The sequence below is a fragment of the Thunnus thynnus genome, chromosome 16, assembly GCF_963924715.1.
Source record: "Thunnus thynnus chromosome 16, fThuThy2.1, whole genome shotgun sequence".
Taxonomy (NCBI): Eukaryota; Metazoa; Chordata; class Actinopteri; order Scombriformes; family Scombridae; genus Thunnus; species Thunnus thynnus.
The window spans coordinates 14250901-14322055 of NC_089532.1; the positions used below are offsets into that span (position 1 = coordinate 14250901).

The 71155-nt window shown below is 40.9% G+C and overlaps 5 protein-coding genes across 10 annotated transcripts in view; 3 read left to right on the top strand and 2 right to left on the bottom strand.

Moving 5' to 3' along the window:
* Positions 1-2704: 2704 nt before the first annotated feature.
* On the top strand, positions 2705-4810 carry id3 (inhibitor of DNA binding 3). The gene is made up of 3 exons (XM_067614318.1): positions 2705-3141; positions 3492-3565; positions 3981-4810. Exons 1-2 carry the CDS (start codon positions 2842-2844, stop codon positions 3543-3545), a joined length of 354 nt encoding a protein of 117 aa, XP_067470419.1. The 5' UTR covers positions 2705-2841; the 3' UTR covers positions 3546-3565; positions 3981-4810.
* Positions 4811-8854: 4044 nt separating this feature from the next.
* Positions 8855-21911, top strand: e2f2 (E2F transcription factor 2). The gene is made up of 7 exons (XM_067614533.1): positions 8855-9690; positions 16535-16634; positions 16798-17017; positions 17841-18002; positions 18134-18248; positions 18464-18662; positions 19813-21911. Exons 1-7 carry the CDS (start codon positions 9415-9417, stop codon positions 20085-20087), a joined length of 1347 nt encoding a protein of 448 aa, XP_067470634.1. The 5' UTR covers positions 8855-9414; the 3' UTR covers positions 20088-21911.
* A 4613-nt stretch (positions 21912-26524) lies between these two features.
* asap3 (ArfGAP with SH3 domain, ankyrin repeat and PH domain 3) lies at positions 26525-50465 on the top strand. The gene is made up of 26 exons (XM_067613359.1): positions 26525-26925; positions 30310-30382; positions 32765-32910; positions 34397-34471; positions 35706-35755; positions 36396-36519; positions 37465-37550; positions 37920-37995; positions 39130-39216; positions 39562-39671; positions 40479-40548; positions 40672-40759; positions 41093-41141; positions 41962-42128; positions 42324-42457; positions 42636-42727; positions 42845-43025; positions 44047-44132; positions 44252-44367; positions 44463-44530; positions 45493-45600; positions 45742-45964; positions 46343-46631; positions 46791-47001; positions 47171-47302; positions 47441-50465. The coding sequence occupies exons 1-26, from the start codon at positions 26800-26802 to the stop codon at positions 47513-47515; spliced, it is 3042 nt and encodes a 1013-aa protein (XP_067469460.1). The 5' UTR covers positions 26525-26799; the 3' UTR covers positions 47516-50465.
* Positions 50466-51202: 737 nt separating this feature from the next.
* Positions 51203-56406, bottom strand: LOC137199228 (TMF-regulated nuclear protein 1-like). The gene has a single exon (XM_067613360.1). It carries the CDS (start codon positions 55577-55579, stop codon positions 54944-54946), a length of 636 nt encoding a protein of 211 aa, XP_067469461.1. The 5' UTR covers positions 55580-56406; the 3' UTR covers positions 51203-54943.
* A 6732-nt stretch (positions 56407-63138) lies between these two features.
* rps6ka1 (ribosomal protein S6 kinase a, polypeptide 1) overlaps positions 63139-71155 on the bottom strand; it is a 52440-nt gene continuing 44423 nt past the window's right edge. For all 6 annotated transcript variants that reach the window (XM_067614785.1, XM_067614783.1, XM_067614788.1 and 3 more), the window contains 15 exons: positions 70467-70504; positions 69747-69889; positions 69589-69659; positions 69379-69467; positions 69150-69214; positions 68944-69046; positions 68466-68596; positions 67701-67826; positions 67341-67430; positions 67086-67244; positions 66630-66791; positions 66373-66449; positions 66159-66276; positions 65911-66048; positions 63139-65157 (listed from right to left, as the gene is read on the bottom strand). In XM_067614785.1, coding sequence (XP_067470886.1) covers positions 65035-65157; positions 65911-66048; positions 66159-66276; positions 66373-66449; positions 66630-66791; positions 67086-67244; positions 67341-67430; positions 67701-67826; positions 68466-68596; positions 68944-69046; positions 69150-69214; positions 69379-69467; positions 69589-69659; positions 69747-69889; positions 70467-70504 — 1633 coding nt within the window. In that variant the 3' untranslated portion in view covers positions 63139-65034. The remainder of the gene's footprint in view (positions 65158-65910; positions 66049-66158; positions 66277-66372; positions 66450-66629; positions 66792-67085; positions 67245-67340; positions 67431-67700; positions 67827-68465; positions 68597-68943; positions 69047-69149; positions 69215-69378; positions 69468-69588; positions 69660-69746; positions 69890-70466; positions 70505-71155) is intronic.

Below are 71155 nucleotides of genomic sequence, written 5' to 3' on the forward strand. Positions count from 1 at the left end.
TTATTATTATGTGATTGGATTTTCCTTTCTTAGTGGTTGGTTTTCAATAAAATATATTGGACTAAAATTTAATTGAGAGAGAAGGAGAGAGGAGGAGAGGAGGGGGCGCTGCTAATTATGCATGGCGATTGTTGATGGCTTGATTGTCTGCGTCCAGCTGCACGGAGGAGCGGGGAGAGGGAGAGGGAGGGCTGGGAGAGAGGCAGACTCACTGACGCCAGGCTCGAAATTCTCCCATCCATTGAAAGAGAGACCCGATTGTGTCCGGGGCCTTTCCGACAAGCACCTGATCCCTGCCCAGACACACCAGTGCATGTGTGTGTGTTTCGCACAGATTTACGCACTGTGAACTCTGGAATCCGCAGACAAGCGCTGTCATGGGCACCAGAGCAGTCTGTTGGCATTTTTTATATCCCAGAAAAAGCTCGTATAGTTCCTAAAGATGACAACGAATTCAGATTCAGTGAGAAACAGTGAATCAACAAAATCAAATGGGATAGTAATTCGCTTGGACTGTAATCCCAAACGTTTATTTTTCCCCTGAAGTTTGCTCAGTTAGCAAGAACAAACAATTATTTTCCCACCAGACCTGGGAAATTCAGAGCAATATTTGTCTTCTCCTTGACATATTTAAGAAAGATATGTAAGGTCAAAGTCTTGTTTGGACACTCGGCACCGCTCGCACAATATAACTAACTAAAATAGCACTGGACCTAAGTCCTGTCTCACAGTTCAATATTGTGGTTTACTCTAATGTGAGGTCTCTGTGTGACTTGTCATACAGGGTCAATGGCTATGGGGAGGCAGTGGGAGGGTAGGGGGGAGGGGAGGGAGAAGGGGGGGCATGACTGCCAGGAGGAAGGCAGTGACTTGAACATCTGTTAAACCTCTGCATAATGGGGAGGATATTTTCAGCCGTGCGTATTTACGCACAAATGTGTCCAGGATGAAGATAAGAATGCAGTGCGCTTATAATTACTCTCATCTTGAAACATTGTCTTATGTTTAACCCAGTCCTTTTGTAGCCTGTGAGGTAATACAATGCCACTTTTGCTGACAGTTTCGCCAAAATTATAATGCAATTTAGCCTTAAATGGATAGTTCAACTTCTCAGATCTGAGTGGGTGAGACATTCAAAGCGGTTGCAAAATATTTGATGAACACATACAGGCTACAATTTCAGCACCCACTGGCCGTTGAGCAACCACTTTATCTAGCTACTGTATAAAAACTACCTTGTTCAATAGTATAAAGTTTTGTCCTGGCTTTAAGAATAATTTTATGGTGACTATTGATCATCACATCTTAGGATTCTTCTCCAGTCCATGTTTTTATTATTGCTAAAATTGTGGAGTATTTGGGAGGCTTTCCTCTTTTTCTGAGTGCAACTGCAATAGGCGTGGGGGCGTCGATCCCATGTCCATGAGTGACAGACTCACTGAGCCAATCAGGTCTTTGAGCGCCTCTGCTTCTCTCCCCTCTGGTGGTGGACGGGGGAGGGCGGGCCGTCTGCCAAAGAGGGGAGTGCGCGTCGGGGTGAATGGATGACGTCGGGAGGCTGGCGCCAGCATGTCTGGGACTGGCGCGTTAGATCAACACAGCTGGGCCGGGATAGGACACACAGCTGGCTCAGGCCTGCATTCCTCTACAAAACAGGATTGTGAGAAAAGGGGAAAATAAGACCCAAATAGGAGCAGTACGGGACGTGCTTTGATGTAAACTAAAGGGTAGCAACATTTTGGATTGTTGAAATATATTTTTCATAAAACGGTTTCATCTAAAGGAGGTTAGATTTTGGCAGTAAGCGACTTGACAGCTTAAGTTGCACTCTTATTATTATGTGAGAGTTAGAGACATTGTTAATTATAATAAGTATATGCACTAAGGCTATAAGAATAGGCGTATAAGCTTCCAAAACATAAATGTTCAGTCAGTTAATCCATATCCAACGACTGATCATCATAATAACATGTTCTTAGCAATTAGTTCATGTAGAAATAACTTGGCATTCCACTGACCTTTTACCTATATTATATAAATATCATATTTTCTATAATTAATATTTGTATGCGCATGTTTTGGGGTCGTGTGTCCTAAAATAAGCAGGCACACTGCTGTGAAGTGTGGAAAAACCCATAAGATCAGATATCTAACTATATAAGGCTTTATTTGAAGAGATTCAGTTTTGCTGAAGAGTTTGTGGTTTTGGATTTGGCTAAATCAGACTACAGCCAAACTTTTTCATGAAGGATATGCAGTAATCGATAAAAATTCAATTATCTAAAATGAAATATTTTCATGATAACATGTCACAAGGATCTCTGTTCGGAGAAGGCTTTCGTATGAAATTAACTATTTACAAACGTAAAAGTCGGATAGAAACTGATGTTGTTGTAAACAAAAATATCTCTCTTTTTAACCATTTTACATGAGGATTCTTCAAAACTTCTAAACTAAACCTCTGCCACTTTGTGAACTTTAATTATCGTTTTTCAAATAAATGCATCACCTGAGAGAGGTAACTGAGGTAATTGATTGACAATCCCCTTCAGGCATCCCAGCCTAATTTCCTCATTCTTTCCAAACCTTCCACAAGGTGCTATCAGCCAATGAGAATGGACGTGCTCTTCACACTGGCCAATCACAACGCGATGCGAGAAGGGGGGCGCAAGCAGGCGCGTAGTGTATAAAACCTAACTGTACGTCGCTGTCACAGCACTGTAGCTCCATACAGGACGGCGTTACGAAGATCACCGTGATCAACCCATCCATCTACTTCTACTCAAACATCACGTCGAGTCTTGTTATTGTTGCTTTCTTGTTTCGCTTCTGTTTTCCATCATGAAAGCCATCAGTCCCGTCCGCTCGGTGAGGAGCTGCTACAAGGCCGTGTGCTGCATCTCGGAGCAGAGTCTCGCTATCAGCCGGAATAAACACTCGTGTCTGGAGGAACCGGTGGGCGCCCTGTGCGACATGAACGACTGCTACTCCAAGCTGAAGGAGCTGGTGCCCAGCATTCCGCAGAACAAGTCGGTCAGCCAGGTGGAGATCCTGCAACACGTTATCGACTACATATTCGACCTACAGATCGCGCTGGAGGCGGAGGACACTGCCGAGCCGGAGATGGTTTTGTCAATAAAGGTGAGGGGAGATGCGGGCGGCAGGGTGGACTGATGCTTGTCCTTCAGCTTCACCACACACTGACATTCCCTAACAAACAAGCCTACTCCTCTTTAAACATCTGCTCTGCGGATTGAAGTTTATTCGACTCGAAGAAACTGATGCTTTGTATAAAAAGTAACACGATATGCACCTTCGCCTGCGTGCATGACACTACTATAAACTATTGTGATGCATAGCAGATGATGGTGTTGTTGGAAAACAAGATTACACCCATGCGCAGACACTTCTTCTTGATTGTATGCAATTATTGTAATTTGGATGTCGCAAAAGTCTAAGTCTGCTTCTCCCCCTTTTTGCTCTCCATCCAGACTGCGGACCTTACTCGCAATTTCTCCAAAGAAGAAGGGCGGTTGTGCCATTAGGATAAGGATAACTGATTATGGTACGTATTAGTCTTTTCCTACTGAATCACTTTCTACATTAACAACAATCATAAGATAAATGTGCTTGGAAGTAGCCTATCTGCGGGCTAATCTGTCAAGCAGCCTATAAAAAGAGCACTGTCTTCTTCTTCTTTTTTACTTTCACTGTGAAATAACTTAAAAATAAAACATTAAATACCAACGGGAATAGTGTAGGCATTGATGTGCTTGGAAATGAAGGTCTCCCTACCCTCCACATTCACCATGGTCGCCAATTAGACAGGCCAGTGAATGTGTAGCGGATTCATTGCTATCTGCCTGGGGTTAATGAAAGTTCCATGCTAGGCGCCAGTCTGTCTGCTCCCCTCTGCAGGGAGGGAGGGAGGGCGAGAGGGAGAGATCTGACTTCACTTTTCTTCCTTTCTCTCCATGCAGGTGCAGGGAAACACATGTCTCCACTTCACTCCGGGCAAGAGGACAAGAGGGGCAGAAAGGGTGGGATAGGTATTTGGGAGAGAAGGAGAAGACGGAGGAGGAGGAGGAGGAGGAGGAGAAGGAGGAGGAGGGAGGTGGAGGGTTTTAAAGAAAAGAAAGAAAAGACATGAAAAAAGTGGACTGTTTCCTAGATGAGCGGGGATCAACAGTGGTGCATGAGCACAAAAAAAGAGACTCATTCTTTGGCCCCTGGACAGACAAATCAACACACCAAAGCAGACGCCAGGATTGGAAACTGAAAGCGACCAGCTTTGTATGCCCTCCTCCCCAAACCTGGGATTCCCTGTAGGTAGAAGTAGAAATATTGGTACATTGTTATTTTACTTTTCCATTTTTGTGTTGCATTCCAAACAAGCTTTTTTTGTGGGTTAAATTCCACAATATTTAGCTACACCCAACCTGAACCCTTTCTATACCAAGTCTCACATCATCTCACACAATTACCCCTGCATTATACCCCCCCTCCTAATTTGTTTTCTAATGATCTGGAGACTGTTACAACTTCATACGAATGTGTACATATCTGCTGTGGGTATATGTGAGGTGTGAGTTGATTTGGATGTTTGTATTTTTTTCTGAATGGGAGTTGGGGTTTTCTTAGGTATAATCAGAACTCTATACTAGAGTTAATTGTAAATGTTTGTAGGGATTGTGTTATTTCTACAGACAATGTGCTGTGAGTTTCATAAACTCTTTATTATAAAGTTTGCTTTGTATGTATGTATGTATGTTCTTATGTAATGAAATAAAAAAAAAAGATGTGAAGCAGTTTTGGTGAGTATTGTATACTTAATATCAAATAATTAAAGGGTATGTGGTGCTCTTCAGAAAATGAGGGCGATGCTGACATGAGTTTTTGTGTTTGGATGACAATGAAATGCTGATACAACAGGATGTGTTCAGATGAATCTTGAGGTTGAGTGGTTGGAAATCAAACGAAGGGAGTTTCCTGTGAGTGCTTCTATTTTTCCAAAGAATGAGTTACCAGCAGTTTAAAGCAGCTGAACTTCCTAAATGATGTAGAAGACAGGATATTACGTGATCATAAACCAACAAACAGAGCTAATCTGGTCATTCACAAATCTTGAAAGCCATGATTATGAAATGTTTAACAGCATTTATGGCATCATGACCTTGGGAACTGAAGCACATCAGCTGTAATGAAGCATAAACTCAACCTATTAGAACACTTAACACATTTATCTGCAAGCCAAATGTGTGATAGTGATATCATATTTACTACAGAATGGATAGATGCACTTATCTAATTATACATGGGAATTTATGGTGACTGTTACTGTCCTTAGCTGGTCTTAAAAAGTGGACAAACTACTCCATCTTGTGGGGTTACATGGAATTTCAGGCTTTGGATGCTGCTAACAGTCTCTCATCTGGATAATCAGCAACAATAAAAAATGTGTCATGATTTATTTGTCTTACCAACCTGAAAAGACAATACACATAGCAATCACATGTTCTCCAATATGTGCAAATTGACCTAGTTCTAATCTTCAGTATACTGCTAATAATGGGGTTACACCTCCATCTAGTGGTGAAATGGGTTATTAACTCAAGGGATAAAGGTTTCAAACCGGTGTAAACTGCTCAAACACACACATAGAAATTATTAGATGAACAAGGCTTCAATACAATATCATTAACACCTATAGAATTTGATTTAATCCATTTCAATCTATTCTTTCTGTGAATAATACTGCCTAGTCATATTGTGTGTGTGTGTGTGTGTGTGTGTGTGTGTGTGTGTGTGTGTGTGTGTGTGTGTGTGTGTGTGTGTGTGTGTGTGCATTAGGGCCACAACTAACTTATTTTTATTGCTGTTTAATCTGTCGATTATTTTCTCAATTAATCGATTTATTGTTTGATTTATAAAATATCCAAAAATAGTGATAAGTGTTGATCCCCGTTTCCTAAAACCAAAGGTTATGTCCTCAAATGTTTTGTTTTCTCTCGATAACCAACAGTCTGCAACCCAAAGATGTTCAGTTTACTGTCGGTGAAGACTAAAGAAACCAGAAAATATTATTTTGTATTATATTATATTCATTTGTGAGGTTGGAACCAGAGAATTTTTACCTTTTTTTCTTAAAACACAACTAAAAGTGATAAATTGATTATCAAAATAGTTTAATTTTCTAACAATCAACTAATCAAATAATTGTTGCAGCTCTAGTGTTCTTGTTCTAGTGACTTTCAGAGAGGCAGTGAACTTTGTTCATTTAGGGACATAGTAAAATCAGGTTTTGTACTGGTACATATTATCCTGTAAGGCATTCGTTTCATCTGTCCCTCACCTCATGTATGTAAATGAGGGGGAAAGTATATCACAATTATAAATAATGGCATAAAAATCTGTATATACTTAAAGCAACACCTTACTGACTGACACTGTATCACTAACAAACATTATAATTTTTACGAAGACAGTATTTGTAGCAAGGTTATTGTATTTGTCTATATTATACATATGTTTGTGGTATTGGTATCTACTCCATACATTTTGTAATAATAAATGGATCCACGTTTGATGGCCTGTACTATAAAATGAAATAATGAAATGAGAACAGCAACTTGAAACTGAAATGATGCCTGTGGCCTCAGTAATAAGTAAGGCACCAGTTCTCACCACAAGGTGGAGGTGTTGGATGAGGATACAGTAACTTATGTCACTGTGACATCCCAGGAATGTAAGCTTTCTAAACACAAGATAAGCTCGTTGCTTTGGATGTCAGAATGAATTCCCGAAGGTCAAGTGCTGCTTTGACATAGAAATGCAACCCTTTTAACCTTGCAACAAATCCAAATCCATTCATCAGTCACATGAACTACATGCAACCAAATGTGAATCAGCACAGAAATTCCATGAACAACAAAGTATGTGTCAAATAAAAGCCCATCATTGTTGTGAACATTATGCATTTTTATGTGACAGCTCATTTTCTGTTTGTCAGGCCCGTAGTAATACTCTGGTGTGAAGTGTTTCACACTATACCCACAAGGCCCTTAGACACACACGGCATATTTACGAATGGCACCATTTAAATTCCATGTGAGCATGATGTTGCTGTTTTAGTCTTCGAAAACAGTGCTCAATGACAAGTAATAATATAAAAATGATAATAATGTCATGACTTCACTGATTTACATGTGCAGTAGTTTGTCCTCCAAGTGTCATTGAGCTTTCTAGGAGCATATCAATGCTAGTTCCTGACCCAGCCCACGCTTTATATAAGAAAGAAGACACTAAAACCTTTTACACATAGGGTTAAAATGCGACTTACTTCAAACACTTTACTAATACAGATCAGAGACAGAGAAACTACAAACAATCTCAACGAGTATGAATCTGATTGTAGATTGTGCAACATCACTAATAAGTTGTACTGCAGTTTATAGTGTAGTATGAAAGAGGAAGGAATAGAGGGCGGGGGTGATTTAAACTGCACTATGTGGATGTCTATGTCAATTTGCCAGTATTTCTAGTCTAACTTCTGCTTACAGTATCATGTGATCCACAAGGCAATTTTCTCAACCAACAGACTATGAAGAATTATCTTATCTAATCCAGTGTAATGAGCAGGCAACTGTGTCAGCTTTTCCTCCTCACTCGTAGTCCTTTATATATTCAGTCCTTATGAACTGTCTTAAGTGAGCAAATCATACTTATCTTGTATTCTAAACATATTCATATTTGATGATTTCACATCAAATGTAGCTCCAATTCAGGCATGACAATAGGCTTGCTTTGGATGGGAGTCTACTTTGCCTTGGCCAATGGGGGTCATGTCATATGGCTTGGTCTGGTGGCTGTGGATGGGGGAGGGGTTGTTTTCTTTCAATATCTTCTCTGAGCCAATAAGCAAGAGTGGAACTGAATGAATCCAATTATCACATACAAACTATCCCCTGGCAACACCTTGCAACAGGCCACACAATTAACACTTTGTGGCCTGTGGCACTTTCATCGTGTGGGACATTGATAATAAACAATAAAATAGCTCATTTACTCTCATTCATCCAAGGAGATCATTTCTATACGTAATTACATCTTAATTATATATATAATTTCCTAATATGTTAATATGTTAACCACTTGAAGAAGATATTCCCAGCATTTTCCTTAGACTGATAACTTCAATATCATATCATATATTATTATATTATATATAACTTTTATCATATATAACTCTTTATATAACTGCATTCTGTATCTTCTCTCTGAAATGAAACTTATAATGAATGCATATTTCATGTGCAATTTAAGGAAATATTCAAGTTTCACAATAATATTTTTGTGGATGCTCAAGTAGCCCTTATACATGTCTTAATTTTCCTGTAAATCCATCTCTGAAAAACTTTTTTGAGAGACTTTTTACAAGAATTTAAACTAAGATCTGTTGAGTTTAAACAAATGTCCACACCCAAGCTTAGGGTGTTACTTTATGATGCAAGATATGGGTCACATTTGACTATTGTGCATATCATGAGCTGTAATGACAACAAACAGTATAGTAACAATAAAGTTACAACTCTCTGATTACATATATTTATTGTATTAACTGGACAGCTCTTCGTGATTCAAATCCCAAATAATAAGTGGTCATTGTTTTCGATTCCAGCTTGGCAATAAAAGAACATTGTGTCCCAAAATTAGGCTACTGTCCCTTTAAGAAGACCGGCCCCATCCGCGTACAACTGTTTTATGCAAATATGACAAGCCGAACGTGCCGTGAGCCAATCAGAGGCGAGTTCTAACCGCGGGAGATCTAAATTTCGCGGGACGAAGTTTGGCGCTAAAAAAAAAGCTGTTCTTTCCCAGCTCTTGTCCTCTTGTATGGAGAGCGGAGCTCTGAGGTGGACGGACAGGAGTCACAGACCGGGTCGGAATCCGCATCAGAAGGAGCCACAATAAGTTGTAAATCTCAAGCTGGAACCCGATCTTTATGAGACCTGGTAGCCTTCTTGTATTGGACTTTAAGATACTGGATGTTTCAAATTGTTTATTTATTTAGGGAGTAATGCTTTATAACTTGTAGGGCAAGATTCATCAACACTTTGTCATCGGACAAAGGATATCAACAACGACCAGTCAGCTGGATTAATTGAGTATATATTGATAGGAAACTGGCTTTTTTTGCATGTTTAACTCATGCATTTTGTATTTAATCGGCTGATTTCAGCTGTATGAGTCGCTCTTTGCTCCTTTGTTATTATATTACAAGGGTAGACATATTTAATAGAAAACCTGCGGCAGCGGCTTGCTAATATAATTTTGCAGAGTATTAATCTGTGTGCTTAGCTCTCAGCACACCACGTCTCCCCTTGCACTTCCTTTTATTTGGTTTTTTTCTGGAAAATGATGCGAATGCCTAAAGGCGTCTCTCCGGCATCGGGTCGGGCAGCAGCGGGGCTTCCTTGCTCTCAACAGAAGATGAAGGTTTTGTCCACCGGAGCGGTAAAAACCGAGTTCTTCAGCACCGGACTGTCCAGCCCTCCGATGAGCACGGTACCGGTCGGGTATTTCACCCAGATCTGCAACACAGCCGCGGCCGAACAAAGAGCCAACAGCCTGTATTCAACCCCCCACGGACCAGAGGCTAAACCCATCAGATCATCCTCTGGGCGACTGCCGGTAAAGAATCAAACACACACTAAGCCTGCACTACAAATACACACATTTTGAATATTTAATAAGCGCTTCAGTGTCCAGTACAGTGTGTCGTGTGTCTGTGTGTAGGCGGAATAATGCTTGATTTACACTGGTATGCATGTTTTAGCAACATTTAGGTCACATTCAAATATGTTCTGACGTGATAAGCCACAGAGGAGGGACTGTGACTGCTGCAGGACATAGAGAATATGAATGGTGTCCTCCCTTTGCCTGCCATGTTAAGTTGTGTGACATCTTTTCAGGCAGTCCAGCTGTAGCTATAGACCAGACGCTGTGGGTTTGGTGGCTTTAGGGAAGTGGAGGGGAGGGGTGAGGGCTATTGGTAGTGTTTGGAGAGTGTTTGGGGCCCCTCTCTTGTGAAAAGGAAGGATGAGTGGCCCCCGCAGCAGTGGGAGATAGCAGTGGCAATCAAACAATGCCAGGCGGATGATCAGCCTGATGGAAGACACTAATGTAAACACGGCTTAACTATTGTGGGAACTAAAAATGGGATCATTTTGGGAGTAGCTCAGCTGCTCGCTCAACAATCTGTTACCTCTAATTTGACAAGAAATGTTCCCGAGCTGTCGTTCACTTTTGTATTTGGACAGCTTTTTTTGTGATCACACCTGTATGACAGCTGCTCCAACTGCACCTGTCGTTAAGGCAATAGAGGACCTGTGTAACCTGTTCATGTCACTGTAGGAAGGAGGTGGAGGTCAGAGGTCATAACCGGACGACTGGTGTGTTTTCTCGAGAGCTGATAGTGGAAGACACTGAAAAACATCATTCATGGGGGGGGGATCAGCTGTATGATTTATTTATGTAAGAAGAATATGTGATGTGAGCTTTACTCCATGTATAAACAGTCCGCTTCCTATTGCTGAAAGATTATTTGAAAAGCTTGATGATCTGAGAGGATTGCATCGCAGTCAGCAGTGTTAGTGTTAGTGCTCCACACCTGCTGTTGTTTGTTATGTTGCTGTCTTCTTCCTTAACAGCCAGTCAGCCTTGCAGTTCTTCTAGATTTAGTGAATTGCAGTAAGGCTAAAGGGGTTAGGGGTTAGAGTGGGCACAGGGTCTTCAAATCTCATGTTAACCCCTTGCCCTTGGGCCTGTATTCACTAATAGGCCCTACAAGAGGATTAGTTGGACATAAGTGTGAAATAGGCTACCACCTGGCTTATCATATGCCAAGGTGAGCTTCATTACAATTCAAGTCTATGTAATGTTCTTGGATTTGTCTGTGTCACATGTTTGCTGATTTGAAAATGTGTTTTTTTTTTTCCCTTTTAATTAAGCATTGAGACCATATTGTGTGACATAGATTGCCAATAACTGGCTGAGAGCAACATAGAGTGTAGGATCTGATGCTGATAGGGTTTTATTATTATTAATATTCAGCAAATGCTATCATCAGGAGATAGTGACAAGTTCCTGATAAGGAGGCAATATGCTGAGTGTGTTTTCACACTGATAAGGTCTACTCTTGCTCCCTGCTGTACATACTGTTCATGATTGGATTTGTTGTGACAGCGTTAACTTCCGTTTTTAAATGAATTTAAAAAAAAGCCAGAAAAACACAAAAAATAGTTGATATAACCAAAATGAATCAATTAATATGGCAAATAGTGATGCCCTTTTGAAATTATAGAGCAGGTTTCAAAAGTCCCAGAGTCCAATGATTATGAAACTTCCTCAGCACATTTCAGCACATTTCAGGTAAACTTTAAATACTAAGGGGAAATGTTTTTCTGAAAGTTTTACAAACAATTGTCCTGAAACATTGTAGTAACTAATAAAACATGAGGAGTTAATGAGATCAGAATAACAGGTCTAGTAGTGCCATTTGAATACAATTTCACTAGAAATATCAGGTGATAATCTCACAGTTTTCACCACTTCTCCTTGACGTTTTTTAGGGGTTTTTTTCTTAAATCCTTGAATGACCCTTCTCAACGCGCCGCATCAGTTATATTTCATGTAAAACGTGGGGTTGTTGAGGGGTTTTCAAGGCCTTTTTTCTGGCAGCTTCGTGGTCTCTGACACAAACCTGAATCTTTAAAAAGTTGAGTCATTCAGGGTCAGGTTCCACATACGAAGACATTTCTTACAAATCAGGTTTCCTGGATACAAACATTTAAATGCACAGAAAGGAAGGTGAGATTCATTTTTTCAGCCACAGAGTATCACTATGGCAGCTGTGGACACGTGGTAAAAACAAATTCACAGTTTTCTATGAAACCTGAACAAATTTTCAGTCTTTGATTCAAACATTAATTATTCCTGTGTCTTTACATACTATAAAAGACATCATTCAAGAATGGTTAGTCATTTAGTTTATTTTCAAATAAAGAGATGTGTTTCAGCAGGGTGATGTAACACAAGACATAAGTATGTCATTGTTATGATCATATTTAAAGGGAAAAATATAAGTAAATAAGTAGTAGTATGTCTGACTGAATCAGGGCATAATGCTACACTATTTATCTTGTAGTTTACATTGCTGTCATGACTGAGGATGGCAAGTATGCAACGTTATTTCAATGCATCTCATGATGATGACTTCTTCATGCGCTTGCTGACACAGCAGCTTGACTCTGGATTTTGCGTCTCCAGAACAAACCAACCAACAGGAAACACTTAATGTAAAGCTCATTTCCTTTGACCTTAACAACATAATAACCACTCTCTTTATGACTGATACGATGGTTGGCTCAGCTTAGAAACCATAGCAAGCTAAAAAGCTAAACTGCTAAACAGCTGTCATACATGACCCCACACTCCAAAGCTTACTCATTGGTCATATGCTTTTCTAAACACTATGAAAAAAAGTTAATGTTTGACATGAGCTGCAGCGATGCCCACGCCAACTGTAGTAAAAGGCAATGTATCAGTGATTGGCATGTGAGTTCTAACCAGGGTGTGTAAACTGTTGATAATGTTGTGTCACTGTTTCCTTTTGGGTTTATAGTAATGTAAATGTGTCACAGGACTTCGGTCTCCCTCCCTCCAAAGTCCAGGGGCAGTCCTTTCTCCTTGTGACAGCTACTTTCAAATTAAACCTCGTCATCAACACTCTACGACACTGCTGATGAATGAATTTGTCTGTTTCGGATACAGCATTTACTACAACCGAATGGCACTTGGAGCCAGGCCGCATCTGCATAATGTTGACCAGAAACAATGTTCTACTCATTCCCTGCTTATGTCACATGTGCGCGTTCCGTGATTTTCATGGAATGTGCACAATCTGCCAAAACTGCACGAGCGCTGATATCAGCTTGGTAGGAACTCAAACCTCCTCTATGAGCTTTGTCATAACCCGAGTTTTCCTCTTGTTCCGTCCTGGGAGCCCCTGTGGTGAGCCCCCATTCAGACGCTGATGCCGCTTGGGTGTGACACTAGCCACGTCGCCAACTGTATGCACTAGCTCAAAATCGCTCCACATTACTCCCTCTCATTCACCTTGCTTTACCCCAGCCTCAGGCCAGAGCTGACCCCAGAGTATAATTTCCTCAATAGGGGGAGTTTTGCATTTCAAAGCAGCCTGCTCCCCCCTCTTCACCACCAACCCCAAATGGGCAGATCCACCCTCCTCTTTTACCTCTTGAGAGACACGTTCTATCAGTCTCATCAGCAATGCAGTTTTTTGTTTTCCTTTGACTACCCAGAGGTGTGGTACAGAGGGGTTTGTGTACAAAGGAGTAGATATTTGCGGGCGTACTGTAACTTGCCCTCGGCTTGGATGGAATCTGAGTCCCATGCAGCCTGACAGACAAGGTTTGTTGGTTTAAGGAGAGGCCTGGCTGTAGAAGTCCTTCACGTGACTATGACTTTGTGTGTGAAACAGCACTGTGGAGATTTCACCACAGTGACAGGGACGGCGGGAATTGGGTAAAGAATGCAAAGCAAACCAAAAGAGCCACGTGCAGCTCTTGGGTGTAACTGGGCAGGCAGGGTGAGGTTACAGCAAACGCGAGTGGTGTGATACTGCGAGTTTAGGAGATAAAGAGCTATGTGTATAGTTGGCTCAGGCCTTCCTTATTTCCTGTCACAGCAATCGGCCTAAATAGTGACTTACTGCAGAGTATCTGGGAATTTATTTCTAAATGACATTTGGAAATGACACAACATTTCCTCACTATAATAATTATAGTACACACAATACCCAGCTTTTTGTCTAAGCCTGATCCAAACGGTCTGATTTAGTGTTTCAGGATGTTTTGTGTGTCCTGATATGACAACGTGGCTGTTGAGCTTAACTGTTACCATTCTTCATAATTGCACTATTCTCACCATGGAAAGCAAGCGAAAGAAAGACAAACTGTTTCTACTGGTGAAAATGGTGTTTGCGTAATGTAGCTGACTCACCAGAGAAATCCCTCATGCACAAAAGGGAGCACCCAAACCCCCACCCTAACCCATACAGCTGCAGGGTGAAACCGTTGATTCCCCTCTTTCAAAATGTCACGAAGCCTGTGGCTTTGACTTAAAAAGTGCAAACCTGCCGACCTGAAAAATGTAGACATAGTGCAGTTTGAGCTTCACGTTTAGGCCATGAAACCCTCAACTTATGTTACGTGAAGGGTGCTTTATGGATGACAATATGACTGAAATATCTCAACAACTATTTGATGTATTGCTGTGAAATTTTGTACAAACGTTCATTGTTCCCGAACATTGTACCTACTTGCACCATGAGGTTGACATTTGTGGTTTTGAATAAATCATCTGAACAACTATTAGCTAGATCGTCATGACATTTGGTGCAGACCTTCATATCCGCCACAGGATGAATTGGAATCACTTTGATGATTTCCTGACTTTTCGTGTGACACCCAAGTACAGCCTAACAGCTGCTAACATGACTGCAGACTCTTGAACTCTTACAGTGTCTTGTTTTCATATTTGTGCTGGCGCAGTATGCAATGGACAATCAAGTAAAACCAGAATCTTCCTCTCTCTGTTTAAGCTAACCCTGTCACTACTTGTTGACAAACCAGAGGACCAGTATCATCTACATCTTTCTTGTGACCCATGGGGTCTTAAAGGGAAACTTTACGATTTTTCAAGCTGGACCCTATTTTCCCATCATTTTGTGTCTAAGTGACTAATGGGGACAACAGTTCTTGAAATTAGTCCAGTATTGAGCAAGAGTGCTTTAGTCAGCAGCTGTGAAACAGGCTGCAATGTAATCCTTTGGGGCAATTGCACCCCGTCAATGTGCATCCACTAAAAGTGCTTGTTTTTGCCACTGACTGGCTCAGATTGTTATTTTAAGTGTCTAATAGTCACTTAGGCACAAAATGATGGTAAAAAAGGGTCCAGGTTGAAAAATCACAAAGTTTCCCTTTAGTGAATGTTAACAGCCACCATATTGTCCAGAAGTCACGGTCACTGACTTGTCCCGTGTGCCCTGCTGATGTTTCTGCATGCCTGTCTGTATGCTGTAGGGATTAAAAACTGCCAACAGCTCAAACACTTGCTGTGCTGCTCCAGATGTCGCTAGTCAACAGGTGGACATGTCAGAGAGCACGCTGGGACAATGGCAGCTTTCAGTTTCCCCACACTCACACAGGCATATTCACACATGGTTGAGTCAATTCACCACTTTTCCCATCTCTGAAACAGTCAGTTGCCTAAACCAATTAGCTTACTAGCTTCTTGTGCACTGTGATGACAAGAAGGGATTACTATTTCCCAGTATTTATAAAAAGGATATGAAAGAAAGCAGAATACAAAAAAGTGAAGTCACTAACCATATGCTGCAAACTACCCAGCAGCCTCAGATGTGTCTAACTGAAATCCCACGCCCCGTTAGCTCAGTTACCAGTGTGTTTTTTGCGTGGCCGCACCGCATAATAAAATGAATGATTACAGACTGACTGCAAACTTTATCGTCCACGGTGAATATTTGTGGGAGTTAACGATTGACTGACAAGAATTCCGCTTTTTTTAGGTTGCCTAAAAATTGTCACTCCCATCTTTCTTGTGCAAGAGTTCTCAGACAGTTGGTCATTTCTCAATCCTCGTGTGACTTTCACTTTGGTGACATTGCGTCTATGTAGGTCACTGGAAAGAGTAATGGTCACATGAGGATACCGAGTTTTTATTGGGATCCAAAGGTTGTGTGTGTATGTGTGTGTGTTTGAGGTTGTGATGCATTGTAGTTATAGTTAATCATATGTTTGTGTGGAGACTTAGAGTCTGTGTATTAAAGTAAAAGAAAGAAGCAGAGAGACAAATAGGAAGGCTTGAGAGGGGGAGGAGAGGTCATTGAGTGATTCCAGGGATTTCCTGGTGTTTTGCAGGCAGTGGTTTGAGAGGCAATCAGCCCCCTCCCTATCCGCCCACACACACACACACACACACACACACACACACACACACACACACACAAGATCAGCCCCTCTTGAAGTGCTTGGGAAAGTGTGAGGGGGGTGTTTTGTTCCTGCACTTGAGGGCTGTTGGCACATTTACGATACGGCACTTTTCAACAACCCCCTATTTAGCACTTTTGCCAGCATTGATGTCACAGTTCGGTGAATGGGGTACTCACTTTATTCTCATGATTTAACTCTCAACTTGCCATTATTTAAAGTCAATGGGATTTGTTAAGCAGGTGATATAAAAGATTGTTTCCAGCAGACCATAGACTGGGAGGGAATTGGCATGAGGAATATTATTCATACTGTTATGATGACAGAATGGTTAGGTCAGTGTAAACACTGCAACCATTAGAAACACCCTGGTTGTTCTAATATTTTTTCATGTTTTTGTTCTTACATTTTTACCTAAGATACATGAACTCTTTTCTCTATAGGCCAAAAGGAAGCTGGACCTAGAGGACCCTCTTTACCTCCCAGACTTCCGCACACCAAAAGGCAAAAGCAGCATTGCAGCAAGGATACCAAGTCCAAGGAGTGAGTACATGGCCATGGATCAGAATATAAATAGATGTCATGGGTTTTAAAGGTGGATACTGAAGGTGCACCAAGACTAGTGTAGGTGTCTGTGTGTATAACTGTCTTTTATCTCTAATTGTTCTCCTCTCGTCTGCGTTTGTCTGTACATTTTTTCTCTCAGCTCCAAAGTCTCCAGGTGAGCGGACGAGGTATGACACTTCCTTGGGCCTGCTCACCAAGAAATTTGTGGGCCTGATTGCCGAGTCTCCTGATGGAGTTCTTGACCTAAACTGGGCCACTGAGGTTCTGGAGGTCCAAAAGAGACGCATCTATGACATCACCAACGTCCTGGAGGGAGTCCAGCTAATCCGAAAGAAGTCCAAGAACAACATCCAGTGGTTGTGAGTACAAATACAGAAGAGGGAGATTAATTATTAGGAATGGTAATGGTGTTAAGGTAAAACTGAAACTTAAAGGACCAATGCGTAAGATTTAGTGGCATCTAGCGGTGAGGTTGCAGATTGCAACCAAATTGTCCTCATTCTCCCTTTTCAAGTGGTTAAGAGAATCTATGGTGGCCACAAAACTGGTAAAAACTTGAAAGGCCCTCTCTAGAGCCAGTGTTTGGTTTGTCCATTCTGGGCTACTGTAGAAATATGGTGGGCTCCATGGAAGAGGACCCATTTCTTATGTAGATATAAAGAGCTCATTCTGAGGTAACAAAAACACAACAGTTCTTAGTTTCAGGTGATTATACACTAATGAAAACATACTTATGAATATTATGTCCCATTTCTGCCAATAGATCCCCCTAAATCTTATATTCTGGCCCTTTAAATCGTTTATTCATGCGTCATTGTATTAGATCAACATTTCTGTTATTGCAAGCTCCTTCTCTGAATGAGTGTCATTTACTCCTGATGTTGATTTTTGCCTTTGGGGATTCAGCACAAGCATTGATTTGTTTTGTAATAAAGGTTAGCTTCAACTAACAGCACTTTGCATTAGGCCCTGTAATCTGATTAGATCATGATCAGAGGTCAGAGTTTACCACAGATGAAAATGGAACAGATAAAAACAATAAATCATAAAGACTAAATTCAATCAACACCTCTCTGACACAATCATAACATGATATGACCTTGAGTTGTGAAGATTTTCAGTTTGAGTACAGTCAGACCACCCCGCTTATAATTGTTTATGTGTTTGTTCTTGTGTTTGCAGGGTAGGAGATGTGTTTGAGGGTGGCGCAGGTGGAGGAGAGAAGGCACGCGCCCTCAGGAAAGAGCTTGGAGATCTGGAGAAGGCAGAGAGATCTCTGGATGAACTGATCCACTCCAGCACCACACAGCTCAAACAGCTCACTGAATATAAAGACAATCAGAGATATCCTTTACATGCAGCTGCGTGTTTATCTGCATTCTTCCCTGATAGTCCTCTGTGTTTCAATATCTGTATTCCTGCAAATATCCATCCGCTTCGTTTCAACTGTTGTTACCCTTGACTCCACACTGTACGTTGGGCTACGTGACATACCAAGACATCCGATCCATTGGCAGTCTCCGAGACCAGACAGTCATTGCTGTCAAGGCTCCTGCTGAGACCAAGCTGGAGGTGCCAGACACGGCAGGGGTGAGAGCACATCTTTGTGTTACTTAACATGTTCTGTTTCCTCCTTCTCACCACTGCACTTACATGTAAATTTTTATTATGTGTCAGCGCTTCTGTCAGATAGATGAGATGCTTCACAAATGCTTTAAAGTATTATATTGTACAGACATATACAAAAATGCAATTTAATCAGTTTTCTCTATAAAACTAACACTGATTGCTCTTTCTCTTTACAGCAAGGATCATTACAGATCTATCTGAAGAGTAAGAATGGCCCCATTGAAGTCTACCTGTGTCCAGAGGAGGGTCTTGAAGATGCCAGTCCCGTTAAAAGTGTTGTCACACCTAAAAAGGAGTTCCCTCAACCCCTCTGCCCTCCAACTGTAGCCCCAATGGCACCACCAAGCTATAGCATCAAAGAGGAGCCTGCTGAATGTAAGCTGGGTTTTCTGCGGGGTTATATACAGCACAGCGGGATTCTGACTTTATTAGTGATCATAGTGATCATACAAATCAGCACTACTTTTAACAACTTACAATTACATACTGACAATGACAATACACGATGCAACATCTACACATTTCACATATATACAGTATAGCTAGAGAAGGTCTGCAGCTAACTATTATTTTCTTTATCGATTAATCTGCAGATTATTTTTATTATTAATCATTTGGTCTGTAAATCATTAGAAAACAGTGAAGAATTCCCATCACAATATGCTAGAATTAAATGTGACATCATCAAACGTCCAACCAACAGTCCAAAACCCCAAAATATTTAATTTACTATGATGTAAGGCAAAGAAAAGCAGCAAATTCTCACATTTCAAAATCAGATAGTTGGCATTTCTGCTTGAAAAGCTACTTAAACAATTCATCAATTAACAAAATAGATTAACCAACTAATAGTTGCAGCTTTAAGATACAGTATAGCATACATGCAACATTGGATACACTATAACACACACAGGTTTAGAGAAAATAAATTAACCAGTGTTAAGTTTAATCAAACTGAAGCCCCAATCCATCAATTACATGATTATAGTATAACTACTTATTACTATTTGTATCAGAATTATACAATCACAATATCCTTTGTTATAGTATAATGTGTAAAGCCTTGATTGTACCTATGTACTAGTCATGTACAGCTCTTCTCCTATTTGAGGTATTTGCTTGATAAGTATACACTCAAACAGAAAATGTAAAAAATGTACAAAACACAATTTCTCAATCAATAAATCAGCTAAACTTAATCTATTTTGCACATTTGATATACGTAAGATATGATTTAAAAAACTCAATACTAAAATTATGAGAAGAAATAAAAGCAATAAAATAATGAAGTGCAGTCAAAGGTCAAGATAAAATGAAATGAAATGAAATAAAATGATAGGATGAAAATGAAGCTAAAGATACGTTTTGAGCTTATGGTGGTATATTAGATCCTCAAGAGGCTGTTAGAAGCACATGAGCTAAAGATTTTTATCGTGCTCTGTTCTGCAGTTATTACTCACACTCAAACACATCAAATTCACCCCCCACCCACCTCTTTCCTGTACTGTTCCTCTCTTAAACACAGCCAACCTGTCTGCAGCAGCTCCAGTCACCTCCTCCGTTGCAGCGTCCAGTTCCTCTCTGCTGGATGTCGAGGGTCTGTTGGGTTTGCCCCCCAGCCTGCTCCAGATGACCGAGGACCAACTCCCTGGCACCTCCTTCACCGCAGACCCTAACACCCCATTTGTCAGTTTCTCTCCACCCTTAGACCACGACGATTACCTCTGGAGCCTGGAGGACAGCGAGGGAGTGTCAGATTTCTTCGATACTTACGATCTTGGAGATCTGTTGAAGAGCTGAGGTATAGATGAAGGAGGGGAAAGGAAATTTAGGGAGGAGGGAGGGGGGTATTTAACTGAATGCCTTCTCGGGGTAGGAAATATTACACTATGAAGCCATCACTCTTTGTTTTTGCCATGCCTGTTTTAATGTTAGTAATTCCAAAGGAGGATTTCACCCCCTTGTGTTTATTTTAATAAGGTAAAAAATCAAATTTGTACATATTGATGTAAAATTATCAAACTGGGAGGGAGGTGTGGGGCTTAGATTAATAGTGATGTGTGTACTCCTCAACCAGTAGGAAACAGTTTATAAACTGGGGATTGTTTTGGAGTTTCTGTCACATTTTCAGCTGCAGATTTAGCTGAGATTTAAAAAAAAAAAAAAAAAGCAATCTCATACAAATGCAGGAGTTATTATGCATATCACATCACCAGCAAAAAAAAAAAAAAGAGATGCATTTGGGTATCGGACTGTGTTTACAGTGTGACAACTCAGGAATTTTGTCTTCCTTGTTTCCAAAGTCTAAATGTTTGTGCCACTCTTTGGCCCGTAGGGGGCAGCCTTGTATTATGCCAGCTTTAACTGCCATGCAGCTTCACAGGATTCAATCACTGGATAAGAGTCAGCTAAAGCCATTAAGAACTGTACACAGGGTGTGTTTTTAAGTGTCCTAGTATCTTCACCACTGACCAAATTAAGCTGTGAAGCCCATCATTGTAGATACACAAGTGTTTACATCTTTACAATATGAATAGTGTGCAGTCTGAGCGTAGTTATTACGTCATACAACCGATTTTGAAGGTGCTCATGCCTCTCTGTCTGATCAGGTTTGCTCTCACTTGCCTTAAGCTTTACGTCAGGCCTTGTACCTGTTTGGCGCTGCATTGCGTGATGAAACGTGCAGGTTCTGACAGTTGATTCAGGACTCAGAGTTAATGACTAATAATGGGTGCTTAGTGAACACATACTGTATAATCTCTGACTGAACAAGAGAATCACTCTCTTTTGTTGGTTTGGCAGCTTTGTTTCGGATCCAGTTGCTCCTCTTTTGATGTGAGTGTAATATCTGATTTTCATTGATTATTTTAAATGATTTTTGGTTTAGTAATATACAAGTACTATTGTATTTCTGAGGAAATATCCCCAAAAGAAATTCTATGCAGCATCTGTGTTGCAGGTTGGTTAGAAGCGAGGTTAATTGATGTAATTAATTAGAGGAGTTATGTTGTTTTCCTCTTGTTCTAAAATGAATGAATATGTTGATTAAACAGCAATAGAAACAATAAGGAATTTATATCTTTACTGTTCAGATTTTAAGCCAATGAATGCTTTTTTCCCACATGTTGTGGTGCAACCCTTTTAAATGTCAATGACATGCACCCGAGGTCAGAGCAGCTGTGACTTTTATCTGTTTTTTTTTATTGAGGCATTTTAGACATTTTGGAAATTTGATTTTCATACTGATGTATTTTTGGCTTTCCCTCTACGCTGCAGAGATAAGCTGTCCTGTCCTAACAAAACTTGAAAACTTGTGTGTTTGTGTGTGTATTTGACAGCTTGGGAAATGGGTGTCATGGTGTGTTTGCGTGTGTGTTGTTTTACAATGTAGGTTAGTGAATGTGAATTCCGAATTTGTAGTTTTTTCAATGAGCATTATTTTTCTGGTATTTGTACATATATTGTTTTGTATTTATACCTATTTTTTCAGATTTGTTTTTGAAAGTTGATACTGGCCTCCATACAGAAGGCTTGACTGTTTTTGTATGACATGCAGCACTTAATATTTTGTAATATTGTGTGGTCTGTTTGAAACTATTAAATAAATACTGAAGCCATGGTTTATATTTGGGAATGTGTTTTTATTTCAATCATTGTTTGTGTCAGAAACTGTTATAAGCAGCTACTGGTATTTTCCAAAGTGCCATCTTTAGTTCAGTCCTTTTAAGCAAATATTTTTCAATAAATCTGCAAATGAAATACACCACGAGCCTCATGCATAAATCCTGGAAAAAGATCAAATTTATTGTTCCACTTCCTTCATGTGACCTGACTGATGAGTCTTGGTGGATGATTCACCAATGTAGATGCATCTTGCATGCACATAAGCCCATAGACTGAAGTTGGAGGCTCAAATCAAAATACTGAGAGCAAGGGTTCATGTAGTTTTTGTGGCAGGCTCTGGACCGCAGACCACTAACAATGTTGATCTAATGAGAAGTGACATTCCCTGAGTAGAGAGAGAAGGTTGACGTGAAGAGTGACAATGACACTGGCTGAGATATAAACACACTCAGACAGGTGGACAAAAAACATCCATCACTCTTTATGAGCTGGTTGCTTTGGAAACAAGCTCACAAAAGGGAGCGGACACCCAGAAGGTCAAAGTTCAGTGGGTCACTGTGGAATGCTTTCTTTCAGTGTGTTCAGAGGGGAAACAAGGATGTGCATTTTCAGGGAAATACATCACAGATTTACTAATTTGTAGTTGATGCGTGTATAGATTTGTATGTTTTTGTTAAATATTACATGTAGCTTCAGGCTCTGAATACAATGTGAAGAAAAAGGTTAAATATTTACTGACTGTTTTTTGGGAATTATAATCTGAGCTAATATGTCCTTTCCCAAGGGGTTTCCAAACACCAGGTACTAAAGAGGAGAGGAGCTAAAACATACTTGCCTGGTTCTTCCTGTAAGTAATTTTATAGAGCGCCTAAAATTTGTGGCCCATGGAAGAAGTTGTATATTACAGCAGGAAACACAAATTTATTACATGCTCGCCACAGATTGCAGTTGTTGCCAACAAAGTTCAACACCAAGAAATAAACTCTGTCTCTACATGAACTTTGTCGACTGCCTCCGGTTCCGTTTGCCTCTATTTGCGCTAAGTGTGTATTAACAGATGTTACGCACAACAGCTCATGTGTTTAACACAAGGTCATAAACTGAAATGTCAGACACCACATACACACACATAGCCTTTGACTGTGTGGTTTATATGCTATCTAAACAGCAGACCACTTCACTGCTGTTACATCACACCTTCAGACCAATGTGACAAGAGTCTGAAGTAAATTAGCACCTAAATTGCATAAATACCTCTTTGTGCGCTGGCATGGTATAAAATAAGTAACAGCTCATCAATGAGCAGTGCCAACCTTTGGTAAATCATTGTGTGCCATTGTTTAGGGCTGCAGGACATGTAATGATATTAAAATTTTCTTTAAGGGTAACAGTAATTTAGTGACTACAGTGGGTTTGTTTAGAGCCACTAAAAGCTTCTCCGGGGAGGTAAAAAACAGACTCAACAGTGAAGGAAAAAAAAATGAATTTTATTGCATTCTTTGTTGGTGTCTCAAATTACACTGCAACACTGTGGATTCTATGTGACACTGCATTTATAATGGGTTATGAATCACAAACAAGTTATACCTATTCCCAGACTGAAAAAAGTTTTGTTGCCATACCAACTGTGATGACAAGCATTCTGGAGAGGGAGAGGGTGGCTGTCTGAGGGCGGGGTTGATGGGCAGGTATGTTTCCAGCTTAGAAGCCAAGCCAACAGAGGATATGCATGACACTGAATTGAGACTGATACCGCTCAGTAAGGTGTGACGTATTTTTCCAAAACAGACTCTGTCACTCATTGTCACAGCTCTTTTTGCAGTAGAGTTGCCTCCCAGTACTTGCAGTTTTTGATGTATATTGTTTTCAAAAGAGGCCAATGCCCCGTTCAAGACACTTCATATGCTTATTCCAGTGGGAAAGAGTCCTGTGTTAAACAATAAATCAAGCCCTCTCTCTCCTTCTCTTTCTCCATTCCTCCCATTTTCAGTCAACCGTGTCAACCAGAAGAGGGGGTATTTTACGGTAAGCCTGGGCCTCCTGCTTTGACAGGGGTAGTAAATTGATAGCAGGACTAGTGGAGCTGAGTCAACAAGCAGTGCGAGAGGAGGGGTGATATTTGGGGGAGGGAGATTGGAGGACCGTGCATTACTGCTCTGGGCTGCTGGGAAGCAGCGAGAAAATCCTGGCAGCCGAAATCTTTACTGGAAGATGTCTCTACGACCTCTCCACTTCTCTGTGTGTGCGTCAGGGAGAAAGTGGGAAGCGGCATTTGGTGTACCTCACTTCTCAAGAGCATAAACTTTATGCTTTAAGACAAGAAATGGCGTGTATGACAGAAAGTAGAGAGAAAGCTCTGGTTGGTGACAAAAGTAAAGAGTGAAATTACCTCTAGAATTGGCAGAGAATATTTTAATATGGGTAATAACAATGAAAAGGTATTTGGTGTTTAGGAAGGAAACGGGTGGAGACATGGAGGGAAAACATCAAGTGAGTCACTCCAGTTTGCGTATACAGACAATGAAGGTTCAATATCTTTCTCCTTTCCTCTGTGTCATTCCAACTTTGTCTTCCTCCCTGTGCCATGCATCTCTCATCCCCTCCACCATCCCAAACTGTTTTCCTCTGTCAATTCCCTATCCCCCCCCCCAACCCCCCACCCCGTCCCTGTCCTTGCACTTGTGTTCTCCCCTATATTTTAGTGCATCGCCTGAGCAGACCGGTTTGCTCAGTTTTACAATAGGACCCAGGCTGGTAGGGCTGGAAGGCTGGCAGATGCACAAAGGCTCTGCTTCTTTACTAGAGGCCGCAAAGAAACTGAAGGAGGGTATTGTTGGGACAAAGCAAGCCTCTGCATTACATCAGCCCAGACATGCATGCACAAAATGAGTGCATGCAAAATGAGCATGCAGACACACATGTGTATGTTGCACATACAGTATATTACAATAACAGACACCTGCATATATTCATGCAAACTCTTTATATCCATCTGTATCTATTTTTCCCTTTCTCTAACTAAACTCTCACAGAAACACAGACAGGCATTCAGAGGAAACAATGAGTGAATGAGGCTCTGGTAAAATGGGTCAGCAAACCTATTTATTTCCCTCTGCATTGTTTGGAATTTGTCGCGTGTCCTCGCTTTCTTATCAGAGTAGGCGTTTTTCTTAATGATTAATAGGTTGAAGATAGCGTTTTCCAGATTTTCCTCTGGAGATTTCACTGCATATTTTGAATGGCGCACTGCCTTAACTTGTAAGGAAAAACACGAAGGGTATTTGTTTGGTCTCCCAGTAAATTTTCACTTTGTGCTTCCAGAAGAACATGTTTGATAACCACTCCTTAAAGCTTTCACTTTAAAGGTTTCTTGTGTGTGTGTGTGTGTGAAAGTACAACACAAAGATATCACTTGCTGTGCCTGTGCGTTTTGGTGTGCCAGAGTTATTTGCAAGATGAAGAACTGGCGACACAAAAAGGAGTTTGTTCATCTTTGTGAATATAAACACAGCACCACTGTGAGCGTGCACAGTTAAGACACAACATCTATTCTCCACTATTCACTGAGTGACAGTAATAAGTAGTTCCAGAGAACAGATAAAACCCTTTTTACCACACACTGTGTCTATTTTTTTTCCTTGGATTAATATGCTCAAGACAACCTCAAGTTGCATATAGAGCTGGGACTAACTTTCCCTTTATGAAGCTAATGTTGGCAAATGTGTGGTTTTGAGGTGAAACCAAAGGGAGCCACTGTATTTGATGCGGCTTCCGAAAATCACCCATCTGCACTTCATAGTGTATTGAATCACAGCTCTCCCCAAGGCAAAGGTTCAATGATACACCTCTTTTCTTTGAATTGACAGGCTTGACAATGCCAGGCATGCAGGAGATATACTGTATGTTTTTCACTCAACACAAAGTCGTTTTTTTTCCACCTCTCTGATGCGCTCTTTCCTTTTCTTTCACTCTGCCAGATGACTTCAAGAGAAGGTCAGTGGGGAGGGGCTTCAGAAGTCCTCCCTCAACGTCTTTTCATCAGATGAAAAGGAAGAGGAAGCAGATTTGGAGCCTCAGCCAAAAGGATCAAGGTGCAAGCCAAAGTACCCTATGAGGCTTTACACCTTCAAACTCCTGATTAAAGAGCAGTGCACATATAATTTTCTTCTTGAGTTTCACAGCTGCACAGATGTGGTTGAGATGTGATACATGTGTGATATGATGTGTTGTGCTGCATGTTTAAATTGTGCAAAATCTGAGTACTTAACATAAAAAATACTCCTTTTTTACTCATGATATGTCTGGTAAAAGTGCAGGCTGCAGAGTTTTCCTTATATGCCTTAGTGCAATCCTTTCCCTCAGCACCATCACCTCATCCATTGACATTCCTCCCCTTTAGTTAAGTCTGTGAATGAGGCTTTCTGCATATCCATGGCGACCACACTGCAGACTCTCTGGAGTATGCATAGAAATGAGAAGTAAGAATGAAAGAGACGAAGGTAAAGACACACACACACTCTCTCTCTCTCTCTCTCTTCTCTCTCTCCGCAGTGTGCCAGAAAGCACAAACATTCCCACGTGATGATGGAGTTTGCTCCCTCCCTCGCTGGGCGCACAATAGCGCGCTGGCGCACCTCCACGCGCACACATTCGCAGAGTCGAGTCTAAACTCGGTCAGAGCCCAGGTCAGGTTTTAGACAACTTCCCATCTCGAAGACACTGTTTTTTAGGAACCGAAACACTCTGGGGAATACAGTTTTTTTGCAGTTTCCACACAGAGGAGGAGGAGATGACTGCGACCTTTCCTTCAAATGGGAATTAAATGCGCGCGTGAAACTTTTGCTTACTTTTCTCCTCAGTGACTGTCGGACCCGTTTTCGTTCCAAACATGCCGGAGCGAATAAGCATTTCGGACTTTGTGGTCCTGACAAACGAGGATTTGTCTTCGCCAGGGACGTCAAGTTTTCAGTCCAAAATGAGCGACTGTCGGAACACCGTTTCAGTCGTGGAGGAGGTGAGAGAAAGAGAGAAGAGAGGTGGACGGGGCTGTACAGAGAGACACACTCACCTTTTGTCTGTTTACCTGTTCATATTGCCAAACATATGCACGTAGCTCAGACTGAATGATAAGTGATTTACACTCACCAAGCCTACTTTTAGTTGACAGCGTTGGCAGAATCTCTACAGCAGGGCAGGCAGAGTAAAGATGAAACATTTTACAAGTTTTTTCCTTCCTTTTCTTGTTAAGCATAGTTTCCAGGTGAGCACAGCTGTGGCCCTGCTTTTACAACACAGTAATTGAATTCCCACAGTTGCTATCCAAAACTGGCAAATTCCAAAGGGGTAGATGTACAAAAATGCAGGTGTAAGGTTTTTCTTTCAGCACAAATTTACAGTGTGTTCGGGCAACATGCACATGTCTGTGGGTGTGATGATTTTGGGGGTGACCAGGATGCTTTTACTTGCTGTTAGGTCAGGGGATTAAGATTCAGGTACAGGTTGATGGTTCATAAGTGTGTTTGCACCATTTTCATAAACTCTGACACACAAAAGTGGTTATTGGCTTTAGCACTGCTTATCAATTTGTGTGTGTGTGTGGTGGTTGCTGCTGCACTTGTACTGCCTTCAGGAAAGGCTGGATGTTAGCATGCATTGTGATTCAGGCTGGCCTGGTCCGGCTGAAAAGAAAAAAAGGTTACATGAGGTAATGTTGCATGCAGAGAAGTTTACTTGGCCTTGTTTTCCATCTCGTGGAAATCAGATGGGAAACACACATAACACGCACATGCCACGAAGAAATGTAGCCCTTTGACAGAAAAAAAAAAAGATATTGTGTTTGTGAGTAACTGTGCATGCACGGTGTTTGCAAGCATGCCCATGAGGGCCGGTTTATGCATTTTGTCTGTTTGAACTGGCACTTTGGCTCAAGGCCTATTGAAGGTCTTTTTCTCTCACTCTGTGTGTATTTCGCTTTTAGGTTTGTTTGAAATTTGTTCTCCCAAAGCTTCTCGGGCAAAGTAGGAAACACAGGGAGTCTGCAATGAACTCTGCCATAAAACAAATAATCCAAGTGTGCACACAAGGCGATCCTTCCTTGTCCGTCTTCCTTGTGACAAAACATTACGGTTTCACTCTTCCACCGTAGCTCAAGATGGATTTTCTGCATTCAGTTCCAGCTCACATTAGTTTGAATCATCATGGTTTTGCAGTTACAAATTTAGATATTGAGATAAATGAGATATTCAGCATGTGGGAAAAATTATACAGTTTCTGATGCAGTGGTTGCTCTACAGCAATAATTAATTTATATATGTTCATAGTTCGGGTATCCTAATGCTATTAAATGATGGGATCCAATTGATACTTCACCACCTAATGCAGGGAGTTCAATAAAGCATATCAGACATAAAAGGTCTTCAGTCTTTGGACTTTTCAGGCCAGAAACCGTGGCTGCTGAGCATAAATGGAGTAGTGTCCAGGTTTTATAAAGAGACTAGTCTTAGGCAGCTGTCTGATGTATTTATCTTGGGCTAATGTCCTTATTTATGGCCATGACACACTGGAAAATACATAGCTGGAATAGCTGCTCTGGGGAGGGACACGCTGGAATCCTACACATGTGCACACAGACAGACAGACGCGCACACAAATGTAAATCCCTGTATAGATAGATAGATAGATATATAGTTATTATGTTTGGTCTGCTCAGCAGGGACAAGCTTGATTAATAGCTGGGGTAATGTGTGGGCATGATTGTGGTTAATGGTGGCAGGCGGGGAGACAGACACACCATTTAACCATACACACACTCAGTTGCTTGTTACTCCTGATTAGAGACAACGATAAAGGGAGAAAGGCAGGGATAAGGAATGGTTTCATTTTCTATAGCTATAAGCTATAATGGGTTTCATGTCACTCCCAATATTTTTTTTTAGAAACAGATGTTAAGTTTTCTAAATGGTGAACATGTTGACATGGTATGCTGTAGGTTTTCATGCAGTTCAGTGTGTCATCATGCCTGGTTAATGTGGTAAATAAGGATCACATATCAGCTCGTCATGAAATATTAAACTCTGCTGCCAGTAGTTGCACACATGCCCTGACAGCAGGTGTACACAGCCACCCATGCAGGCACAAAAAGACACTGTAGTTTCTCAGCAGACTTTCAGGTGGAGCTCATTACCTTTTCCCAGAATGGGAATGTGTTCCTGTGTTTACGTGTCTGCTTGTTTGACAGTTTGTGTCTCGACTGACGGGTGGATTTGTCAGCCTGTCTGTGCGTCTGTGTGCTGAGATTGATTTCACGAAATTCAACAAACGCAACTTGTTTTGTTGGCCTGCACCGGTTTGTTTCCACTGTGTTTCCAACTTACCAAGCAGAGGAAACTACAGCAGCAGCAGAGGCGGCGGTGGCCAGCAACTCCCATCTCCAGTCTCCATTAAATCACTTTCCCATTCATTGTCTGCAGAATTACAAAACACACACACCACCTTTTAATTTGGGAACTAACACTTAGGGAGTGGACTTGACCAGGAAGGATTGGTGTGTGTAAACAACACCATCTAACAAGGCAGAGTCTCTGTTAAGTCAAGATTACTGGCTCATTAAAACTATTTCTGGTGGCTGTTCCTGACGTAGGTGGGTGCCACATGTCTAGCTCGGTGAAACAAGTGGCCTGTGTGAGGAGAAAAAAACAAGATGTAGTTTCAGACCTTGTTGGTTCAGAAGACATTGATTATACAAATACAATGAAGCCAATTGACTGTCTGCATCTTGTCTCCATCGTGTGTCATGTTTACGTGGCTTCCTTCCTTGCCAGGCTTTCTTCCTGCTCTAAGTCTGGTGTCAATGTAAGACAGTGTTGTTTGAACCTGAAAAGTGACAGTCAGACAGCATCATTCTGAGTTGTACGTGATGGTGCAAGTGATTGTGTTGCTAGCAAGTGCTGACTCACCTGTTCACCTTAGTCACACACCGTGAGAAAATGAAGCTCAGCCATAAGCATAAGTCTCTAACTACTTCCATACTCATCACTCCTTATTATCTCTGGGTGTATAACGCCATTCCAGACAGTGTTGCAAGTCAAGGAACCGGACGGTTGTATGGCAATATTGGATTTACAGGATTTGTGTACTTTGCTTAACCTTTAACCCTTAATTGACTGGAATATTGACGATGGGCACTCCCATCAGATTATTTTATTTGTAAATTGTTTCTCAATTGGATGACCAGAAAATATACAGCACCAGTCAAAAGTTTGGACACACTTTCTCACCCAAGCGAGCGGGAAGGTGTGCATTATAAAAGTATATATTCCCTGATACCAAGAGTTGATTCATTTCAAATTCAATCATGTTTTTTAAACTTTCTTGATTTTTGTCCCACTGTTTTTTGCAGTCTCTGGAGATGGACCACACAACTCTACAGAAAATGAAGAAGATGATCAAAGCTATCCATACTTCTGGACTTAGTAAGTTTCATTATGTAGCAGACTATAGTCTATAGTCTCATGCACACAATACATTACTAGATTAACAAAACAGTCCCAACTCGAGGTCCAGATATTAGCCTTTTCTGGAGCTTTTAGCTTCATAACACGGTTTCCTGAGTGGATGGAGTTTGCTCATTTGTCATGGAGATGGATATGTTGACATGCAAGTTCCGTAGATGTTACGGTTTCATCCAACGCAGTAGGGTTTCTCTTCTGTGTTGACTGTAAGTTAAGCATCAAAGTTCATTGTTGACCTTAAAAAGAAGTTTGACATGAGAGTTTTTGTCAATGGATGAACCATGTGATATAGGACAAAGTTCAAGGAAAAGCTAGTAAATCGAGTGACCTATAGTTGGGATTGTTTTGTCAAGCTATTATCTCCGCGGTTAAACTTTCATGCGTAACACATTACTACATTACAACCTTTGATAACTGATAAGAAGTGAAGAAATGAAGCTTGTAAACTCGGCAGCCAATTTTTTAAATAAAGGTCAGCCTCTGTTATGGCAGGATGAGCTGTTCAGCCCGTAGGGGAGCCGCCACATAATTAATTGCTCAAGCCTGGTTCAGATGACATCATCAAGCTGGTTGTGGGCCGTGATGTTTATAAGTGAGGCCCCTTGTTATGGGACTAGGGTGCGTGGGTAGATGGGTGATTGTGTTTACATTGATACAGCGCGGATGGTTTTGTGTGGTGTGTCTGTATTAAGGTAAATGGTATGTGCGGTTTTGGCAACAACGAGGTGCTCACTTCACAGCGACATGACAGAGCTGTGGTTTCACTTAGTAAATGTTTTGTGACTGTGTGTCATGTCGGTCTACATCACCAAATCCTGCCATCGATCTCCCAGATGTGAACATGCATAAGATGTGAGTGTTCACCTCAAAAATGCGCGGGAGAAACAGAGGCACTGCATAACATATCCTGAAGTTGTTTTTCTGAACTCACTTACAAGCCTGCTTCCCATTTCGAGGCTTCAACTCATAGTTTTGAGTCAAAAATGAGTCAGAGAGCCAGCTGCCCAGAATTAAGCAACCAGATATGGTCAGCAGGAGTATAGTAGTTGGAAAGAAGTGCTCTATGATTATTCCTTCTCCTTCCCTTTTTCTTCCTCTGTATCTAAGTAGAATCATGTGGGGTAGTTCCAGTAATGTGACGATGGGAGCCCCTCCCCTTCGCTCATTATGTTGTTGAACTCCTTAATCAGTCTCTGTGTTAATCACGGATCGACAGTCTGACTCACCACACATACAGACACAGACATACTCCCCCTCCTTCCTCGCACAGGTCTGATGGCCCGTTACTGTGTCACACATGCAAAAACACACACGCACATACATAGCGAGATATTCTCTACTTTCGTCCTCTATTCCCATAAACCACTAAGCACCACTTTTCTGCCAAGATGCTGTGGCTTGTGCTGTGAGTCTGTGTGTGTTCTGGCAGAGGAGTGAAAGAGTTGAGTTGCTCTGCTGGCATCTGGTAGTTAAAGGTCAGCTGTAAAATCATCCTCTGAGCTCCTCTGTGACTCAGCTGTTTGTTGTTTGATAGATGCGTGTATGTTGTTTGTTGCAGTATTATACTTTATTTTAAGGACCATGCAGCCGCAGGGACTCAGTGTTCCTGCTCGCCACTTCATTTCTTTTTTCAATTACTCTCTCTCTTCCATCCTGCAGTTCGTCTACATTCTTTCCTTAAATTCACAATTTCGCTGTCATACAAAATGTTCCACTTTCGCTTCTCAGCCAGTTAGTGCGATTCTTTCTCCCGGCTACGGTCAGTTCACCATTCTGTGTTTGTCTTTTAAGAGTGGAAACTGGCACAGAAAAGATGAACTCGCTTGTGTCTGTTTAGTCTGCTATGGGCACTTCTGCTGATGTTTGGTCCATATGTTCCTTTAAATTCTTGGACCACAACGACTAACAAAATATTCTGTCTTAACCTTCATGTTTTGGTTTCCGAAAGTCGCCTGAGACATTTCCATATGACATTTTATGTAGTTGTGCCCATTTTTGTTGGCACAATGTGTTAACACAGTGTAAATCAATCTGGTGCCAGTTGGAGTTCAGACTCTTTCCGTCAGCCTTTCCACAGAAATTAAGCAGACTGAGAGTCCACTGAGGTCATGACCCTTGGAAAAGTCTTAGAGAAACATGAGTCTCTATATATTTGCCTCTCTCTTGCACCAGGATGGGTGGAAACCAGTACTAATTTATCCCACATGCGTGTCTTGTTAAATACACGCACTGCAATGAGGCAAGTCAGTCTGCCCTTTTTCTGATTTTCTGCACATCTAACTGAAGTCACTTTTTACTGACTGTGTCTCCATTGACTCTGTGTGCATGTGTGTTGTTTTTCAGACCATGCGGAGATCAAGGAGCAGTATCTTGAGGTACTGGAGAACATGGGGAATAGCCACCTGACCCAAGACAACAACGAAGTCTCCACAGGCTTCCTCAACCTGGCTGTTTTCACCAGAGAGGTCACTGCCCTCTTCAAAAATCTGGTGAGAAAAGAGAAGAGTTTGGAGACAAAGGGGATAGGAAAGGGAAAGGAGAAAGGTTTTCTCAAATTAGCTGTCTTAACTATAAAGTTCACCACGCACACACAACCTTGTGAGACACAAGAGAGACTAGATGGAAATAAAAGACAAAACAAAAAGAGGAAAGAGAAGCTGGTCTCTTAACGTTTCTCCAAAACCCCCCAAAATTTCTGAGAAGTAAGAAATAAATCAACTAAATTTAGATAATGTTCATGCCAAACAGCAGCAGGTGGCAAACAACCAAATATGCCTGAATAGGATGTCGGGCGTGTGTTTGTTTATTGGGGCAGTGCGAGAAGTGTGTGTGCAGCCGCGTGCGTGCATGAATGCACGGAGGGAGGGAGTTTTCAACAGCTGCGTGCTCACGCCTTTTGACTCCAAAAGCCGGGGCACTCCGGAACCCTCCCACTGATAGTTTCTATGGCGATGATAATTCATCCCAGACCTCCATGTGTGAGTCAACACACACACCGTCTCGTCTCATACTCCCTCCCTCCAATGTGTCAATCAAAGGCACAGGGGACTACAGGCCTTACAGATGTGAAGAGGAAGTGGGTCCAAAAGGCTAACAGTAGTGTGATTTAAAGAGCTGAACTGCAAAATCAACCAAAGTGTGTCCGTGTGTGTGTGTTTGTGTGTGTGTGTTTGTGTGTGTTTGACTGTGTGCATGCCCCATTGTCTGTGTGTTAATACAGGCATGTGTGCATTGATTCGTGTCCTCTGGACATGTTGACACTTTGGGAGTAGGCATGTCCCAGTGTCCATGTATTATATATTAGTTAACCAAGCTTTATGGATGCCAACTAAAACAAGTCTCCAGGCCTTTGTGTCAATATATCAAGGTCAGCTCAGCAGCCAGCTCACGGAAGTAGTTGTACATTATTTATATCAAGAGCAGGACACAGCTTTGTCATCTACCAGGATCCATGGAAAGACTGCAGGGACAATGGTCAACTAAGACATATGGGGCCATAATTTATGAGCCATGTTGCATGCCTAATTAAAGTTGTTATGTATTTCCTTGGGGGAATTAAATGATAATTATGTATTACTGTAAAGCAAAACCTATTGGAGTTATGCTGCTTGTTTTGTGATTCATTCTCCCCACATCATCTGATCTCTATCCAAACCTCAAATTAATCTCAACTTCCACTTTACTGTGCACAAAACAGTTATAAAAACCATTGCATCATGCTCCCACTTGGATCCAAAAACCTTACTTTGTATTATTAATTATTGTCCAGTGTTTTCTTGACTTGATGACTCACCAGTTCAAAATGACTGAATCACCATGTTTTTATGGTTATGCACACTCATTCCCAGAAATGTAAGTCCATAGGGAGATAAGAGTGTAAAACATATGAGTATGTTTGTATTACAGGAGATGAGGGCCGTCTGTAATGTTATGTGGGGTGTTTTTAACTCTCTGTATTCCTTTTACATGCTTCAGGTGCAAAACCTCAACAACATCATGGCCTTTCCATTGGAAAATGTTCTGAAGTCAGAGCTCCGGGACAGCAGATTAGTGAGTCTAGTTTTCAGTACATATTCATCAAATACTTATAAAACCTTTTGTTGGATTAACTGCTGTACATATGATGATGACTTGTTTTCAGTGTCTTGTTTTAGGACTGAGAGACTACAGTACATCAAATCCACTTTCAAGTTATTTCTGTATTGTCCAGTTTCTAATTGTATAGTTCAGCTTTAATTTATGAACTTGAACAGTAAAGAAACCGACTTTGCGACTCTTTGGCAGAAGTACACCGGTATTTACACACAAGTACATCTTGAGAAATGATTCTTAGTAATATAGATGTGACATCCAAGCAGCCATTGTTCTGCTATAGCCCCATAATTTCAGCAAACTATCTGTAATTTAGCCTGTGGGATGAGGTACAGTATATCCCAGAATTATGACAACATAACCATTTCTGATCTTTTATTATAATATGATATAATATCAAGGTTTTGTCAAGCTATAACATATATAAAGGAACATTTAGTGCAACACCCATGCTAAATCTACTGGTATACGTTTTCCAAAGCCCCACATTTAAATAAACACAATTCAGATGTAATAATACACACAAAAATTCAGGCACTAATTCACTTTCAAACAGGGCCATCTGATGATATCACATACTCAGGATGCTGTGATTTGCAGCCGAGGAAGACGGATGTCTGTGTTTGTAGATGTTGACTTTAATGTCCAAAATGATTGAAATATCACAACGTAAAATCAGTTTCAGGGCGGATTTCCTCTTTAAGCAGATAATGTTTTCTGTCTGTGTTGTAGACACATTTGAGCCCACTAGGATATTGGATAAGATGAGGCTGTTTATGCAGATTAATGAATAAGACTGAGCGACAGTCCGATACCGAGCAGATCAGCCGTGCCCAGTATTTGGCCTTTTGATTTGTCATGGCAACAGACCAGTGAGTAATAACAGACTAATGCTTCTGTAAGCTCCTGTCACTGCCCTGTCTTTTAAAACAGCTGATTCGACAGGTGAACATTGCTGTAACTGCTTCTGAAATCCTGTTTGACCAGATAGCAGACTAGTTAGCATGATGTGAGTAATCATGTTACTCTGCAATAACTGTCTGGTTCCAGTTAATACCTATTACCTAAGGAAAAATACTAGTAAAATACTACATCAACTGACTGTTTGATGACTATTAACCTTTTTGATGTTATTTTATTAATCATGATCTCTTCTCTTCTCCTGCTTTCTCTCCTTTTCTCTTCTCAACAGGAGCTTAAGAAACAGATGGAGAAGAGTTGGAAGGAGTATGATATAAAAATGTAATTAACCATATTGTTACACTTATTTGTGCATCACCCCCTCCAGTCACATGGCTTTATAGTGTGTTACTATAATCCAGCTCTTCATTTACAAACCTCAATTGCTTTCATGAGAGATGAAAATCCTGAAACAGATGTGATTGCTTTAGGAGAATCGCACCACACATTTACAGCTCTTGCTAGTCTTACTGGGTCACAGAAGTTAGTGTAACAGCAGCGGTTAATAGGATAATAGTTCATTCCCCATGGCCATACTCTATTACATCGCTATGAAATAAAACTGAGGTGCTTGCACTTTGCACACATCAGTTGATCTCATTCTGACAGTGGTTTAATGTGTTTTATAATGTTGCAAGGAGATTTCAGCTCTGCCATATTTTATTTCTTTTATCCAACTTCCTTCCACACTCCTGCTGTATAAACATTGTGAATGAGTTAGTGGGGAAAAAAGTTTGTGGCAGGAAGAAACCGAGCAACACTCACTTAAAATGCTCAAATAGTTAATCATTACAGCGAGAGTTACAAGTTAAAAAATCTGATTCACTTTGTAAAAATGAACGCATATGTATGGTTGAAAAAGTCCTTCATCCTTTTTTTTCTCTCTCTCTTTCTGTCTTTCCTTCTTTCCATCCCCCATTAGAGGGAAGCTGGAGAAGGAGAGGAAGGAGAAGACCAGGCAGCTGGGGCTGATCAGGACAGAGGGATCAGATGGAGGGGAGGACATGGAGAGAGAGAGACGGACCTTTCAGCTGCAAATGTGTGAGGTGGGGGATTTGTGCCAGTCAAAATACCAGACCCAGACACCTTTCACATACCTGAGGTGGGCTTGATTTAGTTCATACGGGTGGTCTGCCTTGTAGATTCCATATTCCATCCATGGTCGACTGGATGGTCGGGGCTGATCCCTTTTGTGTCTGCCCAGGAGTTACTTTAATGAAAAAACATGTTTCAGAAATTCAAACCAATTGGCTGAGTCTTGCAGGGTTATAGCAGAGCTGGGTCATATACATTAGAAAGTGCAGTTCAAAGGAGGATGAAACTGTTTTATGACCCACACCTGAAAGATGAATTTCTTGTGAAATGCACCGGCAGTGCTGTTATACACACAGGTGGCGTAATCTCAGCTGAGTAACTAATTCACATACAGTTGGAGAAAACCCTGAGAAAAAGGGTCTAATCCTGACTGAGACCAGCTGTTGAGATGAAGAGGAGAAGCAGGGAAAATGGAATTTCCACTTGTAAGCTGCTCCACCCCTCCGTCTTTCTGTCTTATTCTCACCCCCTGCATACACACAAACACTCAGAGACACACACACACATACACGCACACAAATATACACAGAGCAAAAACACTTCTCCATGCTTCAGCTACACAAAGACAGATGGATAGAGACTTGGGTTTTATGGAGCAAAGACAATGCAGTCATTCCTTCCACATAACTCAAAACCTCATAGGATAGAAATTATTCACAATAAGGCGACCACTATGTGTGTGTTCATATTCAAATTTTTTGAATGATTACTCTTTCCAGTTTCCTTCTACAAGGTTCATTGACTGGCTAGAGTGTTGAAATAAGGCACATGACCTTTGAAACAATGTGGAAGAGTGTCCTAGAAAGCAAACAGCCACATACTACAAAACACGCTCAAATCAGGATATTAAAGATGTGTAGTTTGATGTTTTTAACCCTCTGTGTTTATGCTTTCAGTATCTTTTGAAGATCCAGGAGCTGAAGGTGCGTCAGGGCCCTGATCTTCTCCAGAGCCTCATCAAATATTTCCAGGCCCAGCTCAGGTTAGTCTCAGCCAACATCACCTTACATTTTTTGGCTTGTTGCCAAGGGTGTGAAATCAGAACAAGGAAAAACAGTCGTATATGCAGTTTTGACTTCTCCCTGGCCTAAAAAGCATATGGATTTGATTGTACCTCATGGTTTTAGCAATGGACTTTGTATAATAGTTGAGGTTCTTTGGTTTTTACTTCCTTTTGCAAACTATTATTACCATTGTTAACCATTTACCAATTTTAATCATACCAAAGGTTTTATGTGGTAGCAGAGCTGCTTATACAGCTTCAGCATGTGATGTTTTGCTTGGTGCAAACGAGGATGTTTGGACTGAAGTACCATCATGACTCAGCATTTGTTCTTTTTTCTCATCTCAGTTTCTTTCAGGATGGCTTAAAAGCTGCAGAGAATCTCGCTCCCTTCATCGAGAAGCTTGCTGCCTCTGTTCACACGGTAAACACAGAAACTGCTGCTGGTTTGTCTGCTTGTATTAGATGCAGTCATTGTTTATAGGGCTAAATGTAAGTCATTTTATGTCTTGAAATGGTAATGTTATTATCCAGCTTTTTAATTAATTCAGTGGAGTATTTGTCATGATAAGGAGATCAAGGGGTTCAAGGGTTTGTTCTTGCTGCTGTTGTCGTGATTGACTCAGCCTGTTGTTTTCTTAAAACAGACGCACACATGCATGTACATATTGATGTTATCAATCCACCCACACACATTTTACCACAGTTTTCCTTATTTGTCACTCTTTGCTCAGTCACAACAATAGGTAAAACTTTGTCCAAGAAGGCACTTACAGTAAAGCTTTGGCTGTAAATCACATGGTGTTTTAGTGCCTCGTATAGCACTATTTCAATGTTCCTTTTTTTAACAACAACCAAAACCTAAGCCTCTCTCCCTCTCTGGAACAACCCTCACCCCCTCCCCAACTGAACCCACAGGCAGAGACTGTTATTGGAGTCTTTTCCCATAAATGCCTCCCCTATGTCCAAAAGATGAAACTGAAAGGATCTCTCATTTTCATTTTTTCCCTAGTGCACACCTCTTTCTCCAACCACTCAGACTGGTTTCCAGTCTGCACAGATTTTGCCTTTTTCCTTTCTGGATAGAGCACTGGAAACAGGCTGTTAACTGTGATGTTGGGAACGTTAGAGGTTTTTCTGGTTCTGCATGGGCAGACCAGATACTTGCTCAGACATGCCAGACCTCAGCCTCAAGAATGGAGGCAATATCTGTGTTATGGTTCCCATGAAAAATGCTGAAATATTTCAGTTTAACTGATGTATTTTAATACAAAAAAGCACAACCTCCTAGGACTACACACCCCAGTTCTGAGCTCTGTTCTGCATTACTTAGACCACTACACAAAGCTCTGAAGTATTGTCATTCCACACCCAATTCTAGGAAACAAACCAAGAAAAGAGTGCATATGATATAATAAACATGAGAGAAAACAAAAACATTCTGTTCTTCCAACGAATTATGTTTTATTACTGAATAAACAGATTTTTATGGTGTGTGTGTGTGTGTATGTGTGTATGTGTGTGTGTGTGTGTGTGTGTGTGTGTGTGTGTGTTGTAGGTGCGCCTGGACCAGGACGAGGAAGTGAAACAACTCACTCAGTTGAGGGATTCTCTTAGATTGCTTCTGCAAGTGGAGGGGAAAGAGGTACTCTTAGTCGTAATGCACCATTATAACCTTTTTATATACTGTATACATTACCAGTCACAAGTTTGGACACACTTTCTCATTCAAATGAATGGGAAGTTGTGTCGAAACTATCGACTAGTACTGTAAAAGTACCAGAAGTTCCTCAGTTATACTGCAAGAAAATAGAGACAAAACCTGTGTTGCCCTAAAAAGTCTAGGATATTTGCTTTAAGTGCTATTTGATACCATCAGATTACTTTTGTCTTTGCTTTAAATCCTCATCATCTGCGGAGTAGTCTGCAGAGAATGAGGCCTGGCTTCAAACCTTTGAAGTGAAGACCTAAATCTCTGTCTGTATCCCAGGAGTACCTGAACAGGAAGAACTCTGGCAACGGGTATAGTATCCACCAACCACAGGGCAACAAGAAGTACGGGACAGAAAAATCTGGCTTCCTGCTCAAGAAGAGTGATGGGTATGTAAAAGCATTAGTTACAGTGTTCAGGTGTCATGTTACAAGCAGTTATAACACAAAATAGTAGCAAAACTTAAAATACATAGAGTAAAACAGTATTTAAATGTGTACTTTTCATGCTGCTTAATAGTTGTCAGAACAACATGCATTTTAACATCAAAATGAACAGAACTTGAGGGGCTTAGTTGTTCATATTTAAATAAATTGCAACATTTTCAAAGTGATGAACACTGCTCATTACTATTATTGAAGACAGCAGCTTTTAGAGCTGGTTGAAGATTGAGCAAGTAAGGCATGAAGAGAGCAGGGCAGGGGAACTCAAACTTTATCTACCCCAGCTGGTCTTCATTATTGTGAGATGAAGATTCAAGCAGGGGCCCCTCCTGTGGAACTTATTGGCAGACTGGCTTACGGAGCGGATCCAACTTTTGCGTCATGCACACACACACACACACACACACACACACACACACACACACACACACACACACACACACACACACACATTGATCTAGATTACAGTGTGATAAGGAGAGGGGATGTGGTTCAGTAGGGCGAATGGGAGACAGGAGGAGAGTAAACTTCCCTGAGGCCAGTGACACGAAGCAGAACAGCCATTTTACTTGATTCAGTCAAGATAATGAAAACAAGAATGGAGCACTGTGAATAAGCTGGGCCAGCACAGTGTGTAGTACCATTACTGAATCCAAGGGTACATCACTTATTGTACTGCAAAGAAATGATCACGGTCAGCATAGTTTTATAAGTAGTAATAATGTGGTTGAAATCTATATTTTTATCCTGCAGGATCAGAAAGGTGTGGCAGAAGAGGAAATGTGGAGTCAAATTTGGCTGCCTGACTATCTCCCACAGTACGGTGAGGACTAATTATCGACACTGTCCTCTCAAGACGATACATGAGATCAAAGTGCATTTGTCAAGTGAATTTTGCCAAGATTCTTCAATACATACTGACATGAGCGTGTGTGTTTGTCTTCAGATCAATCGACCGCCAGCCAAATTGAACCTCCTGACCTGTCAGGTGCGGCCAGACCCAGAGGACAGGAGGACCTTTGACCTGGTCACTCGTAGGTTCATTCCTAACTTTTGACCCTTACACTTTACCCTCAACTTATCATCATTAAAAGATTCCTGAAGAGTCATCTGCAGTGCAGCTGTGTGCCTATTTGGTGCTCACATTAATAGAAATTGGGATCAGACACATTTCACTTTGAGATGAAAGCCAAAAATTCCTCATGATTAATTGAAACTGTTGTGACGTGAGACAGAGGCGATTATTTTGCTTCATGCTTGTTTCATACCATCACTAGTCATGCTACAGTTATTTCAACTCTCCCCTGTTTATTTAATTTTTCAAGATCCAGCAACAGTATCTCATGACTATTTCTCTTTCTCCACAGATAATCGGACATACCATTTTCAGGCAGAAGACGAGCAAGAATGTATGATGTAAGCATTGAAACTACTGTAGGTTGCACATCAGCTTTATTTACTTCCTTATCTCTTATATTTTCACACTGTGTAAGAAAGAAATGCAGCTGCATAACGATCAGTTAGGAACAGCTAAGACTGCATTCAGAAAGAAGAGAGGGGTTGCAACACTGGTAATTAAGTAGAAAGACTAAGATTGTTTAGTAAAATGGAGGAGTATATGATCGGATGATGTGTGCAGTGATGAACAAGCAGGGTTGACAAAGGACAGAAGGGGAGAAAAACCGAAAGATGCTAGAAGAAAAAGTTGTCCTCTAGGAGACCCCTGGTCCAGCTGGTGCTGGGTGGGACTTCTCTCTAGCCACAGACAGCAAGCAAGAGAACTTTTTGTGTTGTGATGTGGGGATGGAGGGGAGTGCATGTGGGGTTTTTCTGTCCCGTGCCCTTCCCTTGTGTGTGGGCCTCCTGGCTGACTCTTTGATGTGATGTGCTGTGTGAGTTTAGGGACAGATGGAACTGGAAATAGTTTGTCCGGAAAAGTACCGGGGCTTCAGAAATGAAAGACATGAGCTTCAGTATGAGTCTCGGTGGTGAAAACACATGAAGCTGAGAAAGTGAGAATGATGATGAATTATGACTACACAACTGAGCAAAAAAACACATGGAAACCACATGGTGGACTACTTTTGATCTGCAAAGGGAAAAACCAAAATGATCGATCCCCTGGTTTCCCCAGGTGCCACAACTTTTCTGTGGCTTCCCCCCTCCAAAAGAACCATTACCAAATGTGAAAATTTGGAAAACAAATAACTTTTATGTATGTGTGCTTCCTCTTCAGCTGGGTGTCGGTACTGCAGAACAGTAAGGAGGAGGCCCTGAACACAGCCTTAGGAGGAGATCAGCTCCACCTCCAGGACAGTGGGCTCCAGGAACTTTCCCGAGCCATCATCGCTGAGCTGCGACACATGCCGGGCAATGAGGCCTGCGCTGACTGCGGAGCTCCAGGTCAGCCAATTGATGATTATTTTAGAATAAAATATGGAAATATATCACAAGATGAACATTTTCTAACCTGTAATATATTTCTTTATTAGTGTGAATTGATTCATGACAACAACATTTATCAATTTAAGCTGTGTTTTTCAAGAGGTATGTGTTTCTAACAGTCTGTTGACTTTTTTTTTGCTTTGTTTATCTTAGATCCAACATGGCTGTCAACAAATCTTGGCATCCTGACTTGTATAGAGTGCTCAGGGATCCACAGAGAGCTGGGTGTCCACTACTCCAGGATCCAGTCCCTCACTTTGGACTTACTGAGCACCTCTGAACTATTGGTACTAAATGCACACATACAAACACACTGTACACACACAAACACACACAAAAACAGACACACAGGGTTGGTGGATTCTTAAAAGTCAGGATTGCCTAATTACAGAACTTATGTAACTGTCTGCCTTTCATTGAAATGTCTTCATATCACATATTTGTGGCTGTGTTTGTGTGTCACAGTTGGCTGTCAGTATTGGGAACACCCGATTCAATGACATCATGGAGGCGGGCCTTCCAAATGACAATGTCAAACCATTGCCACAAAGTGACATGTGAGTCTTTTAAATCATCAATTTCATTGTTCAAAAGGTATTAACATTTCTTGACAACAAAGTGATTTTTATATTTATTGTATTTTTTTCATTCAAACATGTTTCCTTAACAACCAGGAATGCCAGAAAGGAGTACATTGTGGCAAAGTACGCTGAGCGTCGGTACGTCCTGCGTAGAGAGGAAGCTGATCCTGGCCGGCTGTATGACACCGTGAGGAGTCGAGACCTCACTTCTCTTCTGCAGCTCTACGCTGAGGGAGCAGACCTGGCGAAACCGCTCACTCTACCTGTTGAACAGGTGAAGATACAGTAATTTACAGCTGCATGTAGATTCACACACAGCCATTTCATCCTGAACTGTGTCCTGTCAGGGTGTATGAGTGTGAATGAATGGGTGTAATAAACCCCTTTCATTTTGTGACAAATTAGCTGTCCACCTGGCTTGTTTAACAGCGACACATGCATTTACGAGATGTTTCAAAAAGCTTCAAACTTGTTCCTATCACTTAAAAATAATGGCTGAAATGGCAAAAAATAGTAACAAATCCTCCCAAGTGTTAAAAAAATGTCACGACATACTGTATACGTAGGAGGTGCGTGCATAGTTACAGTATGTGAAGTATGTGTTAATTGCCCTCTTGTGTGCATGGTTCATGTGGGTGGGTAGTCGGAGGCCCTCCCATCTCTTTGGCCTCTAATCCAGTCTTTCTCTCTCCTTATCCTCTCATTTAGTTTCCCCCGCCTCTGCTGTCTCTTAAAGTCTCCTCAGCTCATCCTCTCATCTTTTATCACGTTCTACCCTCCTGTCACACACTTCCTGCTCAGCATAAGCAGCTTGTGTGCGTAATACAGCCGACATCAGCGTGCGAGTGTGTGTATATATACGTGTGTGTGTGTTTGTTTGTGTTGGTCGGCCCTCGTTTATTATTGCAGCTTTTAGGTCAGAGCTCACGTCTCTTGAGAGCAAGTGAGACAAGCTCATTGAATTATGCGTGCACTACTCTGCCTTTCTTCTGATTGTTTTCCTTTCTTCTTCTTGTTTTGCATTTCAACAAAGAATGGTTAAAGTTGTAGGGATGTTCACACAATACAGATGAGTTTTGCACAAGAAACCTGTGACATAAGTTTCACTGTAGTCTTACACTGGTATTCTAGTAACATGTCCTTAGGCTTAGATACAACGTTCAGACACTTTAGTCCAGTGACTGACAGTAAACTATATGGATTCTAAAGGCAACAATGTTTTGCACAGATGGGATATCTCTTGAGGGTGAACAGTTTGGCCTTACTTATATTCTTTATTTTTATCCCTGTTTAAGGGGATCAAAGAGACAGCTCTCCATCTCGCTGTGCGTCTTGAAGAAAGAAGCTCTCTTGCGCTAGTGGATTTCCTCTGCCAGAACAGGTCAGACACTAACAAGTTGTCAAGTATAATCCATACCTCATTTGATAGACTTGTGTTGGAAGTTGCTTGTTCTCCTTTAGTAAAGTTTGACATCGTCTGTCTGTATGTTCATTCTACAGCAACTGTCTGGAGAAGAGAACAGCAGAAGGAAACACGGCTCTCCACTATAGTGTCCTTCATCACAAGCCTGAATCTCTAAAGTTACTGCTAAAAGCAAAGGCAGCCCTACACACAGGTACCTTTTTAACCTTTAACCATTTACTCAATTTCTCTTTCAACCGCTGCAATCAGTAATTAATTAAACTTCTTATTCTTTCACATTTCCTATAGTGAACTCATCAGGAGAGACAGCTCTCGACATCGCCAGGAGGCTGCAGCACACGCAGTGTGTTGAGCTGGTGAGAACTTCACTTTCCCTCTTTTAATTCAACTTTTTAAACATTTTAATTCATACATACAAAGAACACACACAGCCAGGAAGTAAGTTCAGCTAAGGAATCAAGTTGCAACATTAAAATACCCACCACAAAGTCAATTCAAAAACAAAGCAGGACAGCTTCCATAGCTGGAAATATTACCTTAAAACAACTCCCTGTGCAGCAAAGCTTGGCTAAGGACTCACTCCCAGAGCAAGGAATCCTATTCTCATCAGGTCCCAGAGTGTATCATTTATAAACTGGTTTTATTTTCTTACCGGCCATCTGCTCTCCTGAAGCCGACCTGTCTTGTGTAATATCCTGTTTTATTGTGCACAGTGTTGTTTTATAGTCTTGGTGTGTAGAAACTGAAAAAGGTTACACAAGTAAGCTGCTTTAAAATGTACCCTCTTCCTAAAAGACTAAATTAATTTATTTTTTTCTTGAGGTGACTGTTTATCCAAAAACTGCATTTATATCTTCCAGTGGTTTAATTTAACCATCTCTGAAAATTGATTTTCATTTTCACTTTTTGAAACTTCCCCTAATTTAAAAATTGTCATCTGCTTAACCCATGGCACATTTATGTGACCCAAGTGATTTCCCTAAAATTGCTTAGTTGACCATAATATACACTTTCCATTGTCTCATTGTGTTGACCTCAAAAGCTCTGCCAGCTAATAAAGAAACAATAAAATATTTGTACTTCCTTCAGCCTCAAACCAAAAAACTGCAACCCAAGAACAGCCTACAAGCAGAAATAAAACAAGCAAACTGCAATTAAACCAGCAAAACTGTGGGGGTAGTTAGTTTGAAGCTCATCAAAAAGTACACAGTTACTTCACCATAGTTGATCCTGACTATCATGTGTGTAGTACTGAATAAGTGTAATGTGTGGATAAGAGTATTCTGAGTGTTTGTGTGTGTGTGTGTGTGTGTTTTAGTTGGAGCTGGCCCAGAATGGGAAGTTCAACTCTCAGATCCACGTGGAGTTCATGTGGGAGACTCAGTCTCAGGAGTTCTATGACAGTGAGGATGACCTGGATGAGAAGGTAAACATCACACCCACCCAGCTTATCTCATTACTGACTTTATCTCTCATCCAAAAAAGCCTGTAGATAATTTGGAGAAGTATATTATAGGGGTTTTCCAAGCTAGAAATTAACTTTGTGCTTCCTCCCACTCTCTTCCAGGTGAGCCCATTACCTAAAAACCGGTCCCCTCTGTCCTCAAATGGAGGTGGTGGAGCTTCTTTCGCCCGCTGGAGTGTGGCTAATTGTGCGAACGGTAATGCCGGTAGCAGGCCTTGTCAGACATATGAAAACCTAGACTTCCTCTACAGAAATCCTCCGGCCAACAGCGCCCCCGCTGGAGCATCAATGCCACCACCACTGCCTGCTAAATCCATACAAAGAGGTAAGCTGGATCTGAATTATTAAAACCTTCTATCCTTACCAGTCCTCCTTTATCTCAGTTAAACCTTTATTCATCACAACTGTAAACAACAGTTAAAAAAGCAATTAAAAGCAAGTAAAAGAAATCAGATATCAACAACAGGTATTTAAGTGAGTGTTGTATCATATATTCATGGTACAATTTGCATAAAAAGGTTGGAGGAAGTGGAATTAAAATCGAGTTAAGAAAATGTATGGTGCCAGTTTAAATAAAAGATTTAAAGCTTAACGCTAAGCTCTGTATCACACTTGTTTTAGAATAACTGGGTGACTCAAACAAAACTACAAATATACAGTGCTGCTTTTGTTCTACTCTTTCACTTCTGTTTTCCCTCTACAGGTCGCTCAGACCCCCAGATCTCGGTCACAACACAGGAAGGCAACCCCCATCCAAGACGCAGCTCTAACCCGGCCTCCCACTCCTCCAGTCCCCAGACACAGGCCAGACACAGCCCTCCTTCACCCAACACAGAGAACCAAGGCCAAGGTGGAAGACCTCCTAGGTCTCCCCACGGACAGGGAGGTCTGCTGAGGGGACAGAGGCAGACCTGGGAGGTTCAACCTGGTGCTAGCTCTGCATCTCAAAGCGTCACGCCAACATCCTCTCAGAGCCACATAGGGCCTGTCAGGTAAGTCAGCACAGCCATGGTTTGTGTACACATTTCTGTTAAAAACCATCCTTAAGACAAGCTTTATTAACACACAGATTAAAGAATTTATCCAGCTCATCCCAGTTTTGATCAGTATTAACAACTGTACTTTCATGTGACTTCTGCAACCTTTTGCAGTTCAGAGAAGACCACATCATACCGTCGGACCAGCAGTGGAGGAGGCAGCCAGGGAAAGTGTGGTGTGTTGTCTCCCAGCTGTGTGGGCAGCCAGGAGGAGCTGTACTGCAGTCTGGTGGGGAATAGTCTGGGTCTCGCCCCAACTCCCGCTGCAGCCCCGTCATCCTCACCTGCTGTGACATGTGCCCCACGACCTCGCAGGAACGCCATGGTACAACCACACAGAAACATCTTTCTATTGTGTTCAGTCCTCCATGTCTTCAATTTGAGAGTACTGGGTTTTTTTTTCTCTGGGGATTCAGAGAAAATCTTGTGAGATTTCACAGTCAGTATAAATTTGCTGGTGGCACACTGAGAAATATATTACATGTCTCCTCCAGGTTTCTGGCAGTAGGCCTCATCAGAAGCGTGTCAAGGCTTTGGTAGACTGCAGAGCCGTCAGCTCTGAACAGCTTGCCTTTTTCAAAGATGAGATCATTGTGGTCACAGCCACTAATGACTCCCACTGGTGGGTAAGTGCAACTACAATTTCAGTACAGTACCTTGTTCATTGCTCTTTCTGTCACACTGTGACAGTAACTTACTCCACAGTAACTTGCATTGTGAAATATATAACATCAACTTTTCATATTTGTTTTTTATCCTAACAGGTTGGTCACATAGAGGGGGACCCATCCAGGGGTGGGACCTTTCCTGTCAACTATGTACACAAACTGACAGACTGAGGAAACATGGAAATATGAAGGTACTGTGTGGTATCGTACTAGAGGAACTTAACCAGCATGGGATGCTTCCTGGAACCTTATTATCATCATCACAAAGCAGATTTTATCTACAGGAGAGAACCATTCTGTTCTCCTGGATCTAACTTGGATTTACTCGAACTTGGACTGATATTTTGAGCAAATTCAGAATACTTCCACGAGGATATACCAGCCATGGAAACATGAGGATATAAATGACACTGTTTTAGGGATTTATACCCTTTAATATTTTCTCATCCTGGAAACCAACAAGGGAGCGGAAGGCTTGGACAGCTCCATAAAGCCTTTTACTCCAAGGACAGTACTTCCCTTGTTGATATATCCTTGGTTTTCTATCTGCAACATGTTTCTCCAGTTGTCTAAACCTTGAATCACTATTAATAAGTACAAATGTATTTGTGGTTGGGGTAGAAACTGCTCTCATGTCAACTTGACCATTAATCACACATTTGTATTGCAGATTTTTTTATGTAGGATCTGTGCTTAGAGGCAAAACGTACCTGCAGGGCAAAACCCTTTGAGGCACTTTAAACTCATTCAGAAGAAATCTTCTGAAGAGTTGGCAGAACTGTAAATGTGTGCAAAGCCAGCTGCTGTATAAAGATATAGCTGCTTTTTGTTCCGAATGGAAACTGGCTAGTCGTATAACTCACAGTATACTGAGACTTGGATGCAAGATTCAAACCAGCCCAGTGTCTATTACTGCCTGCCATGGGACTCTGAAAAGTGGCTTTGTGCCTGCCAGTCTGTCTCCTACAAAAACGCCAGGCGTCTGGGCAGCCCAGGATCCAGATCTGAAACTTTAGCTCAGCCATCTTGATTCTGGGCACAACTCTCTGACTCCAAGGTTAGGGGAGGATCCAGTTTCTCCTGGCTCCAGGAAAATGTCTCTAGAGAACCTGGAATAACGACATTGTGTTAGGAAAAAAAAAAAGAGACTCTCTGTTCTACCAGGAAATGGCACTGAAAGAGGGCTTGTTAGTAACAGCACCCCACTGCAGTAATTTGTTCAGTGAACACACACTTACTATAGGCACGTGTCTGTCACATCAGATACACACAAGCGCACTTGCACTTATTGTACACAAAGAGTAACTGCCAGGATTTAGGAACCTTAAGGGAAGAAAGGGGAGTTGGGGTATGACTGCTCCTTTTTTATACTAGTAACAAATACCCAAATGTAACACATTTCACAGCAATTACACACAATTTGTTGTACATAATTGTCTAAAAATTTCCACTGATGTATATATCTCCTGCTTTCTCATCTGTTCTGCATTTTAAAAGATTGTATTATTACAGATAGTGTTACCAGATGTTGTTAACTTGATGTCATGTCTCTTTTTTTCTGTATTATTAGCAGTTTGAATGGCTGTCAGAGGGTGAAAACACTCACTGTATACAGCAAAGATCCTGTCTCATTAAACTGAGAACAAACACTGATGTGACAGTGATGAGTAAAGGAGGGCAGGCAGCAGGTGTTCTCTTCCTTTAAATCATTCCTGAGCTTAAACAGACTAGTCTGTTTGCTTGCCAGTTTCTGCTGATATGTCTCGTTACCGTGTTGACGAATAAGCAAACAAAGCCCGAGACAGGTGTGTCATCAGATGAACATGAGGCAGTAGATGTAATTACTGTAAGTAGAAAATCTGTCAAATGATGTAATCAATAGCAAATTAGCTCATTTAGTGAGTATGTAACATACAAATTTAACATGTCTAATAAAGGAGCATACAGTTTTAAAGTGTAAATTAGGTGATATCTTTCTGCACCTGGCATCATTAGAGCCAAAAAACGTATTGTTGCTGGCTTAAAGCCAGAGAGCTGATACAGACCAAAGGTACTGAGTGTTTTATGTTCAATGCAAGCACACATTGCTTCAATAATTTAGTTAGTGTGGCACTGGGCATGCACAAAACCTACTTCCTAGTAATGTGTATTATGTAACTCAGTGTAACAGGGGTTTTGCAGCCATTACTACCTTCTGCACACTTATACAAATTCTCACTTTTGGACAGCAAAAAATGGATCAAAATTTAGCTGGATTTTTCAAAATACTGCCATGAAAGTAATGTAATTGTGTGTAAAGTACACGCAAGCATGCCTAGCATTGGATATCCAAGTATTATAATTCAAATTCCATGGATTCAAACTCATTTATTAGTTTTAATTACAGACAAATAAAATGTAAGACTGTCTCATTTTCTTCTTTCAAAAGAAAGGTAAGACTGTAAGACCTGTAAGACTATTTCAAAATGTGGGAGCTTTAGCAGGGCGTTCCTGAAAAAACAGCTTTACTCTCAGCCAGACCACCCAGAGTAAATAAAGATTAAAATGCTCTGGTATTGAATTTAACAATTGGTGCCCATATAATTACATTTTGACAGTTGCATTTGCACCTCTCCCGGTCATTTCTGATGTCCTCCCATCTTTTTCCTTCTCATACCCATTATACCTCCCTAAAACTATCTCTCCATTCATCTTTCTTGGCAGTTTTCCCTGCAGCTCTTCGTCCCTCCAGCCTCATTTTGTCTCCATCCGGATGTTACTTAGCCCTGACCCTGTGTCCCAGAGCCACGATGATGAAATTCCAACCTGTCACTTACATAACAGTCCACCTCACTAACAGCCAGGATAATGATGCTGCTATTCTCTCCTGCCATCAGAGTAGCCCATACACACACCCATATGACCTCATCGGCCTGCCTGTGTGTACTAATGTATACAATGTGAAAAGCACTCTCTGTAAAATGTTACCCCCAACACATACTGTATAGTAAATGTATTCACTAATGCTCTTATCCATTATGTGTTTATGCCTGCACACACACTATAACACAAATATAATTTAATGTAATGTACACACTTTGGAATATAGTAGTAATCCATTAAATGCAGAGTAAACCCTTTACTAATCTCTGGTTTTATATGGATTCCGGGTGGAGGAGAAGTGTTGCTTTGGTCCGTTATTAGCATTTTTTTTGCGTGGAAGTATGTCGAGTATGTATGCATGACCATCTGTAATCTCTAAAAATAAAATATAACAGAGAATGTTCTAACTTTCTAATACCCTAGATACTCAGATCTGCCTGTCTAAAACCCATCTGCATGGATAATGCCCTTCATTATGTGAGCAACAGCTGAAACATCAGCTTAATGTAACTTCACAAATCCTCGCTTGCAATAATGAGCACTTGGAAGTGGGATATATTTCCAGTAATGCTGCCCTTTCTGTCGGAACACAGGGTTATCTAACCTCCATTTAACCAAATAATCAGCTGCAAAGAGCCTCTGGCGGACAAGCAGATGACTGAATTGCACTATATGACTACGGATCGAACAGATACAATATAAGGCATGCTAAATGTAGCTTTTTCAGTTTGCTCCTTCCTGGCCTGAAGCATTGTGTTACATCAAAGAGCAGGTTTCTGCTGACCAGGCACTAAACTGCTGTGCTGCTGTGGGGTGCTGCAAGGTGAACCTGATGCTTCCTAGATCTCCCGTGCAGCTGCAAAGAATGTAATATTTAGATATCCCACCTGAGAGATGAACACTTTGTTTTAGTAGTTTCCCACAGAATCTCAAAGAGAGACTATTTAGAATTTTCTCTTCAGTCTGAAAACAAGAAACAATCAATTCTGTGCAACATTTTCATCATTTAGTCAATTTATTCTAATAATTCAGCCTATTTTACAAAACCTGATTATGCTTAAAATGAAATCTACCCTTTAATATTTCTTGTCTTGTACATCGTAGCTCTGTGCTCAAGTAAATGATAGTGTCAAGAAAGTGTCAGCAAATGTAAATATAAAACATAGCAGAACATTCATTCTTTTACTGTGCAGCAGAAAGCAAAAGCCTTTTCAGAAGCAGTGCTAGTACATTATAAAGGTTTGGGGACAACTAACTTTCAATTCAATCCAGCTGATTTTTAATTCAATTTAGAAAGTGGAAAGTTTCCTGTCCTGTGAACATAGTCCCATAACCATAAATCTGTCAGGAATTATGTGGAATTAAGGCTCTGTAATATTAAGAATAGCGTTTTTGTTTAATATTTGGAACTGAAAGCAAATTGACTCCAAACCTGCTGTTACTGTTAAGCAACATTTTGCTGAGTAAAATTTATCCAAACATTCATACTAAAGTAGAATATACAGTACAGCTCTCGATCAACAACAAAAAATATCATATTGTGATTAAAAATTAAAATATGTGCTTATTCCACCAGAACATAAATATGTACCATATCACATATCACATATCAACAAACACAAAATATTAAAACATTTAAAGGACAAATCAACATCAGAAAGCGTTTGGACTTGTGATTGGCCAGCATTTTTGACAGTAAAGGGCTGCGAGAGTTAGTTCCCAGTGCTCCAAACATTTGTCGGTTTTGGATTTAAGGATTGAAATCTCTTGTATCAAAAGTCATGTGATCTTACATTTATTTTCAGGAGCAGGGAAATGAATACAAGAGGATGTATTGCCAACCACAGGTTCAAACAAGATAGATGAGATTATACTGTATATTCAATCTTGAGGGGAAAAAAAACAAACACTTCAGAAATAATTAACATTACATTCATTCTGCAAGTGGGCCCAGAGATCTTTGGGTAATGTAGTCTTTTTCATTCATAGAAAAACACAAAAGGTGCAGTCCGACAAGAGTGTATGAAGTTGTTTTTGTTTTTCTTCATTCTGGATAATGTTGTTTCTGGATGAGGTTTATGATGGTCATGAGTTCGCCAGTTTACCATCACCTTCATCAACGGTACATCACCATCATTACCGTCACTGCCGATGCACAATCATTGCATAAGGCATATGAAAAGCAGTATATAGGCCAGCTGTATATTCAGTTATAACTCTAGCTATATACATAGGACCATGAATACATGTTTAAGGCCTACTAGACCCTTTTATTTTGCACAAGCTTTCTGCTAGCAACTGTCTTAGTTTAATATTGTTTGGTATACTGTAGATGTGCACAAAGCTGGCAAGCAGTAGTTCCCTTGGCAAGGTGGAATGCTTATATAGTTAGTCAACATTCAATGATAAGGTCATCACGGCTATCAGAAATCTGAAAGCTGAGAACATCAGCAGTAACATTGAAGCTGTAACTTGATCCTTGCTTAACTGTGCTCCATTTAAACTTAGACAAACTGATCCTTTGAGCCCTTAAAGTTAAAACATGAAATTTATCAAAACTGACCTGTAGCCTCATTCTATTCAATTTGCATCAAGCAACATCATTAAACTTATGCGTTTAGTCCTCACATCACATTTCACATGCACCACTTTTTTCTTTTCTCACATTGCCTGCAGGGTCCCTGATACAGGCAGCCTGGTGTCAGAGCAATACATCAGCTTTATCTGCCACCCTTGACTCGACAGAAACACAGCAACAGAGTCATTGCTAATGCATCTCAAATGATGCAATAACATGCCTGAATCATACATATCTTTGCCACAGGGGAGCAAATAAAATTGGAATATCAAAGCGCGCATGTTGACTTTATGGAAAGCAATTATACAGTAAAAGCATGTGCCTGTCTTGTTAACATCCTTGCTCCTTTGTTCTTCAGTGAGGTCATTTACGACAGGAGAGCAAACAAAAGCACCATCAGGGATTCTGCACTTTTGTAGAGAGAGAGAGATTCCCTTTCGTTCTTTTGGAAAGTAGCACACATACAATAGATGGATACTAACATGCACTCGCATTGCTATATGTGCTTTTCCCTACAAAAGCTGAGCTGAGATTGAATGCCTGCCTCTCTGCCATAACCTTCAAATGCCAAATATAGATATCCCTGGTGTATTGGCTGCGCTCCTTACGCACACACACACATACAGTTGAAGCAAGGGATTGGTAGAACAGATGAATGCTAGAGATACTTAGTCATTCCTAATCCAAAGAGAACAGAAACAGGAGGAAGAGAGAGAAGAATTAGGCCAAAAAAAATGTGTGTGTCTATAAGTAGAAATTAGGTCACATACTGCATGTAGGATGAAGACATCGCTGTGCATGTGAGGTGTCATCTAACTTAATCTAACGTTCTTATATGCCACAATAAAAAGCTGATAAGAATTATATAATATCAGTAAAACTGCTATTGTGCAAGTTATACACTATACTGGTGCCATTCTACAGATTTAAACAGCTTGCCATTGTCACAAACTGTATGTTACAATACCAAGACCCAATCAGCAAACAGTGATACCTTCGCTTTCCTTGCTGATGCATGCATGGCTTAACCTAAGTGCAACCCTTAACAATCAAATAAATGAGCAGCTTCAACAACAAGCTTCTGCTAATAATATTTTTGACTACATAGCCAGTTTTTTTTTAACAAAAGCATCAGAAATTCCAGCTCCTAAATCCCTTGGGGGACATCTACAGCTGTCTAGTACTGATGTAGTTACAGTGCACTGCTGGATACATTCTGAAGGTTTGTGGAAGCGGATTTTGGAGAGACGAGTGGTTGCTAGGTGACAGGATAAAAAGAGGCCACAGGTGGAATTGTCCCAGCATTAACTCCTCTCTTGCCTTTTCCTCCTTTATGCCACCGAAAACAGAAAGGGGCTGTGGTAGTGGACGAGTGGTCACAGAGAAGCCAAGGCACATTTTCTGTATATGTCTCAGCCATCTAGGTTCCACATTTTGTGCATTCTCTCGTTCTCAGACCTCTCCTCGTTGCAATTTCCTGCGCCTTCTCTGCATCCTTGGTTTTATGTAACAGTGCAGCATCACTATCATAGCTTCACCTCTCGTTCTCTTTCATTGCCCTTCACTTCTTCTTACTTAACAGGTTGGAGAGGCAGATTGTTCAAAGCTTTCTCCTCATCTTTTTTGCTTTCTCTCTTCCTCCTCTAAAAAAGGTTAACATTACATAATCGTCATTGGCTTATTCTTCTTTCTTTGCTGCATAAAGAAACATACAGTAAAGCTCTTGTTGCCTCGCAGGCCAGACTGAACCTCTTCTCTCTCACATCACCTGAAAAATGACTCATACATGCACCATGGATTCAGTATCAATAAACAATCTCTCATATGCCTACCAAACTGAGAGCAGCAAAATGTCTGTGAAAAGAATGAGGACAAAAAACACAATCTGTACACTGCACTACTAGTTTGATTGGTTTGCTAGCCAGAGAATTTCCTAAGAGATACACAGTGCTCCGACCAGGAAGCTCTTTACTAGCATTTGTGATTATTGTAGGCACTCTAAAAACCTGGAGGACCAGCCTCAGGATACAAGAGCAGAAAGGTGGAAACCGAAAAGTAACTGTGTTAATGAGTGATAGCTAAAGAATGGAAGTCTATCTTCCCGTTTATGTAAAGCACACTTCTAAAGCGATAGTGGAAATGCAAGCCTCCATTTCGTCCTATTTGAGCTTCACAGGCCAGGGGAGGCACGTGCGAAGCCCGAGCATGGAGGAGAAGACAATGGTGGGTCGATGTTTCTTGAACCGCAGGCCTTTCTTTAGCCGTTGACTGTTCTCCGCCACGTACAGCTCCCCCTGCTGTGCTGCACTGGATATCCGTGACACCAGCTCCCCATGGACCACCACTTCCTGCTCTGAGCGCACAAACACCTCCCTGAGCTCTTCCAACCGCCGCTCCATCTCTCTGATGACACGCTGACGCTCCTCCACCTCCAGGAGGCGCCGCCGAGCTGCCTCAAACTCCATGCTGGAGCTGGGGGTGACAAGCTTGGAGGAAGGGGCCGTGGCTGAGGTCGACGGGGGTTCAGAACCGGCTAGCAGCGCCCCTGTCACCCTCCGGAAGTCCCCCATGGAAATGGAGCGCCTGGTGGCTGGAGAGGCGAGTGACAGGAGTGCAGTGGCAGATGTAGAAGGTGGCATGGCTAATGGAGGAAGAGGGGGAGAAGAAGATGATGATGAAGAAGGTGAACCTGGTGGGTGGAGATCAGGATGAGGGTCCATGTTTGTAATAGCTGCTGCCATGTCCTCAGTTGTGTCCTCATGATGGGTGTCTGTGTTCCTTTGTCGTCCCTTCATGGCCAGTGTTTCTTCTGTTTAACTCTTTCTGTACAGCTGTTGTCCTTCTAGTCGCTGTTGATGTTTTCCCCTGTCTTCCTGTGTCAGAGCAGAGAGCGTTTGAGCAGAGAGCGTGGAGATGTGCAGTGATGTAGCCTGGGAACCGCTCCATTCATTAATAAGAGATCTGAGCCAGGCTTTTGCTGTCTCTACGTGTGAGTGGTTGTGCTCGGGAGGCGCCTCCTAGCAGCTCATTGGCTGCTGAGCTCATGAGCATGTCAGCTGATGATTGGGCAGCCTGCCTCTCTGCTGCTGATGCTGGCAGGCTTGTTGTGTCCTCTGCTTGACTGTTTTGCTTGGTCGTCGTCGTCATCTGGAGCTCTGCTTTGATCAGCTCTCTTCAGTGAAGCGAGGCAGAGTGAGGTGAGAGATGCAGAAGTCTAAGGTCTCTCTCCTCTTTGCCGATGCTGTTTGGCTTACGTTGCGTCCCCTCAGCCATCCCTCTTACCAGCTGGTCTCTCCATTTCCCTCTTTCTCCCTTTCTCTTGCTCAGATGGTTGCCCCTAGCAACACCGCCTCGACATCAGATGGCAAAAGAGGGAGGGGTGATGCTCCAATTTCTCTCTCCCCTCATCACTTTCCTGCTCAGTATTATCACCCTTTCCCCGGTACACATTCTCTCTCACGTTCCCTCCCTCCTTTGACCCATTTGAGAGCTCACAGCCTTTCTGCAAACTATATATCTCCATCTGTCTATGAAAGTCACATATTTTGTAATATATGTCAAAAACACAAATAAACAATACAGCACACAACCATGCACATTAGTTTCACTCTAGTGCCAAAAAACTATTGGTTACCGTAGACATTTATGATCATGAGTACTCAAATGCCAAACAGTGAAGACTTGCTGTTGCTAAGAAACAGCACATTTGCTGGCTAAGAGAATAAAGACAGTATTATTCTAATTCTAATCAGTTGTAAGAGAAGTTCACACTGTTCTCTGGCACAACACACAAAGTGCATTAGTGTATGTTTGGTACAAAGAAACAATACCAGGCTTATAAAACGTTCTCTTGTTGCACTGCACTGCACTTACTGCTGTTTGTAGCCCAAAATATGTCAGTGCCTCTGTATGCTTGCATCAATCCTGGCCAGTGTTTACTCTCAGAATCCAATTATTTCAGTGTATATTGATAGATCTATGTAACAGACGCATTGTGCATCAAGTTTCCTAAAGCACCATTAGGGTGCCCAAATTAAATTTTCTCTCTAAACAGTAGTTAAGTGGGAAAATAGAGGGTGAACTGAAAAAGGCAATCCTATGATCTCAGGAGTCCAATTTTCCAGAGCATTTAATCCAAATTAAATCCGCTGTGATGAGTTTAATCCTGAATCTAAATACCTTGTCCTGAGTGTTGCATTTTTATCTGTTCTGTGACGTACTGAAAGTGCAGATATACACTTGAGGTCTTGAGTTGTTCAATCACCTTGTTATTGCAGTGCTGCAGCATTCAAAACTGAAATCTGAACACAACTGTTGCAGCAACTGTTGCCGTAGTAATACGAGTTACTGCGTTACCAGTTCTAACTTGGCTGTCCTCATTTTTAGTTACATCATTATGACATAATACCTTAATTTTTCCTTTTCTTCTTCTCCTTGCTTTAACATCCATTCCCAGAACAGCTAATCTTATGTTCCCTGTCTAGACAAATATTGATTGGCAATGCAGCGGCATTGTAGAAGTGATATGATCAGAGTATGAAGTAAGGCACAGTATCATATACACTCATAACTGCACACACACACACTCATATACACTGGAGCACTAAGAAGTGATGTTTTAAATAACAGCTGTATAACTGCCTTCAGGCGGAGTGAACCGAAACAATGAAACTTTTAGCAGGTCAGAGGTGTGCGTGCTTGTTTGTGCATGTGTCTGTGTGCTTGCATATTTGAGTGTTCACTTAGCTCTGCGCTTTTATCTCATGGATTGGCATTGCATTAGCAGTAGAAAGAGCTGCTCTCCCCCTGCTTTTAGCTGTATTATTCTCCAGAGAGAAGAGAGAGAAAAGCAGAGAAGCACAGAGAAGAAAAAAAGGATGGCATACATTAGACAGACTGTAGATAGTTGTATGAGTTATAGGAGGGGTAAATGACAGGTAACACTTGAGATGCTCTGCAACTAGTCATCCTGCTATTCAAAAAGCAAGCCAGAAAGGAAAGACCATTGCAAAATTATTAGAGTTATAACGAGGACTGTGCTGCTGTGAAACACAATGAAATTCAGAAAACAAAGGTACAATGTAAAGTTAAATAAGAAAGATAAGTTTTGTGATTCATTTTGAAATATAAATTCATAAGAAGCTTTAATTTAGCATTATACTACATGAAACACTGGACATCTCGAACACTATTTTAAGAAACAAAATTGTTGTTTTGAACATCAAGTAGTTGAAGTAGTTCATATTGCATGAGGTTTACTTGCATGTGTTACTCAATTTCCCCTCGGTTTATACTGTTGTGCAATATAAACACGATTGCCTGAGTAACTAAAGATTTTAGGGATCAAGACAAGATGCTTCAGTAGTGTATTTTGTGTATTACATGATGCCCATTTTTGGAAGATTCGGTTGATTGCACAACATTCCCACTCACTGGAAACTAATCCCACGTGGTGCCTACAGTGCTGCAAGCACAGATTGCCATCATCATTGGCAAACATCTTGAACAGCAGGACTTGGCCTGCCTGCAAACACTGAACAAAACTGTTCTGCTTTGACAAAGTCAAACACACACACTTGGACACATTGCTCTGTATTCAAGCTTAGAGTCTCTTCATCAACTATGCAGAATTAATTTAAGCATTAAATCCTTTCATTCCCTATTCCACCTTCCATCCCCATTTATTTCTTTCTCCTCTCTCTTTATAGCTAAAATTGTGACAAAAGCCTGTTCTCAATCTCTCAAAACTGCACCCTCCGTTCCAGATTACTTTAATCTGTGTTGAGTGTGTTTGTGTGTGTACTCAGGGTTGGCACGTGGAGGAGTGAGTGCATATGTGTGCCTATGTTGTCTGTTTTGTGTTAAAATGGTTGTGACTGAGTATTTTGACTTTCCCTGAGCTGCTTGGTTTTCTGCATCAGAGTTGTGCAGTGTGAGTGTATCTACAGAACTGCATGTTAGCAGGATTGCTGTTTGGCAGTAGTTATTGTGAAAGGATTGCATCATAAGATTGGAGTTTAGATAAATAATGTCTGACCTGCAGAGGTAAGAGTGGGGAAACAGCTGTGGCTCACATTTGACTGAGAAATAATCTGGGAGACAAATGAACTAGATTGGATTTCTTAGAAATTATACACTTTAATAGGAAAGGTTTTGGGTGAATCTATGAAATCACAGAAGTTCTAAATTTTAATAAGCTAATCTAATGACATACTGTATATTGTACTGTATATATAATGCATAATAATATTGTATCTAAAATTGTTAATACATGTATGATTGCGTACTTAAATAAATGAATACATTTAAAAATTTAAATGATTTGTACAGAGAAACAACCAAAACTTTAGTTTTCACCTCCTCATTCCTTTTCTCTGTCCTAGCATATATTCTTCACATTAATCATTTTACTTCTGATATGATAATATGAAGAGCATGTACAGATGTGGCTGAAAATATTGGTTCCCTTCCACCTTTTTTTAAAAAAGACTATATTTACCATATACTTCTGTCAGTTTCAACAGAAATATATGGTATCCATCATTCTTTATTTCACATTGAATATAACTGAAACTTTGCTTTTGATTTACAACTTAATATATTATTTAATACAATAAAATAAATGAAAATGGCATGGCCAAAAAAGTTGGTATGCTTAACTTAATATTTTGTAGCACAGCCTCTGGAAGCAATAACTGCAGTGAAGCGCTTTCTGTAACTCTGAAAAAGGTTTCTACACTCCTCCACTGGTAGTTTGGCCCACTCTTCATGAACAAACTGCTACGGTTCTCTGAGGTTTGATGGGTGCCATCTCCCAACTGCAAGTTTCAGCTCTTTCCACAGATGCTCAATGGAATTCAATGGACTCATTGCAGGCCACTTCAGAACGGTCCAACGTTTTCTTCTCATCCACTCTTGGGTGCTTTTTGATGCATGTTTGGGGTCATTATCCTGCTGGAAGACCCATGACCTGCGACTAAGACACAGCTTTCTGACACTGGGCCGTATGTTTCACTCAAAAATGCCTTGATAGTCTTCTGATTTCATTGTGCCCTGCACAGATTAAAGGCACCCGGTGCCTGTGGCAGCAAAGCAACCCCCATACATCACTTAGCCTCCTCCATATTTCATGGTAGGCATGGTGTTCTTTTCTTTGAAGGCTTCATTTTTTTTTCTGTAAACATAGGGTTGGTGTGATTTACCAAAAGCTCTGTCTTTCCAAAGCACATTTTCCCAGAAGGACTGTGGCTGGTCAACATGCATTTTGGCAAAGTCCAGTCTGGCTTTCTTGTATCTCCATCTTAGAAGTGGGTTTTTTTTTGGCCCATTTTCATTCAGACAGCAACGGATAGTGCAACTTGAAACTATTGAACCTTTAACTTGAAGATCAGCTTGGATCTGTGTTGAAGTTTTCCTTTGTTCTCTCTCGACCATTCGAGCAATCCTTCTGTTCAATCTTGGGCCAATTTTCCTCTTGTGACCATGTCCAGAGATGGTGGCTACAGTTCCATGGGCCTTAAACTTCTGAATAATATTGTCAACAGTGGTCACAGGAACATCAATCTCTTTGGAGATGGTCTTGTAACCTTTATGTTGACCATGCTTGGCTATTAACTTTTTTCTAATGTCTTCAGACCTTCTCTAGTTTTCTTTCTGTTTTTCATGTTCAATGTGATGCACACAGTGGCACAAAACAGCAAAGTGAGTAATTTTCTCCTTTTAAACTGGCTGCATGACTGATTATAAGATTGAAAACACCTATGATACTAATTAAAACACAATAGTCTTTTTAAAGTGTCACTACAAATCAACTATTTCTTACAACTTCTAAAGGGTACCAATAATTTTGTCCAGGCTATTTTAGAATGTTTTTGTAGAATAAGCATGAATTCAGTTATTTTCACATTTTTTTTATTTTGTTCCACTGCAAACCAAACATAGACATGCATTGATAATAAAATATATTTTAATTTCAACACTGTTCAGGGCGAATGGGGCATTATTTTAATAAAATGCAAGTATACCAATAATTTCGGCCACATCTAGAGTAGAGATTGGTCTCGAGCCAGTGTTGAACATCAATAGTGAAGAAACGCTGTCATTTAAAAAGGAGTGTGTCACAATGGGAATGGGAAACAATTCCATGTGCATATCTGGAAAACAGGTAGATTAAAAGCTGAGCTTTTACATTTATGTTCGATTTATATAGGTGCTTTAGCCTGTTCAGATACAATAGACTGCAATATTGTATAATATTTCAATATTATATATCCAACTCTAGCAGCAGAATTTTTGGTCAATGCTGAGTAGCCTTCATAGCTGGTGCAGCCATTATCATATACATTGCATGTACCTTGTCATATTATATATCACATGAATCTAGTTCCTGGATGACTGGTGCACCAGCATAATCCCCCCCTAGTATGAATTATGCTGCATGTGTTCTATGCAAGAAAGAAAGCATTATGTCTGTGTACATGTGCAGGTTAGAATAAATTATGGGTGAGCATTTGTTGCCATAAAAATGATACATTACCCTTGGAGACATGTTCTGCAGAGAAAATAAAATTAAGTGTCAGTCTTCGGTTTTTGTCCTTGCTTATACGATTTACCAGAACAGGCAATGCTATAAGCAGCACACCATAACTCACATCAGGTATAATAAAACCTCAGAGAGGAAATATTCTATGCTCTTATACAGTAGATCAGATCAGACAAGGATCTGCTTCACCTCTCACAAACACCCACACACCCTCCCCACTGTTACAACCCCCCCCCTCCCCTCCAAAAAAAAAACAAAAAAAAACTGCCTCCATCTGAGCAGAGCTGCTTCAGCTGTCAGCTGCAGTAAACTCAGGAGACAGGCCCTGGATAAAAACTGCACTACTTTCTTCTCTTCAGAGGCTGATGGTGGTGATGATGCTGGTTTTCCGTTGCTCTGTAATCAATATCAGCAACTTTGTTCTCCTGCTGGAGGCTGAGTCAGTCAGTCCGTGTGCGTGTGTGGGGGTCTTAAAAGAGCAGGAAGTCATTCAGAGCAGTGTGAATTACTGGCATGATGATGTCAATGTGTAGAGAGCTGAGCCCAATGGGGATACATCAGAGAATGTGTGTCTGTGTATGAATAAGTTAACACTGACTTTCTCTCGGACATAATTTTGTACAGTGTGTATTTTCAGCAGAAATTTTGTCAGTAGAATGCAGATGAGTGAGAGAGACCTGCAGCCGAAAGCAGGAGAAGCAGCTACTGTGTGATTGTTTTGTAGGTGAGTGCTATTTTGCATATAGTATAGAGGCAGGCAACAGCAGGTAGAGGTATATTGTGATACTACAAGTTGATACTGTAATCCAGAATCTGCTGCATGCTGGAGGAGAGAGAGCATGAGGAAGAGGATGAAGAATAAGATAACGGTTAAAATGCTACAGGCAAGAAGAGAGATACAGAGGCGGCAAAGCAGAAAGCAATTTACATGCAAACACTGTAAGCAGTCTCCACTGTACATGTATAACTATAAATATTTTATATTTAACAAGATTTTAGGCAATCACAGATGCTACAACATCCCATACTTTTCATCATGGGGTAACGATTATATGAATTATATATATTATAGTGTCATTTTAAGAGTAAATATACATCAGTAGGCCATACTTACTTACTTGCATCACAGTGGTTAAATGAACAGTAAAGAGGAATCTGCGGTGGTCAGTACTGAGTGCTTGGGCAGAAAAGCATTTAACTAGGTTGGCCAGGATTCATTTCTCTTTTACATAAACAAGCTTGCACTTTATCTCCCTCCAGTGACCAGTACAGGAAACACACCAAGCTGAGAAGGAAGCATGTGAAGGTCAGACACACAGGTGCATAACTGTTATTTGCATTATCAACTAATCTGACATTTATTTTCCTGTGTGATCGATGAACTGTTTGGTCCATAAAATGTCGGAAAGCAGTAAAAAAAAAAAAAAAAAACCCCATCACAGTTTCCCCAAACCCAAGTTAACATATTCAAATAGCTTTTTTTGTACAACCAAAAGTCTAAAACCACCCAAACACTTGCAAATAGTCACTTTTTCAAAGCTGGAACCAGTGCTTTTTTGGCTTCTTTGCTTCAAAAATTACTTAAATGATTAATTAATTAAAAATAGTTGCCAGTAATGTGCTGTTGCTCAACTAATTGATTGGTTCATCAATCAAGCTCTTATAATAATCCTTATTTCCTTCTTCTCAGTCAAAATGTCAAACCTCATTTACAAGAGAGTGTCATCAAGATGGGACAAGCATTAATGAGAAAGTGTTTTCACTTGACTGAAAAAGTATTTTAAGGCACAACTAAAACAAAAAGAGAGACGGTTTGTTGTAGCAACTCAATTTTTAATATTTGTAAGATATAAAAATCTTCATCTTTATCATACAATAACATCTGACCATAGATTTTGTCAAAGGAGGGAGGGCGTTGCCATCAAACAAGAATTATATAACTTTGATCCCTTTTGAGGTAAGACAGCTGGTTCATAGATTATTCAGCCACACAGATCTTTCCCTTCTCCATATGTGTAGTATCTTCTGGCCGTTTGGTTGGTTATCATGTGTTTTCCATGTAAGACATTCTGCCTCACCTGTAGGACTAGGCACCGAGCTGAAAGCAGGACCTACACTCTGAGGCTACTTACAATGAGACACATTGACCTCTTACTCTTCTTTAGGATGTCCCAGATTGATTGTAAATCAAATGAAAACAGGTCAGCCGATAAACTGAATTGATGGAAATTCAAATATCATGAATGGAAAAAAGTTAAACACAAGACCGCTGAAGATACTCCACACTAAGGGCAAGTCTGCGTGATATTAACAACCAGTGACTTGACAGAGAATTTAAAGGGAGTGAAAGGCTGCCTTGGAGTGCTCAATTCCATTAAGACAACATTCAGCCCTGCCTCCCTTTTACATTTCAAAACAGAGACCTGTACTGCGTTAAGTCCATAGACTGCGATGTGCTCAGCGAATCTTTCACTATTTTAAATCACACCTTTCTTTGGACAAAAAAGAAAAAAAACAAAACAACAACAAAAGCAGCCAACACAGGAAACAGCATTCAATATGCATCATCTGAGAACCACCGTGAAAAAAAACAGCAACAACAGAAATACAAGAAAACAAAGCAAATATAGATTTTAACATGCCGCATTGTTTCTGGGGCAAGTTTCTTTCACAGAAAGCCACCTATTTTACTAGTTTTTGTAGTAATAAAAATAACAGACTCAAATGGTTGCCAGCAGGTTGACCAAGCAGAGAGAAGGGAGATGAGAGAAACAGGGAAGCCACATGACATCATCACTTCGGACCATGCACATGACCCTGCAGCATCCCGCAAGACGGCACACACACACACGCGCACACACACACACACACACACACACACACACTGCAAGTCATGCAACTGGCGCACGCACACACACACACACACACACTCTGTAAAACAAAATACAAGCATAGATTGACATTAACCAAAACATCAGCATTTTTACATTTCCCAAAATCCACATATTCTGGCTGTACCAAAGCCAAAGAGGCATTTTTGGTGGAAATGTTTTATATTCATATTAATAATGCTCTTTCAAAAACACTGAACAGCAGTTGGACAGTACTGTGGTTTTGTGCTGTCGGCACAGGTTGATTTGGCAGCACAACTGGTCATATAAAGCTCATCAACTCGACAAAAAGAACAAGACGACGGACAACAAAAACAGGCAGACAGAGAGGCGTGCAGCAAGCTGAATGACAACCAATTACGGCAATGATCAGGAGAGAAAACTTTCATTGTCACAATCCAAAGCATGGCTGCACCCGCACTATGGCAGGTCATGCACAAACGCCCTCACACACACACACACACACACACACACACACACACAATCACACACTCACACAGCACTAACATGTCTGCCAAAAACCTGCACCCTTTTTTTTTTTTTTTTTTTTTTGGCCTTCATCGCCCCCATCAATCTTCATGATCTTTCTCTAGACCTAGGAGATTGGACTACTAACAAGTCCAATCTCTCACCAAACAAGGTGGGGTGGATGATGGCAAGAGCGGGACAAATTGATGTCACAAGATGGGGGCAGGACCACAGTCAGTGTTCCTTGGCTGGTAGTGGCGGGTTTCCCCTAGCAAGCTGACTGAGTAGTAGGAGCCAGGAGGTGCAGTTTTGGTCAGTCTCCAGTGAGCTGATTGGTTGTTTCGAGTCTCTACAGGGAGGTGGAGGGAAGCTTCTTGACACGCCTCTGAGCTAAGAAGGAGCTCTCAATGGGCTTGAGCTCTGGAGTGGGTTGGGAGTTCTTCAGGGCGGAGTAGGTGGCTGCCATTGCACCCTGCACATAAACAGATGATTGTAATCTTCAGATCTAACTGGCCATCAGCTAACAATATTTTTTTTTAAATAAGCTGATAATCACTAAGTAATAATTTCAGAGGCAATTAAGCTATTGATGATTTTACTCCTTGGTGGCTTTATTAAATCACAATCTTATTCAAATCCTTTATTTTAACTCACTGTGGTCTGTCTATAGCAGCTATCTAGTGCCAGTGCTTTGCAATGTAGCAATAGCAACTACTTTTAACTAAACTAATATGATGTAACACCAATTTAAACTCAAACTGTCTTAAATATTGGTCCATGTTTTTATTATAATTATTACTTTTTGATCACAGTTTTTGCATTTGCACATGAGATTTATGAAATAATAACAGTTTATTTATTTATTTATTTTTATTATTTTTTCATTCCGTCTGCCCAGGAAGAGGGTTCCCCCCTCTGTTGTTCTTTTCTCACCACTTAAAGGTTTTTTTTAGGTGGAGACTTTTTCTTTATTTGAATCAGGGTTAGAGGGTGTTGAAAGCTGTACAGTAAAGCCCTTTAAGGTAAATTTGTGATTTTGACATGACATGACTATTCTGTTAAAAAAAAACAAAAACAAAAAAATTCTAACCAATTCTGAGCTATTCAATTTTCAAGCTTAAGAAAAAAATCTGATTGGCAGATATTCAATATTAAATGGCTCAGATATCTCTACTTGGAGAATATCATTTTGGTGATAAGACTATTTTGAGAGAATGCACCTTACCTTGACCAATTTAGGGTCCTGGTGTGGGAGCTGACTGTTGGGTAGTTTGTCTCTCTGGACAATCCAGGGGTGTTTGAGGACCTGCTTAGCAGTCAGTCTCTGATGGGGGTCGACATGAAGCATCTTGGAAACAAGATTCTAGAGGGAGCACACATTAAATATGAAACCGGTAGTGGGACAGAAGGAGACCAGAGTCGTGTCTAAAGAACAGGAGAAAATGAGCTGTCAGTCAGGTGTGTAGATTCTACCTTGGCAGATTCAGACACAGTGTCCCAGTTTCCTCCAGTCAGGCTGAAGTGACCGTTTCCTATCCTGTTCAGGATCTCATTTGGGGTGTCCTCGGGTCCGTTGGCGAATGGAGTAAAACTGGTGGAAGAAAAGGAGACAGATGATAGAGTGAATATGAAGGAAATTAAGAGGGAAAAATCTTATGAAGAGAGGAGTTTGATTGTTGCTATTCACCCAGCCAGCATGGTGTACAGTAAGACTCCCAGACTCCAGATGTCACATCCTTCATCATAGCCCTGACGCTTCAACACCTATGATGAAGACAGATAAACACACATTTTATTTCACTGTCTAAAACTGTAAACTGTTTTAATTTAACATCATTCACGGTTTCGGTTTAATCTGGATGTGAACAAATTTCATCACTTTATACTAAATTTCTGCCGACACTGACCCTGACAGGTACGAGACCGACCAGCGACTCTGCTCACCTCAGGAGCTACAAAGTTAGCAGTGTAGCAAGGGGTCATCAGCAGACCGTTGTTGGCGCGCAGCTGCTTAGCGAAGCCAAAGTCACAGATCCTGATTGACTCTGGGTTTCCTGACTCGTCCACGTAGAGAATGTTGCTGGGCTTCAGGTCTCTGTGCACCACCTGGAGAATACGAGGACACAGATGAGTGAAGAATAGAATAAGGAATAACGAACACAATAAAAGAAGATCAATATGGAAACTGAATATGAGATTAATTGGGGAAAACATCAGCAAACATAAGGCATCATGTGCTTTAACAGTTGTTGTGTCCAATCTTTAATAGTTCCAGCAAAGGAGAGAAGCCCCCCACAGGAAAATATACAGTACCAGTCAAAAGTTTGGACACTTTCTCTTTCAAGGGAGGTGTGTCCAAACTTTTCACTAGTACTGTATGTGAACAAATGTCACCCTCACCCCCTGTGAGTGCAGGTATTCTACAGTCTTGGTGATGGTGTGAAGCACAGCGCTGGCCTCTCTCTCCGAGAAGAACTTCTGTTTGAGGATCCGATCCAACAGCTCTCCTCCACGCATCAGCTCTGTCACCATGTACACCTGCTTACCGATGTCATACACCTGAGACAGAAATACAAGCACACATTATCACTTTATGTTAGAAGCAAATAAAAGTGTGATATATGTGTGTGTGTGTGTGCGTGCGTTTATACTCACATCCTTCAATGTTATAATGTTGGGATGCTGTCCATATCTAAGCAGAATCTCAATCTCCTCAGAGGGGTCTGTACTGGTCTTGTCAATCATCTGCCAAACACAAAAACAACAGTGACAAGACATGAAACTGACATTTTGAGGGGGTGTGTTCAAGATCGTCTGGATGAATGGTTTTGCTTCTTTTGACTTTCTAATCCTCATTTTGCACCTATAATTCTTTGAATTTCAGGAATAATTATAAAGGATTCTTGTTCTGCATTTTCACCTTTCAAAAGGGTTTCTTGATAAATTTGCTTATTTTCAGTGCTGTATAACATATAACAGGTGTATGTGTGTGGGTGTGTACATGTGTTTTCATACCTTAACAGCGTATTCTGTGTTTGTGGCTTTGTGGATACATCGTTTACAGACAGAAAAGGAACCCATGCCAATGTCTTCTTTCAGTATGTAGCCATCACTGAACAGCAGGTTCTTCCCGTGTAATTGCTGCAGAGGAAGAGTTGAAGAGAGCGGTGGTGAGTGGAAATGCGGGGGACTGACAGAGCAGAAGAGATAGAGGGATGTTGGTGGTTTTCAGGGAAAGAGTTGAATCTATTTAAACTTTCAAGCAACATTCTCTCTCTCTCTCTCTGTCTGTCTAACTGTCCCTCGCAATCTACCACACAATGTTAATTATGTGTCTGCCAGGCATGAAACAGGATATGAGGCAATGTACCACCGTTATGCCATTTCATCCCCTTCTTCGTTTCACACTTTGCACATCGTCTCAGTCTTTTTCCTGCTTTGCCTTTCATGTCAGCCATCAAAGGTAAGCCACAACTGCATACCACTCAAAGCTGGCAATGTAACATGTTTATACTTTCACTTTCACTGTGCATCCTCAAATACACAAGAACTATATCACCTTTCAGAGCTTCATGTTTTCTTTAGATAGTTGTAGCTTGCATATTCAGTGATGATTGCAACACAGTAAGAGTGAAGAAATCGCTAGACTTATGACTTAAAAAGGTGCATTTTTAGTAAAGTTCATCTGCACATGTTGATCCTTGGAGCAGTGTTGTCTTCTCCTGCTCTTCTCCTCCTCATTTGAATCAATAACGTCCCCTAAGAGACTGAGGGGCTCACCTGGACCACTGGGTGTGGCGGGGGCTGCACTGGCTCTGCTGAGCCTTCCTCCTCCAACAGAGTTGACGCAATGAAGCTGAAGCCTCTGAAGAGCTGGTGAGCTCCGGCACTCGGGGGCACACCAGGGGAGTCTGGAAGATTATCAGGAAAGTTGAATATTGAAATAAGGGAAATAAGTGCCTTGGGAGTAATGTTAGAGATGTCACATTCTAATAAGCTGCTGCCAACCACACTTTCAAATGTATGTTTCTTTTTATTTTCCAAAGCACTACTATAATTAAGTGTTTATTGCATCTTAATGGTGTTGAAATCACTACCTTGAAACAAAAATCTTGTACTGAATTTTTTTTCAGTCAAGAGAGGAAAAAAAGTACTTCCACTGAACTGCTTTCAAGTAGCAAAACAAGATAGATAGTAGCTGACATGGAGTCAACCAACAGCACAGCATTAGGTGAAACTTTCAGCTTTGACCTCTGACCTTTAGGGGTGCGGGAGGTGAACTCAGAGTCAAAATAAAACGTGTCGTCCGGACGCGCCACCGCCGGTCTGAACGGAGGCTTTACTTCTCTCCGGAAGAGTTTCTGAAAGGAATAAAGTACAGTTGAGGTGTGACAGCTGTTCTAACCAAAAAATTTATTTGGACTTTGCATATAATAAAATATCCAGTAACAGTCAGACACTCACATTCCAGTCTATGGTGGAGAAGAAACCATGCCGTTTGATCTCTTCAGCACCGTCAGCACCAGATCCTGTTGACAAAACATCAACAGTTAGCAGGGTGGATCTCAACTAAGGCATCTTGAGAAACATCTACAGAAACAGAGCCAGGCTTCGGTCGCCTTCTTTATGAAGTAGTATCAAACTGTGTATATGCAGCCATTTGTGAAAGTCGTCTTCATGAGTTGATACTAACCCAGTCTGTTAGAAGGGTTCCTCTTGAACAAAGCCCTGAGCAGAGACTGGGCCTCCGTACTCAGGAACTGAGGCATTCCCAGACGCGCCCTGCAGGAAGAGACAGGCACACAGATTAAATTATTTCACCAGATATCAAGCGGAAACATTTTGAATAGCTGTAATATGTGACAACTGAGTTAGAGTTTCCTTCTATCCAGAGGATACTCACTTCAAAATCAAGTTCATCGTTTCTTTGCGGTCCTTCCCTTGAAATGGCAGCGCTCCTGTCAACATCTCAAACTGGAGGAGGGAATATATAGCTCATCTTTATGTACATAACGCAACAGAGTGTGTGTATCATCGACTATGATTATTTTCCCCCCTTACCATCAGTACTCCAAATGACCACCAGTCGGCACTGTGGGTGTGTCCCTGTCTGTTCACAACCTCCGGGGCCATGTACTCCACAGTACCACAGAAGGAATAAGCTTTCTGCTCATGATCAATGGCTTCTTTACACAAGCCAAAATCTGAAAAACACACCACATGAAACAGTGAATAAATTACTCAACAGTTTCATAAGGTGACGCCTTGTTATTCAGAGGAAACTGTTTTTTCATGTTTGGGCTGTACTATCCTTAAAGAAATAGCCTTACATTCTTTGTAGCTTTGTAGCTCTTGTTATACAGCATGCTTTTACATCTTTAAGTACCGCTATTCTGAAGTTAATCAAATTTCACAAACATTATTTCACATTTTCAACAAGATGCAAAACGCAGCAAAACTAGCTTAAACATCAATCTTATCTTTGGCGGCATTTGTCCCTCTGCAGCCCTATCAAATTGTTCTATTGCCTCTCTATGACCTCCTAAGGTCACCTTTGGTTCAATGACGGTAAACAAACGGCTGTGATTATGGATGACGATAAGATAAAGTGTAATAATTAACTCGAGAAACATATACAAGCTTATATGCAGATATCTGATTCAGCAAGATAAGGCCTGTCAGCATGCGGTGAGTAATGAAGATCAACAAGAGAGAGGAGGGGAAAGTGTGTGTGTCTGTGTGAGAGAGAGAGTAAATGAGTGAGGGAAAGAGGAGACTCACCTGTGAGTTTAATGTGTCCCTCCTCATCCAGGAGAATGCTAGAGGACAACATTAGCAAACATGAGAACGATGATGTGTATATAGATAAAACTAAACTAATCTGAGTATAATAATAAGAAAAGAAACTTTACAACATCACATTAGTCTGTGGAGTTAAAAAAGGCTTTGCATATGTTTTATGAGGTAGAAAATGCATTAATAATGTTTGTTAGGCCTAAAGGATACACACATGTGATGTGTGTATCCTTGTGATGTGATGTGTTTTGGTTAAAAATGATAATTGTAAAAATTTCTAGTGCAAATTGAAAATTATGCAGGCTACCTTTAAAGTGCAATAACAAAAGAATAACTTCTTATATAATGGAAAGATTTTTTTATAATTCCAAGCATTGAAAAAAACATCATTGTTTGTCCAAGTTATTGGTTAGTGCATTATTTATTAGATTATTCCAAATAAAAGCCTCTTGTGAGAGCACTGTAGCAATGCTAAAAGCTTTTTCATAAAGACTGCAAGTATTTATATATATATGAGTAAATCCATAAGCCCTCTATTGTAGATTTAGTTTCTGGGATTTGGCATTACAAATATGAATCTTTGCCAACTTTCAGGAATTTTTTGACCGATGGCCAGCGCAGTCTTATATATTTACTGGGTTGAGTGGATGGTCACTGATGCTGTGGTTCACTGC

Coding starts and splice junctions, on each gene's coding strand:
- id3 (XM_067614318.1), top strand. CDS start 2,842: ATGAAAGCCATCAGTCCCGTCCGCTCGGTGAGGAGCTGCTACAAGGCC. Junction 3,142..3,491: donor AGATGGTTTTGTCAATAAAG/GTGAGGGGAGAT, acceptor CTCTCCATCCAG/ACTGCGGACCTTACTCGCAA.
- e2f2 (XM_067614533.1), top strand. CDS start 9,415: ATGATGCGAATGCCTAAAGGCGTCTCTCCGGCATCGGGTCGGGCAGCA. Junction 9,691..16,534: donor CATCCTCTGGGCGACTGCCG/GTAAAGAATCAA, acceptor TTTTCTCTATAG/GCCAAAAGGAAGCTGGACCT. Junction 18,663..19,812: donor CAAAGAGGAGCCTGCTGAAT/GTAAGCTGGGTT, acceptor TCTTAAACACAG/CCAACCTGTCTGCAGCAGCT.
- asap3 (XM_067613359.1), top strand. CDS start 26,800: ATGCCGGAGCGAATAAGCATTTCGGACTTTGTGGTCCTGACAAACGAG. Junction 30,383..32,764: donor TATCCATACTTCTGGACTTA/GTAAGTTTCATT, acceptor GTTGTTTTTCAG/ACCATGCGGAGATCAAGGAG. Junction 42,728..42,844: donor CCATTGCCACAAAGTGACAT/GTGAGTCTTTTA, acceptor CTTAACAACCAG/GAATGCCAGAAAGGAGTACA.
- LOC137199228 (XM_067613360.1), bottom strand. CDS start 55,579: ATGAAGGGACGACAAAGGAACACAGACACCCATCATGAGGACACAACT.